Here is a 52816-nt window from a genome sequence, read left to right on the forward strand (position 1 = left end):
CCTAAGCAATAGCAATCACCTATTTAACCACTTGGTCTTACTTCTAGTTAAGATCCAGAAAAGTTCTTTAAAAACAAATGGTGTGGTGTAGGAATAGCTTAATGGAATTAAATGGCAGCATTTATGGGCACAAGGAAGAGAGGAAGGAGCACAGTCATATTTGTATACACAGCATTACTGCAAACATAATTTGACTAGCTCTTAAACAGCAGTGAATAACAAGGGTTGCAAGATATAAAAATGGAGGTAATTAATTCTGTCTTGGACTGAAAAAATGCTTTTCTTGCCAATATTTTGGCACCTCCTACTGACTAATACAGAAAGGGCCTGAGGATGTAAAACAGATATGGTGAAAAGTTTTGCTAGGTATCCTACCTTAGGCTACCACAGAAATAGTGAAGGAAAGTAGAAAAATAATGGATGGATTCCTACTTCACAATATTCAGTTAGGTAAATGATGAGAGAAGGTTTTAGAGAGAGAAGGTTATAATTATATAAAATACCGGATTTTAATAGATTAATAACAGACTACATTGGAAATAGGGCTTTTTGTGTGAAGTGTGTCCATGACAAATCTACAGGATGAGACTTATAGTGTGTCAACATCTAAAAGAAAACATGTCAGAAAGACTGCAACAAGTAAGTTAGAACCACAGAAGGAGACATATCTCCTTTGCATATCTTCCAGTAAAAGGAGAAACTAATTAATTTAACAGACAATGGGTCTGACAACAGTGTATCCACCCCTTTAATTTAAACTGGTATAAATCACATGCATTTCCTTCCAATGTATCAAGACAATAGAACCAGAAGGAAAAAAGACTGCTGTAAGGGGGAACCAGGACTAGACTGCAGCATGACAGCACAAAGGGTAAACTTAAGGAGTCTGGTTTTCTTTTTGCTATGTCCTCCTGCCTTGCACAACTTAGTGGCTAAACTCATTTTCACATGTTTACTCTTAAGTACACCACTATGGTTTTTAGATTAAGCTCTGCTTTCAGGTGCAGCCTGAAAGATGTATATCTATAGTACCTTAAGAAACATCACTGGAGTTGCTTTGCATTTACGAGAGCAAAAATGGGAGAGAAGCAGCAGACTGAGTTCTCTGTTAAACCAGTGCAAAGGTGCAGCACCTCCCTCAAAGGACACTTTTAAAAGCAGTCACAGAACAAAAGCCTCTCTGCTTGCCAGAAGGGCAAGCATTCTAGTAACCACACCCATCTAGGTAAACATGTACATAGAGCAAATCACTTCTTTTGTGAATAGGGCTTACTTTATCATTTTGAAATGTGTATTGCTGTTTCTTGACATATTAGTATGCTTAAGGGAATCATTGAAGAAAATAAATGTATTTGCCTATGTTTATACTTATTTGTCCTCTCCTCTGTTATTAATCAAATTTGTCTAATGTTTTTATCACATCTTATTTTAGCTAAATAAATAAACACCACAATTGCCTTTCAAATAATAGTTGCTAGTAATAAAATAAAGGAAAGAAATCACTTAGTCTCCTGTGTGATGAGAGTAGGTGGACAGGATGTATTGCTCCAGGTATGCTGGTAACATACATCAATACTTCACATATTGCCAATTTTCTATTGCTTTGAATGTCAGTGTCCTGCTACAGGTTAAAAAAAATGAAGCTGCATATGTGATGAACGCTTCTTGTTGTAACTGCTGCATTTTAAAAAGAAATTAGATTGCTTTATGTAATGATGAAGGGTTTTACATGGAAAGAGGCTGGTTTTCACAGGGGGCACTGCACTTGGAACACCACTGAGTGCACCGTGCTGGGGCAGCTGAGTCGATGTGTGGTTCTGCCACTTGCCTAAAGCCTCATTTTGCACCTACTATACCGTGCTGTTTCAGAACAAATGAAATAACAGCTTTTGTACAACATATGTTCAGTTCCTATAGTAAGCTATTTTTGCAGTTGGAAGGCCTCAGGCATTACTCTCCTTCCAAGCCATACACAAACAAAGAGGGCTTACCACAAAAAAGAGCCTCTACTGAAGAGCGTAAGGTTTACCTTTGCTTCCTCACTCAAGATCCTAATTTCATCCAGCTATGTCCCTTCCTTCATTTTATATTAAATAGCTAACCTAAAGTTTTATCCCAGGAGCAGCACAGGCCCTCCTGGTTTTCTGTTGCCTTTTAAACCAACAGGGTCATCCAAGACTTTGTCATCAGTAAAATCTAGATGTTACAACAGAAAGGAAATAAATCTTTTTTTCTGCTAGTAATCCCTTTCCTATAAAATTTCAATTTATTCAGTCTCTTCTGATTATTGAATTCTTACTGCTACCTGACCTGAGCTAGGGTCAACTATAGTTTAAAAATAAATAAAGAAAAAGATATAATGCAATCAACTGCCAAGTCTAAACCATTGCTGTCTTATTTCTGTTCTCTACCAGAACAGAAAGGATTTTCAGTGTAGGTGCTCTGCTATAATCACAGGGTGACAGTGTTCTAGAGGGCTCTAAAACTGCATGTGGTAAAATCAGATGTGCAACTTAAAGATCTAGGCTATACCATCTACATCACTAGAGCAGGAGTCATCAGAGTACCTCCTTCTTTCTGCAAGCCCGTGGATTCATAGCTTAGGAGGGATATTGTCTCCAGCTGCTGAAAGTTTCCGAACATCTCACTGCCCTTTCTCTGGCATTTCAGTCTGGCTGCAAGTAAACATGGGTATGACGGTGTGGAGGTAGCTGCATCTCCCACTGGCCCACAGTTTGCCATCTTTTTTGGCCTTATCCAGGTCCATACAATGTCCATTTTCAGTAGAGTCAGTGGTTGCCACTCACACCCTATGTGTTTGCTATTCTTGGAGTCCTAGCACACATGCAACTCTGGGGAGTGACACATCCTGGTCCCTCTGAGGCAGGTACCCCTCAGGAAGCCTGTGCAGACACCAGGCTGGCCCTCACACACCGAACAGCTTACTGGAACAAAAATGTTAATGCACAATGTTAGACATAATTTGTATCCACAGATAAAGAAATCTGGCTAAATATTTGGCTCTAAGTGACTTGGTATGTGAAACAAGGGACATTAAACCCCAGTCTCCTGCCTCCTTCCCCTGAGTTTTTAATCAATCTTCTTATCTCCTTTTATGAGGAACTTAAGTTAGGAAGTCTACCTTAAAGGAAAACAGACATTTTTATTTTGTTTCAAATGTGTTAACAACATTTATGAAAAACATTTCTGGCCAAAGTATCAAAAAACATCTGATGTTCAATTATAAAAATATCACAACTGCATTTGAAACTTTCCTGTAACTACAGTCTAAAAGTGAAACTAAAAAAGTGAAAGTTGCTTGTTTTATGCTGCATAGACTGAAAGAAATGCAGAAAGTAAACAAAAAAGCACATATTAACATACATTTATAAAAATGTTTCTTGCATTCTAAGATACTTTTGCATCAGAGGGAAAGGTGACAATTTATAATTTTCTTGTGATAAGGAAAAACCTCTATGTGTGTGATCACATAAGTTGTTACACACTGATTTCACAGTATTCCTTGTAGATCCTGTGGCAAACTCAGAAAAAGTAGGAACACATAGAGATAGCTGCTGAGATATTCAAAAGTCTAGAAACAATGTATGCAACTACCTCCTGTCCACTTGGAAAATCCTGGTGTTCAGGCTTATTGTTCTTCTCACAGCTAAATTTCCTTGATGATTTATTTTCTGTTTGGTTATGCCTAGTTAACCAATGTTGGCAATACTTAGCCCAAGTCATGCCAGATAAATAGCAGATGGTAACAGGAAAACATTAAGGATATAGACAACACATTTTGGATTTTATGTTTAACTAGAATTCTTGAAATTTTCTTCACATGCTTTTAAACTCCATTTTGAGGTTTATGTTTGTAGTGGAGGTGCAGGAAATAAAGTAATTCAATGTGTATTTACCATTTATATAATTACTTATATAACCTGTGTAAGTAAAAAAAAAATCACCAGAACCTGCAGTTACGCTCTTTACAATTACTCTATCACTTGCTGCAATTACTGTAAATAGGCTCAGAGACATCACTAATTCATGAAGCTGGAAAGGCAATATAAGAAGAAGTCAGCTACTGCACATCTAGGGCATATGATATCTTTGGATGTAGAAGTGTGACTTCTTTTTCTTTTGGGCTTTGGCAAGGGTATATTATAAAGAACCATTGCACCCCCAATTCCCCTAAGCTACAAGTGCTCAGGAAAGAAAGCAAAGCAATAGAGTTGTGGCTTGCTTTTATCTAAATTTTAAAGTTTAAGAATGAACCAACACGAGTGGAATGTATGCACACACCTGACTGATTTTAGTAGGGTTTATATATGCAGAGTGATTTGAGGAAGACATCGAGCAGAGTGCCATTTCCCTCTCTATTTTGAACACAGTAAGATATGTTTTATTTGCAATTTTATGTGATCTTTGAAATCAAACATAGTGGATTTTTTTCAGTCTGGGATTAAAAAATTTAGTTCTTCAGAGGCACTGGAGAAGAAATGTAGTCTTGCACAAAAACTGTCAGAATAAAATTGTGTGTATTAACAGTTCTCTTGAGAGCAATAATAGACATTCATTGAATTTGTTCAGCACATTTACATCCAAATTGGGAAGATGTTGAATTTGTCTCAGTTAACGCTGAAATATTTGCAAAAATCAATAAGGGAAAGTGTTTCCTGCAGAAGAAGGGATAACCGTGCACAGTTTGGTTTGTAACTTTTAGGGATACTGTAGGCAAAATGATCTCGCAATTTCAGTGAACTGTGCATTTTCAGTCACAGAGAAGTACTATGTGTCCTTAACAGTAGATCTAGTGAATTCTGTCATATGCTTACAGTTGCACTGACTACTGGGCCTCCTGTGTACATAACCAGTACTAGGAGTGAAGCAATATTCAGAAGCATCTCTTAAATAACTTTCTGTAAAGGATTCAGGAACATTTAATACACACACACACACACACACACACGCACACACACACACACACACACATGCACAATTATACTCTTCCTGATTAAGATCCCTTTGATTTTGTAACAGTAACATCCCCAACCTGGCAACAGTGTGGACACCAATATGTCTTTCTGTATTTCCTCTGGCCTCCTGATTTCTTTCATTCCCCAAACACATCTTCGATGGGTGGCATGGAGGGTGGGGAAACACCTCAAAAATCTAATGGATCTGAGTAGCCTTGTTCTCTGCTGATGCCAAAATGCACTTTATACAAAGCTCACCAAGCGTAAAACATTAGTAAAATATTAGTATTCAGTTTTCCAATTCTCCTACTGCCATTGGCATTAAAGCCCCCCTTCCTCTCCTTCCTCGCTGAGAAATGCTTTGCAAAGATGTTACTGTACGAAGTCCCTTCCCCTTGCGCTAGTGCTGGTGTCCCGGTGCATCAGACCCATTTTACAGGTAGGCAAATGAAGGTCGGGAGGGACGGCACCTCCGCAGGAGGCACGGGTAGGGCAAAACAGGAACGACGTGCACCCTCCAGCTAATCCGGGACGTGGTGCGATCCCAAGAGGTGATGCGTCCGCAGAGACAGCCCCGGCTGTGTCCCTCTCCGCGCTGCCCAAGCCATTACGCTGGAGCCTACGGGACCTACATTCCCCCGACGGGGCGGTGGCGGGGACTGCAAGCGCACGGTCCCAGCACCGCAGAACGCTCCTCGTCGGCACCCGGCCCCGGCCGTCCGGGAGCGACGCCCCGGGCTCGGGAGCGGCCGCACGGCCCCGCCCCGCCCCGTCGGCGGCTCATTGATGAGCCGCGGGCCTTTGAGGAAAGGGCGAGTGCGCCGAAACCGCTGCAAAGCCATGATTTTTCAAGCAGCAGCGCAGCCTGGGAACTTTGCATGTTTCGCCATTTTTCACATCCTGACTCATTTCTGTATCAAAAAACGTGTTCTCTGGAGCTCATCGGACACCCGCCGTCTCTCCCGCAGCCGCCGCGGCAGGCAGCATCCACGGCCGGGCAGCAGCAAGGGGAACTATAGCAGAAATCCCCCGCGGCGGGGCGACTGCAGCCGAGCCTCGGGGAGCCCCGGCCCCGGCCCCCTCTGAGTCCACCCCCGGAGTTCCTTTTATATTTCCAGCGAGAGTTGTTCTTCCCGCCGAGGGCCGGTGCGGCTGCAGCCCGCACGCCCCGCAGAGAGCGGAACAGGTGCACCCGCGAACACCCACCCTCCCCTCGTCGGTGGGAGGCACCTGCGAGGGCCTGGGGCGGTGGAGGGGTCGCCCCGGGGGTGCCCGTGCCGCCGCACGTCGGGGGTCCCGCCGCCCACCCACCTCGCAGGGGGCAGAGGGGCAGCGCCATGAGTGACAGCCGCGGGGCGGGGCGGGGCGGGGCGGGGCGGGGCGGCGCGCGGGGGGGTCCCGCCGCTGGCGCGCGGGAGGGGCGGGGCGGGAGGGGCGGGGCGGGAGGGCCCCGTCGGGCGCGCGATCCCGCGCCCCGCCGCCGCGGCACGGGCCCGCCAGGCGCCTGCGCACTGCAGGGGCGCCAGATTTGGCGGGAGGGGGAGTGTCCAAGGGCCCTTTGTTTGATGGCATCTCTGTTTACAGAGTTTACTCTTTAATCTCAACCTGTTTCCTCCTCCTCCTCCCGCGGCTCCTCGGCACTCCCGTGCGCGGCGGCGGAGCGCCCAGGCGCAGCCCGGCAGCAGGGCGCGGCGGTGGGCGCAGGCTGCCCCGTCCTCCTCCCCCAGTGGCCGGTGCGAGGATGTCCCGGAGACCCCGGCACAGGTAACCCGCTGTCTGCGGGCGGGGGACGGCCCGCCCCGCTCCGCTCCGCTCCGCGCCTGTCAGACGGACGGGACGGGAGAGAGGGAAGGCAGCAGGGGAGACGGGCTTGCCCGGCGGACGGACGGGCAGTCCCCCGTCCTCCGTGCACCTGGTCTACTCCGCCCCCGGCCCCGAAGCGCCCCCCTGCTCCGGAGGCGCCGGGGGAGCGGCAACTCGGCGGGACGCGCCGCGGAGCCGCCGCTGACAGGGCGCTGGGGCCCCGCTCCTGCCGAGGGCCGTGGGGTGCCGGGGCTCGCCGCCCGCAGGGGCCAGCGCGGAGCCCGACGGAGCTGAGCACCCCGCAGCTGCCCGACAGGACAATGTCTGGCGGGCTCGGCGGCGGCAGGTAGCGCGTCCCGTCCCATTCATTCATTCATTCATTCATTCATTCCCAGCGGGGTGGGATGGCAGGTGGGCGGGCGGGTGCGGGCACTGGGTTCGCTCCTTCGACTGTTTTTTTTTTCACTTATTCGTGCAGTGGCGGCCCTTTCGCCCTTGGGAGCGCAGCTCTCTCCGGCGGGACGAGTTACACCCTGCGGGGCTTAACTTTTTACCGGCACACGCCGCTCGGCACATGCCGGAGCGCGGCAGCGCGGGCGGGCAGCTGCGAGGGGCTGCGGGACCGATGGAGTGCTTGGCCGGAGCTGTCACCCGTGCCCGCCCTCCCGCCGCGCGCCCGGGCGAGGGCGATCCGTGCCGCGCCAGGGACCGGTGGCAGCGACGCCCCGAGGGCTCGGACTGGACGGGGCGGGCGGCAGTGCCGCGTGGCCGCGTCCGTGTAGCCGCTGCCGGGCGGGCGCACAGAGCGAGGTTGTTGTCTAATTAACCGGGGACGGCGTGTCGGACACGTGGAGGCTTTTTTCTCTTTCTCTTTGCAGCCCGGCATCCTCCCCTCTTCCCCTCCCCTTTGGCTGGCTGTGACAGGGAAAAGATCGCAGCCCTGCCTATCGCTGCCCGGTCACCAGCCCCGTCCGGCAAATCTAGGGGGCTTGGTGGGCTCTTTTTAAGGAAGAGGGGCTGGAGGTGTGGGAGGAGGAGGCGAGCCGCTAGGCGAGCACCGGGCTGTACTTTCAGTGTCAGAGACGGGTTGTCGCTAGGGCTGGCGGTGAATCACCCGGCCCATCTCTCCCGAAAGAAAACGGGACAGCCACCGCTGCCTCGCGGGCGCCTCCCGCAGGGACACGGCGCTCCGCCGCCCCGGACTGGGCAAAGGCGGCACGGTACGGTACGGCACGGCACAGCACGGTGTCCGCCTGATCCGCGGGCGCGGAGCGGCGTCGGCGGGGCCGTACCGGCGGGAGCGGACGCGGGCTCTGTACTGCGGAGTTGTTGCCCGAATTCCCTCAATCGCGGTAGCAGCAGCGAGTCATTTCCTCTACACCGCCTCTTTTTTTTTCTTTTTTTTCTTTTCTTCTCTCCCCATGTTTTTTTTCATTCTCTTCCCCGTGTATCGTTGCATAAGCCGGTTGCCCGGTCGAACGGCGCAGCGCTGCTGAGGCGGGCGGGGCGACTCCAGCCCGCTGTCCCGGCTGGGCAGAGCGCCGTGCCATGCCATGCCATACCTTGCTGCGCCTCGCCGCCCTGGGGGAGGCTACGGGGCTGCGGCCGGAGGTGCAAAATAAAGTTTTAGAGCACCCCTGAGGGCCCGGTTGGCTGAAGCAGCTACCGAGCGTCCCGAAATCCCAGAGCCCTTTTCTCCTGCTGGACAACGCAGGTAGTACAATAGGGTTTGCTCGGTTCTGCTGTGCCAGCGAGGCCCCTGTTATTTAAATAAATTGGTTGCAGTGCTGGCCTCGCACTGAAGTCCTTTAACCTGTTCGCCGCTGATGCTGTGCTGCCGCTGTAGAGCGGCGTTTCCCTGCGCCGCCCGGGCCACGCCGCTGCGCAGGAAGCACCGCCGATGGATGCGTACCTGGTGGTTGCTGTCTACGAAACTCATTTTCAAAATGATACTTGGAAATGGAGCCACAAAACTTCCTTTGGCATATGGGCAGTGGCGCAGCTGTCTCTGTGTGTCACTGAGAAAAGTGAATCTACTTTGAGCGGCGACTGGGGAAGGAGCTGCACTCGTGGCAGCTGGAGCGTGGGAGCTTTGCTGAAGTACGAGAGGCTCCAGCTGCCAACGAGTGGTGCGTGCGGAGGGGGAGCTTCAGTCAGGGTTTACCCCAAGTGGCTACGTGGGCTGGGGATTAGGGAGTGAACCGTGGGTCTGCAGGACTTGCAGCACGGTGAGGGCGAGTTGCGGGTGGCAGCGATGGGCTGGGTGGGTGAGTCAGGGGCCAGCCGGCACAGAATGGGAGAAGGCCACGCGCATTACGGCAGACTGTGGAAAACTTACACGTAGCATAGTTTTCATGGCACATACCACAGGCCAGAAAACAGGGTGGAAGATGGACAGTGTGATTAGTCCGGTACTTTAAAAGAACGTATGTTCCACAGCTTGCATTTTGGGAGTGTTTGCATCTTCACTAACAGGCTCTGTGCTTCATTGCAACTTAATTTAAAGTAATCTCCTGAAAACAGATTAAAAGCATAAACAATGCCAGGTAATTTTATTACAAAATAACTTTACTTTAATGTCTTAGTCATACCTTAACATACCACAGCATGCTATACCATCAGATATATCACAGTTTTTAGTCTCGCAGCATGACTTTGACTCCTTTCTAGCACTCGGGGCTAGCATCTCAGCTGAAGTATCAGAACTGCTGTTTATACCTTAAAAAGTATACTGTCCGTCAGAAAGGCATCTCTTCTTGCAAAACACTTTTAGTTCTAGGTAGGCAGAGCAAGTGCTGTTTGTGAAAAGAGTAATGGAGTCCTTCTTACCTATAGATAGCCTCTGGGGAAATCCCTTAGTCATGAATTAGGTGAGAAGCAGAGTATTTCAAAAACGGTATGAGGGATTTAGAAACAGAATAGAGGTAATAAAGCATTAAGTTAGAGAAATACAGAGTATGAAAGGGTTCAATCATTTGTTTGTAGGCTACAGGATATTAAACATACTTTTGCTCAGTCTTTGTGTGTCCAGACCCATAAATGGGGGGCACATTTTATATGAGAGGTTATTGCATGCTAATGCTGCCACTTACTGTCTTTACTTAATTGTAAAAACTTTTGCCTTAGCATATAGAGTCCATAATGCTTTTCTCAAACAAGGTTGTTATTGTTTAACTTTTTGTATTTATACACAGTCTTTTATCATGGAAAAATAAAAATATCTGCTGTATAATGCATACAAACCCACTAATATTTTTCAGAATGTATGGCATGAGTTAAAGATCTTAAACATGTGCTTGTGTACTGGACACAGCCTCTAGTTCTCTTTATTGTCCCAAACATTGTGTTTTAATTTGAAACCTTCATTGGTTGAAACTTTGCCAAATGTGTAATTCACCACTGATCTAACATTAAGAGCAGGTCTAAACATGCAGAGTAGTATGAAGGTTGCCAGCCCTTTGCTTGTATCTGTGGATACCAAAAACAGCAGAACCAGTTCAGAATACTAGAACAACAGAATGCAGAACAAAATCTTGTTATGCAAGTTTTAAAATTTTATCTGTGTAACCTTTGTAAGGATTGTAGTGGGGTTTTTTTGTGCTTTGTAATTAAGTCACTCAAATCCTCATGTTTCACTCTGTCTCGTTGTGTTTCTTTCTGCAGTATATATAGTAGTGATGATGATGAAGAAGATGTTGAGATGTATGATCATGATTATGATGGTCTGCTCCCTAAGACTGGAAAGCGTCACTTAGGAAAAACCAGATGGACCCGTGAAGAGGTAAATCCGAGTTCATTCATCTGCATGTAAAAAGATAAGAGAGAGCATGGATGGCATTATTCTCCGAGTTGCTTCACGTTGTTTGCTGTGTTGCCTATCTGCGAACTATGTTCAGTGATAGTCCCATGTGTGCCAATGAGGACAGCTTTTTGATCCATTAGCTACCTGCAGTGTTTTATTTAACTTTGAGAATTTTCTTACCTTTTAAATAAAATGTACAAACGCAGTGTTTTTATTTCCGCCAAACTCCATGCTACAGTGTTACAAGCTTGTGATATGTGAGTCTCTGTGTAACCCTCTTGGAAAAGCAGAGTCACTTGTAGCATTGCTTGATTGCTACTACTTGGCTCTTTTTGTTTGAAACAGTTGCTATGCAAGAACTGACATGGGTTCAGTGTCCCACAGCAGCAAACTGTGGCAGAAACTGCTGCAGTCCTGTGACATTTGAAATTGTCACTTTAATTGCCGCCTTTATGATTCCAAGTGGAAAATAATGAAAATCTGGAGGAAAGAAATCCAGAAGTACCAAAACTGAGCAATCAAGATGTATTCTGCTTTTCAAGATCAGAATGTGTTTTGTCGTGATACCCTTGTGCTGACTTTCTGGGAAAATTGTGGTACCAAACTCCTTTGCCAAGCGGATATCCCTTGGCCGTTTAACTGGTTTGAGTTTATTGTGAAATACATTAATACAATTCATGAGTTATGTTTTGACTTCTAACAACGTATCAATGTATATTGATATATAAACAGCAGGGCAAGCCTTTTTTTTTTTTTTTAATCATAACCTGCTCTTCCAAAGGTGGACCTGGTTGTAATGCGGCCTGGGAGAAAGGTGCCATCACATGAACTGGGAGTATACTGGGAGGCACTAACTGGGGAAGGAGAGGGTTGTTTTCCTCTTCTTATCTCTTGGGGCATTTCTCATTTGTTTCACACTATCTCGATATTTCCCTGTATATGAGATAAGTTTCTTTTGCATTATAAGAGATTGTAGTATTAATTATGTCTTGCCTTTTTTTAATGATTCAGGATGAGAAATTGAAGAAGCTTGTGGAGCAGAATGGCACAGAAGACTGGAAAGTCATTGCCAATTTCCTTCCTGTAAGTGGATATTGGTTTCTGTTTCCAGACCTAGTGATAACTCTTTATCAGAGGTTTCCCTCATAAAGGGGAAGGGGAGTGGTTGTTTTGTAGTTACATTTTTGCGGGAGATAGAAAACCTACACAAATGGAGACCTTAGAAATTTAGTTAGACTATTGTAGAAACCTCTACATTTATTTTTCCTTTCCCTTCTCAGAAAGGGTTGGAAAAGCAAAAATGTTAAGTTGGCAAGGCTCATACAGTAGATGGTCAATGTGCCACTGAAGCAAAATATCTCAGCAGAGCAACAAAATAGCTTTGTTGAATTGTAAGTATGGTTTTGAAGATAATTGCTTTGTGAACACTGGCTGTTACTGAAATACTGCACATGAAAACATGCCAGCTATTGTGCAGATGGGGAGGATTAAGTCTGTGTAGTTTTGGTGATACAGTCCTCACTGCAGAAGTGATGGAAAATTATCTATTCAGTGAGCAAACTGATAGTTGAGCACCTTCTTCTCAGACTTACTGTGTCACTCCATGTTGTTTAGCAGTCATAGTTGGCAGTGAAAGACATTGGGGACAAGTGTATCTAAATAACAGTGTTCTTGCTCTACATTCATCTTGTCTAAAGAATGATGTACTTTGGATATTTTACATTTCCCAGAATCGGACAGATGTTCAGTGCCAGCACCGATGGCAGAAGGTATTAAACCCAGAACTTATTAAAGGTCCATGGACTAAAGAGGAGGATCAAAGGGTAACCAGTTTTCCTTTCTGTTTGATTAATGTCTTATTAGCAGATTTCATGTGTTGGGGCAAAACTCCTGGAAGCTTTGGTGATCTCTACATTAATGTGGCCAGAGACAGACTGTGTCTGTGTAGTGCTTTCTAAGTTTGCTGCACAAATAAAATAATGTTGCTTTACAGCACTGTAACATAGAATTGCAGTCTAGAAATACCTTAACTATTACCAGGTTTTTCCTTTTGGGTAGAAGTATGAATGGGAAGTGGGGAACCTTAATTGTCTGTTAGTTTTACTGTGGCAGTTTTGAGAAATAATGTTGGAAATATTGCTCCACCACAAAATAAAAATTCAGTGATTCATTATGCATCATTAAATACAGGCAGTTTTTATGTCCTTCTTTGAAGGTAATAGAGCTCGTGCAGAAGTATGGTCCAAAGCGCTGGTCTGTCATTGCTAAGCATTTGAAGGGAAGGATTGGAAAACAGTGCAGGGAGAGGTGGCACAACCACTTGAATCCAGAAGTGAAGAAAACCTCCTGGACAGAAGAGGAAGATAGAATTATTTACCAGGCACACAAGAGGCTGGGAAACAGATGGGCAGAGATTGCAAAGTTGCTGCCTGGACGGTAATGACATATACCTTTAGCTCTTAAATAGGAAAAGAGGAAAAAGCTGCAGGTCTGAGCAGTCTGTTTTAGTCTCCTCAGGCTGCACTTTATAAATTGAAAAATTTTTGAATCAAAACCTGGGAAGCCAGTGACACTGATGTGCATTTTTGTCAGTGGGTAACTGCACTGTTTGGTCAGTCCAAGGAACAGTACGCTATTTTTACATGCTTTTAATGTTTGCCATAGGTAAAAAAACCCTGTAACTACAGCAAGACCATAACAGCTTCCTAAATGTTCATGCAGCCTTATTTCTGCCTGCGATGACTCAAAATTTAAATTGATTTAACAGGGAAGGATCAGGTTTGGCAAGGGGAACATTATTTATGTTCAGCAAAGGGTATGCCTTCAACATGAAATCCAGTTTGTTTACTCAAAATTAAATTTAAGTGAAGGCTCCTTCAACTTTTCTAATTGCTCCTGAATCATCCAGATAATTTTGAGCTGTTAAAAATCCGTATATAAAACAGGAGAAACTGACTTCCTCAAACTCTGGTCCTGGAAATATTTGTTTCATTGAAAGCTTATGTACAGCTTGCATATAATTTCAGAGATTCAGTGTCTTAGTCACTGTTATTAAAAGTAACTCAAAGCGTAGGCAAGCAAATAATGTAAGCAAGGAAAAGGTTTCCCTTCTTGCTTTAATTCTTGCTATTTGGTAAAACATCTTCAAGATCTAAATATAATTCCTAAGGTCATCAGAGCCTTTCAAGCAGGCATTCCCTAGACTGCTTTCACCTTCTAGAAGAAAACAAGAAAGGAATTAGGCCTTGGAAATATTTTTATAGCTTCCACACATCACAGGTACTGCTTTCAAAGATACTATGCGGTGGTGATGTTTTTCAAATAGAGGAGCTGTTTCTAGGCACACTCTTAAAATCTCACGGAGGAGCTGTTTCTAGGCACACTCTTAAAATCTCACGGGCTTGGTAAGCTTGCTTTTTCTGACTCATGTATGTGGCAGTTTGTATCTCTGTTTTTCTGCATGTAAGAAAAATCCCAACAGCCTTTGTTTACTGAGTTTTTGTGTACAGCATGGTGTTGTCTTTGTCTAGGTGGCCAGCTGGAAAGTTGCTTGCAAGTTAGTCTTTTCACAGCTGTTCTCCTCAGTCTTTCTTTCCAGCAATGAGACTCAATAAGACTCCACTAAAAGATTAAGACCTAGGAAGATGATTTTGGCAGTTCTGTAGGTTAGCCTCAAAGGGGTGTTAGCATTTGCTGTCACCTCATCTCATGGGAATGAGGTGAAGCTCAAGTTAGTAATTTCTTACAGTTTGAGGATCTAAGGCATTGAGATTGCTTTAAAAAGTACATAAACAACCTTAGCCCACATTTCTTTTTGCACAACTTTTATACTGAGCATCTTTCCTGACAACTTGAGAGTAGAATTTGTAATGGTGGGGGCAGAAGGAGGGTCGAAGAAGAGCTCAGGGTTTAAATAGAAATGGCAACAACAGTTCCCTGCCTATTGGCCTGTCTGAATTGGGAATGCTCATTTTTGAAACTCCTCAAATATGTGTATTTTTGTTGCAGAACTGATAATGCTATCAAGAACCACTGGAATTCGACCATGCGCCGAAAGGTCGAGCAGGAGGGCTACCTGCAGGAGTCCTCCAAAGTCTGTCACTCCTCAGCAGCTGCTGGCTTTCAGAAAAGCAATCACTTGATGGCCTTTGCTCACAACCCATCGCCATCTGCCCAGCTTCCAGTAGCTGGCCAGCCCCCGTTGAGCAGTGACTACCCCTACTACCACATCTCTGAGCCACAGAATGTGAGTGCTTGAAGATGTGTTGGGTGGGGGTGGTTGTTTTGCTTTGTTTGAAAGAGTGGATGCAATTTAGCCATACCTGGTTTCTAGGAACATGGGACGTTTTCTCTCAGTCTTGGTGGACTTATATGTGTTTGATGTAAAATGAGGACTTCTCTGATTTTTACTGCATTCAGTGATGAAAGCATGTACATTTCAGATTGAGAGGATTCAGGGCGTGGAATCGGATACAGCAGTTTTAATGCCTTTTAAGCAATTAACTTTTTTCTTAGTGTTGTGAATATTAAATATCTTGAAAATCAGTTGAATTTGGCTGATTCTGTGTTCTGTGTCAAAATCTCCCATGTTCCCTTCAGCAATATTCTGTTTGTGGGTTGCCTGGTGGAACCAAGGAAACAAGTATTGTTTTTAATCAGATTCCTTTTCTATTAATGATTAATAATGAAACGGGCTCCTGCTTCAGACAGTTACATTGTAGTTTTAGTTGGTAATAAATTGCATCTTTTGCTTTTTCACTTCAATTTAGAAAATCCTTACAAATGTGTCTATAAATTATTCATCTTTTCTCATTCAGGAAGGGTAAATACATGATTTTCTTTTCTTGCTATGTAATGCTCACTGTCATATTCCTAAAAACTGTTTACTTTTATTGTAAACATTTTTAGATTTTTTACTATTTCATCTCCATAGATTATAAATATTAAGTACCTAAAACCAAAGTATGTTTAACACAAATTCACAATGCAAGCAGATAATATGATAGCAATAATAACTTTTAGTGTCTTTTGCTTTTTGGCCTAGGTTCCTGGTCAGATCCCGTATCCAGTAGCACTGCATGTAAATATTGTCAATGTTCCTCAGCCAGCTGCTGCAGCTATCCAGGTAGATAACTTGAACCTCATTTCAAGAGTCAATTTCTTAAATATATGTTAAATCTAAATGCAGATGTCCTACATTAAGGAAACTTTTTAATGTATTAAGTGTGGTGATAAGAGAAAATGGGGAAGATGGGGGAGTTCTAAAATGGCTAATAATTGCTCCTTCTGAAGTGGATGTAAAACACAGTAGCTGGCAGCTGGTGTGATAGCTTTGACTTTCACAATTTCAAATGTCTGTACTGAAATTCAACAGGGATTTTGGTAGTGGAAAACACAAATGACATTTGTTTCATTTTTGATTCTAAGTTGGCTGTTATAACCACAGGTCGACAAGCCATAAGCATTTTAGTTGCTACAACCTATCAGACCTTTATCTTTTCTTTTCCCTTAACTCTTAATTTCAGAGACACTATAATGATGAAGACCCTGAGAAAGAAAAACGAATAAAGGAATTAGAGTTGCTACTAATGTCGACTGAGAATGAACTGAAAGGGCAGCAGGCATTACCAGTAAGATTGTCACTGTGTGCTTGGATGGAGGGATAGCAGCCTTACCCCAGTGCTTGTCTTTTTAACTTTTTACTCCCCCTCTGCCTTCAGTACTAATCAAGGCTCTATATTTCTGTTTTAAAAGAATGAATCATAGCACATATATAATCTTTATTTGCTTAATAAATTATTTTATTAAAAAACCCCAACAAACAATTTGAAGGTATTTTACTTTGCAAAGTGGGAGCAGGACTGGGCTCTGTAACGTGCTGTAATATTAGAAACATGATGATTATACAAAAATTAAAAATTGTACAGGTCTTTGATCAATGGGATCTGCATTTCTGAAAGTGTGCAATGGTTCATGTGATGAAAATGTAGTGCCTGTGCATTAGATTTTTCTTCTCTGTTGTATTCTTCAGATGTGTTTCATACACTTTGTTAGCTTCAGACTTGGTGCATGTTTGACAGTTTGTTTTACTTCTCATAATAATGTTAGATTCTTCATAACTGCATGTGTGGAGCAGGTGCTGGCTATTACTGAATTCTCACACTTCATTGTATATGCCATTGGATGTTAATGTGTGAAAACCCTTATGTAATTGCTTAACACCATCACCAAAGCCATGAATCCCAAAAACATTCTGGAAGATAGGTGATAGCCAGCAGATTTTCTTTTTTTTGGGTAATATTTGAAATTAATAGTAGAACAACTGCATGCATGATACGTTAGTTTGGCTACTTTTTAACTTTAGTTAATGTTTTGCAATTTCTTCTGTTGCATGATCACACTGGAAAGAAACTTCTGTTAATTTGTTCTTCTGCTTTCCTAACCATGTTGATTTGACAGCCTCTTCATTGCATTGGTGTAAGCTGTAGCATTAGACAGGGATAGCAGAAGAAAAAGAGATAAGCAGACAAAAGCAACTCTAACTCTTAAAACCTTTAGCCTTTGACAGTGCTCAGTAGGGAAATCCTGCCATTCCTTTCTTCTGACACCAAACAACTTGCAGGCACTTTTTTGACCTCTTGGAGTAATACAGTATGAATTGATTATGTGTTAGTAATGATATATGCCTATAATCCCGGAAATGAATGACAAGGTAACTTTGGGATAACAAATACAAGGCCAATATTACATAAAACAAGATCTTGCACTGTTGAAAGGAAACATCTTGACAAATGTTTCATAGGCATAAACTTTCAGATGATGATGCAACTATTATCTTTTCTCCAGTGGCATCTGACACCTTGTGCAATTTCATTGCTAAGTTCCTTCTGCCTTTCCCCCCCTCCCTTTTCTTTTTTCTTTTCCTTCTTCCTTTAGACACAGAACCACACATCAAACTACACTGGCTGGCATAGCACCACAATTGCTGACAGTACCAGGACCAGTGGTGACAGTGCACCTGTTTCCTGTTTGGGGGAACATCACCACTGTACTCCATCTCCACCAGTGGATCACGGTTGCTTACCTGAGGAAAGTGCATCCCCTGCACGGTGCATGATTGTTCACCAGAGCAACATCCTGGATAATGTTAAGAATCTCTTAGAATTTGCAGAAACACTCCAGTTAATAGACTCCGTAAGTAGACTTGCCACTTTGGGAGGATTTGTGCCTGGTCAAAGAATAAGGGGAGAGGTACTGGGACTGTCCTAAATGTGTTTGTTGGTTTTTTCTGAGTAATTTCTAGTTTCTCCAGGACCTGAAGCTTAGCTCCTGACATGACAAAATTCATCTGCTCGTAAATGAAGCCCTCGAGCGTGGATGCATATGCTTTTTGTGGGTGTCTCCCTTTCCTGCTACATCTTGCTGTGGGAACATGACTTTTGGCAAGCTGCATAGTAGGAGCTTGAAACAATCTCTCAACATCAAGTCTGCTTAAAATAAAATTAGAGACACTGTGAAAGATTTTAAACAAGAAAATGATACTTATTTGTATTTGAAGTGACAAGTGCCATGGGTTTATGTGTGTCTGCTCATGTATTTGCATCATTTTCTAGAAGTTTTTTGTTGTAGCTTTAATAGCTGCTTCTCAAAGTTTAAGAAGCTTGCCCTGGCATATGTGAAGGACTGTAAACACACATTTAAATGCCAGATATCTGACTGACACTGACATGGGCTTTACTCATTGCGTTCTCTGGGATGCTACGTGTACAGAAGTAGCACAATGAAATATGTTTGTTAGTGGCAACCTCCATCAGCAGCAGAAGTGTCTGCTTCATGCGCCATCATGTCCCTTTTGGCATATCCAGAGCAGGCTTGCAGGCTAGGAATCTTGGGTTAGAGCACACATGTTTTGGTAGCAAAAGGCACCAACTTCATTCCAAGCAGAAAACACTGGGCAAGTAGATAGTAAGGACTCATTCTTTTGGGACTCAGTTGCCAGCGACACTACTAGGACATTAGACAGTTTGGTGTGATCGAGGTGTGTATTGAAAACACAAATAGTGTTACTATCCACATGAACAGGGTCAGGCTGAATTGAGCTAGGAACAACTTGTGGATTACAGGCATATCCTAGCACTGTATTTTCATGAGGTGGCACTATACACTGTCTTATACCTCCATGCCTCCCACGTTGTTTCAGAAGCCTTCATCAAGGAGTGATCTCAGCAGTTTTGAATTCTTTTAAGACAGACACTTTGGCTAGCAGAGCTCTCTCAGGCAAAGTTGCACAGCTTCAGCAGAGAGGGGCCAGTGCTTGTAGACCTCAAGAACACCCCATCACAAATTTGAGGAAAGCCATGTCAAGTCAGGGTTCTCTTGGCTCACCAAAGACCTTATCTGCCTCACAGGGCAGTGCTGCTCCGTGGGTCCTTCGCAAAAGGAGAGGGCACTCCAGCCCCTTAGCCAGTGGCCACACTAGCACCTTGGTCCTAGCTGACGTCAGCAGCTCAACTTCTCCTAAGCGCTCCCCTGTCAAAAGCCTGCCCTTCTCTCCCTCGCAGGTAGACCAAGACTTCTGCACAGATGTTACTAATTCTCAAAAGTCACCCCAGTCTTAACAATTCAGAAACTAATCCTTTGGAACAAATGACTAATTACTGTTGTGCTTGTTGATTTTCACTCTATGTTTGAATCTTTCTCACTGCTGTTTGTCTTCACCACTGAGTTTAGTTAATCAGCAAGCTAACTGTTGATTCTCTTCTTTTAAATTCATCCATGGGGCTTGGGTTTTTGTGTTTTGTTTTTTTCCTTTTTGAATAACTTTTGGAGGGGAATGAGGTTCCTTGCTTTGCTCTTGCTGCTAACTCCAACTACTAGAGCTTAACATTTCTGATAACTTGTAATACTTTCCATCTATGTCCACTTACAGTATGATTCACTGACCTAGAAAACCCCAAACTGCATTTAAATAGCATTCAGGTTGTGAGACAAACTGACAACAACCAGAAAATTCAAATTACAGTTGCCATCCTCACCCCAGCCATGTGGGTTGGAGTGGAATAGGAATGAGGAGGAAAATGGCTTGTTAAAATGGCCTGACGTGCACTTCCAAATTCCTGATGATGGTTGCTTTGTTTCACAGCTGCAGCACTATTTAAGTGTTTTGGATTTTTTTTCTGTTTGTGTTGTTTTGCCTTGGTTTTGCTTTTGTCTTTGAAGTCAAAGAAACAGTATTTCCTGAAGGATAGTAAAAGATTTCATGCAATGATCTCCCACTGTCTTTGTCATTACCTGTTAGGTATTTTAATCATACGCCATTTATCCAGCGAAAGCTGGATTTTCTTAGATGCTACATTTTTGTAAGTAGCAAGTTCAGTCTAGAAGGTAATACACTGAATTGTTGTCAAAGTAAAGAATACCACTGTGCTCACAGATTTGTAGAAATAGAAACAGTATTTTAGGTTACTAGGTAGAAACATACAAGAGCAATTTTCCCTAAACAAATATTGCTGCCCCCTTTTTAGCTGTTTCCATTTCAAAACACTCCATGCACCCATCACAGGTGACAGTTCTCATTTTATGCTGTGAAAACAAAGCACTTTGTTTTGAGAGAGATGATGGGAAATTTATTTACACTTTATTTACTGCCTTAAGAGCCCCTAGATGCCCCCTATAAATTTCTGTGGGATTTAACCTCGTTTCCTGTGGGTTTGTTTCTGAATCATTTCTTACTCATTTTCAGCCAGTTCTTCCTTGGGCACACTGCTCTTAATTAAAATTTATTTGGATAAAATCCAAATCACACTTTCAAGTTTTGGCTCTTAGAGTGCTTCCTATTCCAACAGGGTGTCATTTTCTTTAGAACTTCCCTCTCTAGAAATGCTTAGTTTGGCTTTCTAAGTGCTCCAGCCAAACTGTTGAGTGTTGTTTCACAATGTAGTCAGGTACTCTACATACTCCTACTCACATGAAAGGGTCAGGATAGTGACTCATGTCAATCAAAAGAAAATATTTTCTTTTTCTTTTGTTCGACAATGTCAGATTAACAAGTCAACCATGTAATATGGATGTCCCTGTTAATTTTTTCTTTCTCAACCTGCAGTTCTTAAACACCTCATCCAATCACGAAAATTTGAACCTGGACAACCCTACACTTACGTCCACGCCAGTATGTGGCCATAAGATGGCAGGTACCAATCCATTCCACAAGGACCAGACTTTCAAAGCTCAGAAGGAAAACCATGTGTAAGTCTATAGTCTTGTCTGACTTATGAGGGTTCATTTCTTCAGGTTTGCATACAACCAAAGTGGTCGGTCAGTGTATGCTTCAGACTGAAAGAGGGAAGGTTTAGGCTAGGTATGAGGAAAAAATTATTTACTGAGATAGCAGTGAGGCACTGAAACAGGTTGCCCAGAAAAGTTGTGGCTGTCCCATGTGTTCTAGGCCAGGGTGGATGAAGCCCAGGGCAACCTGATCTAGTGGAAGGTGTCCCTGCCTGTGGCAGGGACTTTAAAACCAGATGATATTTAAGGTCCCTTTCAACCTAAACCATTCTATGCTTCCTGCAGAGTTGTTTGCTAACACATTCAGATTTTTCTTAGTTTGGAATAAAACTTTCACTTTTTGACTGAGGAGGTAGGTTATTCATACAGAGCAATCATGCATATAGGCTCACCAGTTTTTCAAATAAAGCCATAACACCTTATCACAGTCAAATAAATATTCTGCCAGAAAAGCAAAATGGATTGGAGGATTTCAGGGAAATATTCTCCCAAGTCTTACAACAGCCACTGCCTGTATGCACATATTTCTGTAAAGATGTGATATTTCCAAGCATCTTTCTTTAAAGTTCCTCTCCCTCCTTTTAAAGTTTCAGAACTCCAGCAATCAAGAGGTCGATATTAGAAAGCTCTCCAAGAACACCCACTCCATTCAAAAACGCACTTGCAGCTCAGGAAATCAAATACGGTCCTTTGAAGATGCTGGTAAGAAGGCAACAATGATAAAAGTTGCTTTGATATTAGTGCAGAGGGATGTTCTGGGACTTGGATATAATGTTTCTTCCTTTCAGCCTCAAACTCCGACTCATCTTGTAGAAGATCTGCAGGATGTTATCAAGCAGGAGTCAGAGGAATCTGCAATAGTGGCTGGGCTACATGAAAGTGGACCCCCTTTGCTAAAGAAAATCAAACAAGAGGTAAATCTCAAACTTCCCTGAGGCAATTTAATTCAGAACTCATTCTGAGAAACTTCTACCAATACCTTTTCTGTTAAATAGCTTGTCTGTTTTTCTTTCATGTGAGCCCCAAGATCTTAGTGTCGGTTCCATATAGTATACTAGGCATGCCTAATTCATCTCCCATTGATTTCCATAGAAGTTTTTCTGCTGTTTTCAGCAGGGGTTTGCTTGGGCCGTTCTAATGCAGTTTTTGTTTGAAACTTAAAAAGAAAAGAAAAATTAGACAGGAATTTGGATTGAATCTTTCAAATATTGGTGAAAAGTATAGAAGAACCCCATGGGGACCAAGCTCCATGGAGTGACTTAGAAACCTGAACATTTGAGGACATTGAATTATATTACTTTGTCACTAAAGTTCTAAAAATACATATATTCTCAATCCTTTCTAGGGGATTAAACTCCTGAATACTGACAGAGCACTGAGTGCAAGTATCCAAAGTTTTATTAGATGGGGATTTTTTTGAAAACCTTGAACTATTTTCTTCTACAAAGGGGAAGGGTGCTGTAAAAGATGATACTGTAAACAGGCATTATGCATGGCTGTGAAGAATATTTGTTCAATTTATTAAGCAACTGAATGAAATCTCCTGGTTGCTTAGGTACTGGTTGTTATCATGCCTTTCCTGCTTTCAGGTGGAGTCTCCAACAGATAAAGCTGGAAATTTTTTTTGCTCAAATCACTGGGAAGGAGAAAACCTGAACACTCAGCTCTTTACACCTGGATCTACTATGGAAGATGTGCCAGTAAGTTTTCACACCATCAAAGGGGTTTTTTTTGTTTTACATCTCTATTCAGTTATTAAATGTAAGAGAAAAAATATTTTGTCTTACCTTCTTCACAAGTAGGCATTATTCATTATTTCTGTGTCATTTTGCTGTACTAAGCATAAAAAGCAAAATCTCGCTCTTAATTAGATCACTGTAATGGCTATAAGAAGGTAGCAGAAGTTGCAGTCATTTTGCAGCCCACAGACTTTGGAACAGCCTGCACTAGGAGGACGCCTGCACCTCTGTATAGAAATTACTAGATCATGGAGTTAAAAACTGGTAAAAGAAAGAGAGAGTCTCTTAGTTTGTGCAAAGCAGAGTTTGCATGTGCATGGTTCCCTTCGCTTTGCCAAGACTCCTGGGACTATTCAATTTTACTGTTCTTGCACTTGGGAGTTTCACTGGATGGAAAACCTTTTGCATATGGTAGTATTGCTTCAAAGCCAAGTCCCAGGGACCCCAGGCTGAGATCTGCTTCCAATCTGTGACTACCCAGTGTGACAACTTCTGCAGTCAGGCTGAGTTTGCTTTTAATGCATTTGAATTCAGGTTGTTACTGTGAGTTGCTGAAAACTGTGGGTTTTTTTCTTTTCCTATTCAGAATCTTCTTACCAGCTCCATTTTAAAGATGCCTGTGTCTGAAGAGGATGGTAGTTTTCACAAAACAGTTGCGGTACCTAGAAACAGGCCACTAGCTAGTCCTTTGCAGGTAACTATTCTTTGATAAAAATATTCTTTGTATATAAAAATACAGATATACACTTATATATATATTGCATTCTCACAGACTGATTTTAAGTTTTGAGTATGGAACGATGAGATGTTCAGATGAATGTGGCTGAGGATCTCACTTTACCTGTGGATCATGTGGACACAATGGCTTCAGCTGTGCTAGAAAGCTGAAGGGGCTTAGCCCTGTATGTGGGGTGTTGTAACTCAGCTGGGTGCAGTTTTAAATTGGTAGAACTGAGAATTAATGTGGGCCAGAGGCTTTTTTTGTGTAGGCTTCTTCTAGGCAGCACTGCTGTTTTGGAGGGCAGGGAAGTTGAGTGGTGTGGTCGTGGCCAGAACTTGCCATTGGGCCTAGGGGGAAGAGGAGAGACTGTAGCACTGTCTGGCACAGGTGTGGCTGATATTGCCCATCCAACCAAGAACCAGAATGGCCTTTCCCCAAGTGCAGGCTGATGCTGGACCAGAAATGCAGTTGTAACTACTGGTCTGAAGGGACCTCTGACTCTTATGGCTAATTGTACATCTTGGGATCTCCGAAATTAATTAAATGTGTGATTATTGTAATGTAAGACAGATGTGAGGCTCAGTTTTATGTATCTGTGCTTTTGCCAAGTGTTAACAAATGTATACATTTGCTATACTTCAAAATATAGCTGTTTACATAAGGCTGATCCAAAGCACACCAAAGTCATTAGCAGCTAGTTTGTCAGCTCTTGTGAACTTTAGATGCAACCTACAGCGAGTCATTCAGAAAATGAGACACAATGTAGATAGTGATTAATTATACTTCCACCATAATTTATATTTTTGAGGTAGAGGAATGTGATTCTTTTGTCCTTCCTCCACGTGGTAGAATTAAAGAGAAGTGTGTCATGCCCCAAGGTGAGTCACTGTCAGAAAGGAAATTGTAACTTCATCTTTCCTGACTTTCAGGCAAATCGTCCACATGGCTAATCCTTTCTTTCCTCCCTCTTTCTAGAATTTACATTAGAGGTTTACTTACAGTAGGAAGGAATGAACAAAGGCTGGTTTTGATTAAGCATTTCTAATCAGGCATTAAAAAGGGAGATAATAAAATTTACACATATCCCTGTGTGGCACAGTTTGCCATGGAGTAGGCTTGTATTTTATGCTGCAGAATCATTTGATGGAAAACAGCTTTGGAGAGCAGAGACTATGTCTTCGCCCAGCATGAGAGTGTCTGTAGGGGCCAAAGACTCACACTTGCTATTGTTTATCTTCTCTTTTCTCATGTACTGTGTTTTTTCAGCTGCACCGTGGTAGATGGCTAAGAGAAGGGTTTGAAGATCTGCTGCTCCTGGTCTAGGGCAGGTATATAGGGGCTGAATTCAGACCTCCTCATGGCAAAGGAGCGTAGGTTTCCTGCTTTGCAGGAGGGTACTGGAGCTCCTGGGACAGCATGTGGGAGGATGTAGCTCAGCCCTACAGCCTTGCCAGCGTGCCAACACCTGTCCATGACCCATGACCGTAGCCAAACTCCAGGCTCCTCCGTAGGTTTAAGGCAACATTTTCAGGTAGCTAAACAAAGTGTGCTGTGTGTTGTCCTTTTAGTGGTAGTTGCCTGCACTCTGACTGTAATAAAAAAGAAGCATCTGAGGTGCCTGTAAAGTAGGATCTTTTGATCTTTGGTTTAACAGTGTTATGTTTCCTGCTATCTAAAAATAATTTCTTTATAAGCTGCTGTAAATGAAAGGGCTTGTTTAACCTTCTGTCCTCACTCATGCTGATTTTGTTCAGGAAGTTTACACGAGTCAATTTGTGGATCATTCTGGATTCAATTCTTCAGTCCTTGCTCAGGAAAAGCATGTTAAAAGTCAGGTATTCTCATTGTTTGGATAAAGAGGACTTTTTCTTAAGTAGGAACTGAGCTAAAAAGGACTTCCCATCTCATCTCAGAGTTTAAAGTGTGTTGCACTGAAAGAACAAGTAGTTGTAAAAAGCCCCAAAATTAAGAGTTAGTATGCAGTTTCTTGGTATGAAGGTAAAATTGTTCTCTCTGCTGGTGAAACATTGAGCTTTTCAGCTGAAATATAATCTCAAATGAAGGCTAGAAGTTTCTGTGACGGTGGCAGAGACAGCTTTCTCAGAATGAAATACAGGCTTTTTATAACCAGTATTGTTTGTCAATGGCTGCACTCTTCGATTTGAATTTGCTGTCATGGTTAAAAGTAGTGGTAAGGCAGCTTGGCTTCATGACAGAGGGAAGGAGTTTGGCCCCATGTAGGTCAGAAAGGGCGTGTAGTCTGGCTCTTTTTCACAGCAGAAACTGCTGCTGCTCTGCCCCTAATGCTTCTCCTCCTCCATGCCAGCATAAATGGACTTGTATGACAAGGGCTTAGCATGTCTAAAGGGTGCAAGGCAGTGGAAAGGTTAGTGGTTTTGCTTGTTGTTGACTGGCTGCATTTTTTACATAACAAGTTTTTAGCATATTTTGTTCTATATTTTCTACACTCCCTAGTTTCTAATATTGCCTTCATACATGAACACATGCATGGGCGCACATATGAACACTGGACTGAATCCATTGATTCCATCCAAGTAGACATGAAACACGAGGGAATTCATCTGGGTGAAATTTAATTGTGTCTGCGTATGTTGACATTGCTGCTGTTAATAATTTGGGCCTGATCCAACTGTTCTTAGGCAAATTCTCATTGACTTCAGTCCAAGTAAGAATTACAGCACTCTCTGCATCTTGTGATCTGTGCATGAAGAGGGAAGACAGAAAGAAAGACAGCACTAAACTTATTTTTTTTTAATATGCTTGGTTCTTAAAACTCCCTTTTTTTTAAATATGAACTTGCATAAGAGGGAGGCAGTATATTTACCAGCCCACAGTATTTTTCATTGCTGTAATAATTTGCATTTCATTTACATAAAGGTACTTGGCTAGCAATAAACTGATCAAAATGCTCGATTACTTACTGTTTTGCTGCTAGATTCCAAAGAAAGCAAGATTAACAGATGTTCAAATAGATCTCTAAGGATATTTTTTACTGCATTTCGGATACACAGTCATAGGCAATTTAGTAAATAATAGCTGATGCCCATATCAGATAGCATGGTATGATTCACCATCACTTAGGAGAAACAGTGTTGCATCATTTGGCATGTGAGGTCAGGTAGTTGCCTATAACAGCACTGGGAATATGGTAGTGTTGATGTTATACTAGAGCAATGGGAGAAGGCCCCTTAGACCGAAGAGGAATTTGGGCTTGATCCCTGTTTGATCCCCAGTTAAGTCTCTCTTAAGGTGTTGGATGTAAAGGTAGTTGTGTGTGAGATCTTTCTGGTAAGGTGTGAAGGGGCAGCTAGTTTTTTTGTCCTACATGACAAATCTCATGGTTTACATTGAGTATTATCTTGCTGGTAGGAACAGGAGGTGTCTCACCAAATGCACAGGTTGCCTTGGGGTGGACTTGATCTTATGCTCCATTGCACAGATCCCAAATACCTCTGGTTTATATTGGTGGAGTTAGTTAAGACTTGTATTTCTGCACCCTATGATTTTGTCACTTACTCAGTTGCATGGCAGGGAGACTTTGGCCTTATGAGCAACTTTTCCAAGGGTTAAGATTTTGGGATAACATACTCCAATACTGAGCATGTCCTTGAATAGGTTACATAAAAAACTCTGTCTCCAGCCCTTCCTATGTAAAAGTTAGATTTTATTTCACATTATGTTCTGTATCAGTAGCAGTACATAATACAAACTATCCTAACATAGACACTGTAACAGACAGAAAAGTAGGCTAAATCACAGACCTTCCACCTAACCCTGCAGGCTATCAAAAGACATCATGAAATGGAACCTTTTAAGAAAATAGCACTGCTTTGATATCTTCTTCCCCCAGTAACAAAGGAAACAACACAAGGTAGCAGCCCTGCAAGCTAAAGAGAATGTTCTTCAACCTTAGCTCCTGTCACTTTCCATTTTTTAACCACAGACTGACACGTTTCAGCTCAAATTTCCTGACTTTCAGCAGTTTATGTAACCATTTTCTTTAAAGAGTAAATTTAAAGGATTTTAAAACAGTGACTTGCTTAACCTTTTTTCAAGAATATAAGCTGTCATGAAGCTTAGTTTTCTCAGTTTAAAAGGTGAAATGTTATTTCATTTGCAGCTGTTTGTAAAGCAAAATGTCCAGGAAGGCAGCATAGTCTCCTGCAGTAGCAAGCTTTCTCTGGTTTTTCTTCACGGATTTTTGGGGCAAGAAGATCCTGAAATCTCATATTCTTCTTTCTTTAATGAAGGGAGAGGGGGAAGCATGCTGTGTTTGAGATTTGCACAGCAAGGAAATGTAGCTCCATGGGTTTCCCTCACTTGTGTCACCCCTTCTCTCACCAGTAACTGATGTGTACAGGAAAGAGCTGTGTTTGGCACAGCTGTGGGAACAAGAGGAGATTTGAAGTTGCAGGTCAGTCATTTCATATTTTCCTGCCAGGGCAGCCAAATTTGGGTTGCAAACAGATTGGAAGGTAGAGTAATACACTTTGTATTAATTGAGGAGTGGGAAGTTATTTCCCTCTCTCCCTCTTCTTTTTCCCTTAGCTGGTTGGGGGTAGGAGGAACCCTTTTCACTCTGTCCTGGACAGTTGGTGTTTTGCCAGCTCAACCCAGGACAGCCGCCCTGAACAGGTGATGGTTTCTCAGAATGAAGAAAAGTAACAGCTTAACTATTATCATTTGCAGCAATGTATTCTGATCTGTGGGAAAAAAAATACTTAAGGACAAAATTGGAAAAAGACTGAATATCCTAGTGTGAGTTGCAGGTGCTTAGCCCACTTGTATATCTTGTCCATTAATCTTACTTGAAAGCTTATACATCTCGAGAAGGACTTTTGTCTGAGCAAGGGCTTGAGTGTTAAGCTCTTAAAGAGCTGTGAAATAGGTCTTTTCTAGCTGTGCTATGATGCTTATAATAAAAGCTGGATGATCTTATTCTCTCACTTTTAGCAAGCTGTATTTCTGAGGAACTGGGAAAGCCCCAGAGTACAGGAGAAGTCTGTCCCATGCCCCAGAGGAGAACTAGCAATATGAGCAGAAATGGTGCTCTGTCTTGGCATATGAAGTATAATTCATTTATGGTCACTTGAGTTTTTCATTAGTGTTTACTGTCTGGTCTTGATAAGTAAAAGGGCTGCTCTCGATTCCACATCCTTACAGAACAGAAAGCCATGTTATTCTACATGATGTCCATTATATTCTCCTAGGAAATTGTTTTGTTTAGGGCATTGTTTTACTGTTTCAGAAGGAAACAGCCCTCTTTTCAGTCAGTGGCACATTCTGCAACCTATCCATACCATGTAATCTAAGGAAAAACTGGCAAGAAATCCAGCTTTTTGGAGCAGAGAAACATGATAAGAGACCACCTAATAATCTAGACCTTCTAAATATTTTAAAAATTTTAGCTTTTTTGTTTGTGTTTTTTGTTTTTTTAATAAATGCCAGCACAGCTTGGCTAAATTAATGGGAATGTCTCTAACACCACTAACTTTGCTGGAGTTGCTGAAGATACCTGCCAGCATAGCGGAGATTTAAAATCTGTCTTCTAAAACAGTTCTTTGCCCAAGAACTACACTTTCATCAGTTTGGGAGCTCGGTAATGGAGGACTGCAGCAGTGTTTGGCTTTGGCATCAGCCCCTAACACACAAGGTGTCGTAACACAGAAGCTTTCTTAAGCTCTAGAGACAATAAATGAAAAGGCAGTCCCAGCTACAAGTGCAGTAGGACTAGTTCTGTTAGAAAAGCACCTTTCCACAGCCTTTTCTTCCCTTACTCTGGTTGTGTTTCCTCTAGATGGTTCAAGTTTTTATTTAAAGTGCTTTAACTCGATATCCCAGTTACAGCTTTGACAGTTTGTTTACAGTTCACATCTGCCTGAGGGCAATTGAAGGCATATTACAGGATAAGTAAGGTAGTTTTACTGCCAGGAGAGGGATGTGCTGGTAGGATTATTAAAATTAAAAAAAAAGAACAGAGAGGAAAAAAAAGGGGGCCAGGGACAATGACATAGCTGGAATTGTACTACAGGTCTGTAATTCTATCCTATGGAAACCTGTAGCAGTACACCTTCTTTTTTCCTCCCCACTCCCTGATTTAACTTAAAGAAAGAAACTGCTGTGTGTGGAAGAGAAAATTACAGCTGGAAGTACTGGCTCTCTTAATTGACAGCAAAACTATAACTAGTCTCCCATTCTTTGAGGCAGTGAAAAAATTATGAATATGGGAAGAATTTACTGTGGAAATCCCTTTCACTCCCCAATGGCTAGAAATTTAGGTGCCAAAACAAACACCTCACTCTTAGAAGACTGAATTTAAGTAGGTTGAATCCACTGAATGAGTGAACACATGTCTATCAGTTCCAATGTGCTTTGGGTCAGGCTTCTGGTTACAAAGCTCTTGTGATTCCATCCATTAATTTGCAGAGTTGGACTTTTAAATGTGATTGGTAGGATGCAATGAGCTTTCTGCAAAAGGGGTGTTCTGATGGGTTTCTGTGCTGTTTTTCTGCATGTCTCTAGATTTCTTTCTGGGTTGCTTTTCTTTTGATACATTTGGTGAGCACTGCTTTCTCTGGGGTGCTGCTACTGTCCTGTATCAGCCCTGTCAGTACTTGCTGCAGTGCTGGCGTGGAAGGAGGCATTGTGGTGTCCCTTTTTATCCTTTTTACTGAGAGATCCCACAGCTGTGTGTGACCAGGCCTGACAAGGTGCTCTGCCTGGCTCATGGTACCCAGCACTCCCTGCCAAGGAGGGAAGGAAATCTGCTTGCATCAGGATGACTTTCACACGTGCTTCTGGCACTGCACTGAAGGTCTGGCAAGGCAAAGGCATTGTGCTTCGTTTTGTGTTGGCTGATGAGAATCAAGGCTTCAGAAACAAAATGTTTATTAAAAATACCCACTGTAAATGTTATCTGGGTTCCCCAGGGTAAAATTGAAAACTTAGTAAATATGCTATATCAGAAAACATACTACTTTGGGTCAAAATCTGCTTTCTTCATAGAGCAAAGCTTTTACCACCATCACTGAGATGCAAAGTTAGTCTCTTTTTACAAGTTTGTCACAAAGAGGAAAAGAAAATAATGTAATATATTTCTGGGAAAATAATATGTGGATCAGGACTTCATGAGGAGGTTCTCCCATGCTGTTCCTGCAGCAAAACTGAAGCTGTTTAAAGCAGGCTCAAGTGAGGGGTCAAGCTGGTCCTTCTGTCGCTTGCTGTGCCTCCTGCCCAGGGCTCCCTGGGGTGGCTGAGCCTGGTGGGAAGGCAGAGGGTTAATGCTTGCCTGAGCAGCTTCTGCCACACTGACATCAGGTTAAATGAAGACCATTCAGTGGAATGAGTGACATGTAGCAGCCTGCTGAGATGTTGGAGATATCAGGATACAGATTTATTATTTTTTTTCTACTAGGCACATGGCTGTTACTACAAAGAGCTCAGTGTAGATACTAATGATTAAGCCTCATTTATAAAAAAGGGACACTCCTTGCCTGAAGTTACTTCTAATTTTTAAAAATTGACATACTATGACAAATGGACTTTTCCTTACAAGCCTTCAGTTATTTAAGGGACTAGTGATCTCCCATTTCTAGACCAGAGCATTGAAGCTTTGGGGGATCATAGGGAAATACTGGTTAGACACATATTTCTGTTGAAATGATGGATATTCTGGAACTACTAACTGCTTTTGACGTGTACAGAACAAATTCAACTTCTAAGTAAAACTGATGACATTGCATCAGGCATTAATTTGGTCCCTGATGCAAATATCTCTGAAAGACCAGGGGAAAACATTCACAGGTGCCTGAGAACTACTGAGGATCAATAGGAGGTTGTAGGTTCCCAGCTTGTGTAGGTGCCTTTGAAAAAGTTACCCTGGAAGCTGTTTAACCAAAACATAAAAGAAGCTGTGGAGTGTCGCATGCATGTCTGTGGCACACAGAAAGTATGTCACACCTGCTTTCTGGCTGTGGCATGTGCCCTAGGCTGAGCTGCTCTAGAAAAGAGGTGTATGGCATGTTTGTTTACTTCTCAGATGCAGGTTTCCCACAAAAAGCTGCAGAAACTTAATGATTTTAGTCCTGACCTTATTCCTCTTCAGACAGGGAACTCCCACTGAAGCTCAGCAGGAGTTTTGCTTGCAAAATAGCATCAGGAGGAGAGACAACATTTAGAACTTCTCTACAGAGAAGAGAAGAGAAAGTCATGTCTAGGGAAGCCTAGCAGAAGTTTACAGAGGACTAACACACTTTGCCTCATCTTGGCCTTGCTGTTTAGTTACTCATTGGTTTGGTTCCATTTTAGATTGTGAGCCCTCCGAGGCAGGGAACCTCAGTCCCTGTGTCTGTACCAGTGCCCTGATTAGGGCATGTTATGTGAAATTATCTATATTTCATAAGTTGCCCATCCTTCTACTAATGCATATGTCTCAGATAATTGTTTGTAGTCAGCAAAGCATTCTCTAAATATTTAGGCCTGAGAATAATGTAAGGATCGTCTTGCCAAGTTAGCAGCTAGCAGCATAAAGAGCCATGGGCACGCCAGGACAGTTCTGCTCTTAACAGATGGTTTGCAGTCCACTAATTATGCTTCACCCAGTGTCCTAGATGTTGGGAAGACATTGGCCATCTCATTGAGCAACATAGGTTTTGAACTGCAAGGATGATCCTTTTCGAAAGCAATAGAAAATGGAGAAGGGTTTCTTCTAACTTGTCTTTATTGGGGAATCTTGAGCATATACCTTCTCAATATTCAGCAGTACTGGGACCCCTCGTGGGCAGGCAGCTTTCCATTAAGCACAATCATGTGCATTTTTGGAATGCAGAGTACTTATACAACAAACTCTATATGATAATAGAGGTTTTCTCCAGGGCTTAGGGGATATCTCAATATGGGAAAGCAAACACACTGGATAAGTGAAAGAATTGAATAGAAAAAAAATAAGTGTGTGTATACTGGTAAATTCCAGGAGCTTTGAAATTTCATTACTGTTTATAGCTCAAGGCAACGAGAAACCTCACATGTGTAAGGAGTAAATAAATGCAGTGCGCACAGCCCTCTGCCGATATGTTTATCTCACTTTAACATTATGCTAAATGGTGTCTGTAACCTCCATAAATACCACAAGAAGTGAAGTGGCTTACTTGATAATTAAAATGCTGTTTCTGCTAGAATCAAGCCCCCCTGCCCTTCTCCTGTGCCAGAAGAATTGAGCTGAGGGGCATGTGCTAATCGCTGCGCACAGGTGAAAGCAGCCTTGAGCGCGGGACTTGTCGTTGGTTGTGGTCAGACTGTCACGGTCGGTGGGTTGGTTTAGGGAACCCAGGGACAGCACAGCTGTACTTCTAGAATAGAGGTTCAACAGGAATTTGTGCATGGTCATAGCACTGAACATTATAACTGTGGGCTTTAGCCTGTCTGTGCTCTGTTAAGTTCACCTGCAAAGTACATTCTCTTTTAGACCTTTCATGTAAAGGAAGGATTAAAAGCAAGGCTATAGATATGGCCTCATAGAAAAGACACTGGCTGAGAGAGGAGCAGTGTGGTTTCAATCCTGGATCTTGTGGTGTGCCCCTCTGCAGGTCATCTGGTCTGCCTGCCCCTATGGTCACTAACTGAGGAGCAGGAGTGATATTTTTTTGCTTGTTGTGTTGAGATTTCAGTTTCTCTGGAGATGTTCATGCAACAGTTAATTACGAGAGGGCCTGGCTTTGGCCGTGGCTATGGATAAATCACATGGCATGCAATTCAAAACTCTCTGTTTTCTAATTTAGCATCTGAACAATGCCTGGGAGTCAGCATCCTGCGGGAAGATCGAGGATCAGATGGCTCTGACAGATCAGGCACACAAGTACATGGCCACCTTCCCCACTCGGACTCTGGTGATGTGAAAGGGTCAACGAATAGAGAAGCATTATGGTTTTGAGAACACTTCACCTCTGCTGGGAAATTCCTGTTCCTCTGCATGAAAACTTTTCATGAATGGGAGAAGAGCCTATCTTTGTTGTGGTACAACAGTTGGGAGCAGCACAAAAGTGCATTTACTCACTCAGCATATATATTCTTGTTGGATTTCACCCAACTTTAAAGTTGTTTGGTTTTTTTAATGATACTTGCCTAAATTATTAGGTATTGAGTTTGAATCAGTAATTAATGATCTTAAGGGCAGACTTGTAATAAAGACAATTTTACTTGTACTTTTTGAGATCAAGCAGACAATACACCAGTATTGTTATTTCAGTGATGTGCTAGCCAGGGGTGGGGTTTTGTTTCTTTTTTATTTTTTTAATAATAAAAGAGCAGGTACTCAAACAGATATATTTTAAATCACTGAACAAAATGCATTGGTGTAAAATACTGAAGAGAAAAGCATTACTACAAACGCTTGTCTGTGCAAAAGGGGAAAACTGATCAAGATTGTGAATGCTCAAACATCCATGCCTCTTGAAATACTCTTTTCTGTTTTGGTTCTAGACCATAATACATTGTGTGTTTCTGTCGGGGGGGGGAGGGTAATTAGCTTGCTTTAAAAAATATTACTGTATGAAACATAGATTTATGAGAAAAAATATATTTTTATTCAGTAATTTAATTTTGTAAATGCCAAATGAATACTGTGTTTTGCTGCTACAGACCTTAGCGTGTAGACATGCTGCTAGTGTAAAAGGAGCAGTAGAGCTTTATATGGAAAGAAAACAAATGTTGATGTTAGCTAATTGACTATGCACTAGTGTTTCAGACTTTTTGTTTTAATTTTTTTTACATCATTTATATTTTCCCCCTTTTTTTATAAACAATATTTTCGAACACTGTTCCTGGGAGATTTTTTTTTTTGTCTGGATGTGTTGTTTTGTTTCTCATTGGTTTGCAACAGCATGCATTGCACCTTCATATGTTTGGGAGAACACTGTCTTGTTCATGTTGTCTCTTTTGTTCCATGTCTAGCTAGTTGTTCCCTAACTTGGGTCTTGTGTACTGAATCAGATTCTTAGAAATACATGGTTCTTTGTACTGCCATATCAAATCTTTATTGATATGGCAAAACACTGATTTTATTTTATTTTTTTATTGTTTCATTTTTTTTATAACAGCCTATGAATTTGCTGCCTTAATAACATTTGGTGCAGCTTCACCTGCACTTAATTTTTTATATGATAATGTACTGCCTTGTAGATAAATAAAGTGTGTTCTTTTTTACTTAAACTGTATGGTCTCCTAATCTTGTTTGTCCTTCGTGTTTTGGCGGTAGTGTTAAAGGCAACAATCAAGCCAAGAAGGTGTTTCCCAGCACACTTAGATAAGTAAGGAATAGAGTTTTGCACACCATAGATAGCCTCAAAATCCTCAGTTCTCATTGATTGCTAAGGAAGTGAAAGGCACACAGCACAAAACAGAAAGTACTGAGCATATTGTGGTCTTAAGGTACATCTCTAGTGACATCAAATTCTGGGTCAGCTTCAGTCAGTGGGAGATTTACTGCATCTTTTGTGTGAAACTCCCTCCTCCCAGAATGCTGGCTAATTTGTTTTGTCATCTAAGATTGTCAGGTCAGGAACCAGTTGAATAAGAGAGAATATTCTGTAGTTCTTATACTGTAGAACAGGGGCTTTTCACACTTGTCTTAAGAAAATGGGTGTGCGAATATACTTTGCCTTATGCTGCACAGCAAATAATCGGGCAGACCTGCAGAGCCCCATGCAGCTGAAGTGCTGAGTGACAGTCCGCTCTAGGAAGGCTAGAGATAAAAGCAATTCCCAACAAAACAAACAAACAAGAAGATGCAGCCTGCCAGGAAAAAAAAAAACATTTTATTTAGTAGCTTAAAAACACATTGCTGAAATGTAAGTTGATGCAAGTACTTGAAAGTCAGACTGTTACTCATGAGAGCAGACTTCAGTTTCATGACTGAAGTGTAGCCACGTATGGGCTGAGCCCCAGAGGTGCCTTCCAGTCCTTTTTGCTCCTTCCCCAGCCTGCCTAGTCCTCCCAGCTGAAGTCACACACTGACCTTCACCCCATGCAGTGCACAGAAAAGGAGGAGCAGAAAGGCCTTTTTCACCCTCTGCATAGGTCCCTTCTCGTGCTTTTAGCTTTCAGTGTGAGAAGAGAGTAGTGCTTGCTGCAGCCCCCTCCAAGTTTTGCCTGTGTTTCACATCTATTCCTCATGTGCAGCTTGGGCTCTCACCCAAATGCTGGGGGGCTGGGGAGAGCAAGCCCCGGGGCAATTTCTCAGTGGTTACCACAGACAGGACTCTGGTGCTGGGCATGGATTACAGAAAGTCTGTGGGAGCACTTGCCTGTGCTGAAGCTGTGGGCTCCTGCCATAAAAACACTTGCGCAAGACGAGAGAGGACCGCGGGACTCGATGGAGTGCAACGTGGGAAGAGGGGAAAGGCCTGCCTTGAGGCATGCCACACAGCTTAAGCAATGTGTTACAGCTTAGGGTGGGGGAAAAGGGGGAAAAAACCCAGAAAAACACCAAGCTTTATAACAAAGTCTTCAAGGCAAAGCTCCTGCCTTGTAGAGATCCCGTGTTAACTGCACCAATCCTGGCTAAGTTTAAACGGATCAGGGAATCATGGAGGCTCAGCCTGCAGGTGCCCAGCATAAGGAGTGGCCTCTTTTCTCCCTAGCCTTCAGTTGCTTTAAAACCCATGTTAAACATGTAAAACTATTACAATAATTGTCTTGTTGATGGGCACACTTAGAGCTAATACAGAGGAAAACGTTTCTTTCCTCCTTTCTCATTTTACTGAAAATGCAAAGCACTTAGTAGATTCAGGCTGATTTGCATATGTTTCTGTATGCCTGTGCTGCTCAGCATGAGTGAAGTAGATGCTGTACCCAGGATCCTGATTATTTTCCCTCCACTAATACTGGCTAAGTTTCCTTCGCAGCAAAGTGCCACCTCCTACATGTCTTTCTCACACAAATATCCCCAGGTGGCTGTGCTCAGCTCACTACCTGAAACACACATCTTTCAGAGGTCCAAGAGAAGTCCTATCTGGTAAATTCCATCTTGAGCATGGTCAGGCAACACCTATCCTGAGACAGGTCCGTTTAAATGCTGTGACAGCTACTCGGCCTTGCAGTGGCCTTTGCACAGGTGTAATAGCCATCCTGGGCCCATGTAAACCTAGAGTAACCTACCAAAATGAAGGGAAAGCAGGTTCAGTCATGTTCTTATTTAATGGAGAGTAGATATTTGGCTCAAATGCCTATTAACCTTTTTCTTCACTGTAATTATAATTTAATAATGTTGTCAGTGGGAATTCTTTTGATTTCTGAAAAGAATTCAAATTATCATTTCAGGATGTGCCACTAATTAATAATGAAGAGGCAAAGGAGCTAGGGCAAAAATAAAGGAAAATATTGGAGTATGAGATGTTCCCCAGCTAATTCCCTGTAATTCTGCAGCTTTCTATGCAGAGAATCCCAGGGGGTCAACTCCCATAGGTCTGATCTATGTGACAGCTGTAAGCCTAAACTGAAACAGAGCCAGAACTTGGATTGGTTTCAGAAAAAAAAAATTGAAGCTTGAATGAAAGAGACAGACATTGTATTTAGGAGCCAAAATAACAAATCTGCTTGGGGTAAAGGAGAGACCAAGCACAGCACTGAATATTCTGTAGCATAGAGTAATCCTTCAGAAAACCAGAAGGCTTTTCCTTAGTATTTGTAATCTTGGTCTTTATCCGTGCCAGCTAAGTCATGGGCAATCAGCCCTCTCTCAAGCCCACACAGTCAGGCACATAAGCAAAGGGTGTTTCTGTAGGGCAGTGATGGGAGCATCATAATCATCACCTCTTACTCCTGCCACATTTAATTGTATTTCTACCTCAGTCCTGATCTGAGACAGCTATGATAGCAAAGCACAGAAAAAAGCCTTGTTCCTAGAAATCTATTTAAAAGGTGTTGGTTTGGGATTTTTTTGTTGGTTGTTTTGTTTTTTAAAGAGCATGTTAAAAGTATTCAGTTTGGAAAAGAATGATTTTCAGGCACTGGTCTGCGTTTTGCCTGTGTCCTTGTTCCCTAGCACAAGCGGAGTCAGGCAGTAGCCCAGATGTTGCTCCAGAGTAATGGTGGCGTTCTGCCTGGGTGGCCAAGGAAAGACATGGGTCACACCTTTCAATCACCAGGCTAATGTCTTAATACAAAAGAAAGTCGTGTTTCCTGACCAAATGTAGTTGTTCCCTTTGTTTGCCTCTTTTCTTTGAACTTGACTTTGATGTCCCTGCAGTTTTCACTTAAGACCCCACTACCAGCATAAACTTGTTTTAGAATTTTTTGCTCTTGGTGACTGATGGAGGTAAGATAATGAAGACAGACCATAGAGGTCCAAATTTTGCCTTTTAGCCATGTTTGCAAGCTGGCAGTGGTTATACAGCTCATTGTTAAAGGTTGCAAAATGTATTCACTCTGCTATTATTTTTTCCATAAATTATTTGTGGTTGTTTTTTGGTTTTGTATTTTTTAAAATCCCTCTTGATACATGACATTTCTGGAAGGCGTTTTTCCAGTCTATTTGAGTATCAGAATAATTGTTGACTTTTTAATTGTTTTGTAAAAAGCCTCCCCTTCTCAGACTGTGCAGATCCTCATTTACAGCCTAGCTCAACTTACACCCAAGGAAATTTCGTTTCACGGGGAAACAACCTTTACTACTTAATTCAGTCACTACTCATCACCACAGCTCCAAGACGTGCTCTGCATACACATCTGTCAGAGAATTGAAGAAGACAAAGAAGAAAGTTTCAGGAAGCTCTCCCCAGACAGGTTTCTACACTAACCATAGAGACTACCTCTGCATCTCCCAGTTCCTGCCTGCCCAGCTGCAAGCCTGCTATGGCCCTCTCGATGCAGGCAGTCCCTAAAGAGCTTTGACAGGGTGTCTGCAGGTGTGCTTTCCTGCCTGCTGCCTCTCTTTCATGTTTCATTAACTCTCTCATCAGCGTAGATCAGTACAGGAGTTATCTGAAGGTGCAGGGAGGCTGTAAGTATTTCAGTGATGGGTTTTTGATATCTATGTTCCTACCAGCTCAAGGTAGAGACCTCTGAGATGCTGGCTCAACCTTCCTGTGCAGATGAAGGTACTGCTAGGCTGTGCTGCCAGTTGGGAAATGGAAATCTGAGAGGGGTTAGAGTTCCTGTGAGCGCAGCCAAGGCTTGCTACACCAAATTAAACTGTGAAACAGCTGTGGCTTGGTACAAAGGCCTAAAATACCCTTCAGCAAAATAATTAAGAAAAGAGTTGATACTCTTCTTTTTTTTCTGCTCTGATAATACTGGCCATCCCCTCTGCTCTCCTACCCTCTTCAGCTCTGTTTCAGCAAGGGACACACCCCTGAAGGGGTCTGGCCCAAACACTGCTGAAAATGGATTAATAAAAGTAACTCATCTCCACAACAGCCATGAGCCCAAGCCCATGCTTGGTCAGGGCTAAGGACATGGATCATTTCCGTGACCATAGCTGATGAGCTCCTGCCATTCCCACTCAAGAGAGGTCCCACACACTCAGGATGGTGTTCCTGTTATCCCCAGGTTCAGGATCACCTTCACTGAAAAGGCAGCTCTGGTTGTATCTCAAGTAACATCCTCCAGTCAAGGAGGTACACAAAACCCTTTCACTGGAGGTGATTTGCCTCTGGCTGGGAGGCCCACCAGGAATTGGCAGGACAGGCCATGTCATTCTCAGCTTTGGCAACCTCTTTGCAGCTGCCTGCCTGTCCAGGATGGGGACGAATTCTTCTGCTGTCCCATAAGGGTCCCACGGTGGCACCCCAGAAGCAGTAACTCACAGACTCGCCTCCTGAGCTAACACTGATGCATGCGCAACCTTAACTTTCTTTAATCAAAGAGGTTAGAGTAATTCTTTCCTTGTCAACCTCTGATTTGTGGCCACATCCTCTAACAGAAAACCCATAACAAATACAAACTCTGTAGGGTGATAAGGTACAGAGCTGATGTGTTAGTCACCCTTCCATCACCGCTCTGAAACACATGGCTTTCTAGTACAAACCTTCATTGCACCCATTTGGCATTGGTGCTCTTTGGATCTGAGCAAGACCTAATATGATGAGAGAGGAGTGAACCTGACACACACCTGCACCACCATTTTGCCATGGGCATCACAAAACAGCAAACATGATGATTAAAATAAGATGCTGAATTATTCCAGTGCTCTCCCTTCCTTTTTAACTTGTCACTTCCAAGTTTTGCTGTGCTGTCTATCTGGCATCCAAAACCTACTTTTTACCATCCTCTCTGGGAATTGATCAATTAAACAACTTGAGAGCTTGAATGGGGTAAATGTGAAAAGTTATTTGATACTCTGGTTTGTCTTCCTGTCAGCAGTACAAACTTCTTATCCTTTCTCTTTAAGACCTATAAATTATTTTTTTCAAAGGATTTCCAGTAACAGGCATCCACTTCTGTCTAGAGCACAGGAAGTTTTCCAGTAGGCTGAATGTCCCAAATGTGCCCTTGTACCCTCCTGAAGCTGATGCTGAGGATGCTACAGCTTCATGTTTGCTATACCCAAGCATGTTTTCACACCCTAATCCAACCTTTCCAGTAGAACCAGGCTCTGTGGAAGAAGGAGAGCCCAGCTGCCATGCATATTAGGTTTGGATTAACTAGATTTCTATTGACTCTGCACACAGGCTGGCCAAGGTCATCCTAGTTCTGGAGCAACATTTGGGTGTTACAGTGCTGAAGATGTTATGAGAAGTTGCACGTAGAATAACAAAATCAAGAAACTGAATGTACTGCCCTTGCAGTTTCCAAGTCCTTGAATCTTCTGAGGAAGTTTGCGTTCATTAGAGAGATGCTGCAAGTCAGCAAAATGAGCAGCATTGACTTCTCTGAGAGGTGATGATTTTCCTTTACATTTACTTAAGCTAACTAAGTGTATGCAAATACATTCATGCCTTTCTCTCTCTTCCTCTCTCTATATATACTTAATTATTCTGTTAGAAATAAAGGAATGCTATTTTACTGAGGAGGTCCAAATCCAACCAGCAGTCTGAATCTATCTTAGGCTATATGTCATGTGCTCGGGTCATGGAGATTTGGACACCAGAACAAAAAATCAGAAAGGACAGAACTCAGACAAACATCCGACTCCACACTCAGAAAAAGAGAAAACCATCCAAACAAGAAATTGCTGTGAGAATATCTTCTGTGATGAGAACTGAAACTGCAAGTCACTGGTTTTCATTGAAAGCAATGCAACCAAGAGTCTGAAATCACTCATGTCGCCCAACTGATGAGTAGTCTGAAAATCTGCCTCCCTCCAGAACACACAGATCCTGAGATTTCTCAGCTTATTTATTTGTGATCACAGATTTCTGTATAAGGGTAGTTCATGATTAAAATCAAATAATAATAATAATAATAATAATAAAGACACCATGGAAACAAACATACTCTGAAGTTGTCTGACATGTTTTCTTTGCCCCAGTGAATAACAGAGTAATTTTTGAATTTATGCTGCAAGGGATTTCACATAAAACCTTTTATCTTAGAATTTAGGTTGCCAGGGGTCTGTCCAGATACATCACAGTTTAGAGTGGACTGGACTTAATTTCATAACTGTATTTTAACCTAATTCTTCCATGCCTGCTGCAGGAGTTTCCAGCCAAGTCAATGGGAGTAATCATGTGAATAACACATGCAGGTTTCGGCCTGAAAATCTCTACCACCCTCATTTGTGGGTCAAGGTTGGTCTGCTTGGGGAACAGCACAATGCAGTGCCAACAGTGAATGGCCTTTACATAGTCCATTTCCAAGAGATACAATGATACAACCAAACCACCAGGACTGTAGGCACATAATGAAAAGTGACAATGCAGTCATTTGTGAAGGATATAAGACAGCCATGGTAGTTAGGGACACATTTACATAATCACATTAACTTTAAGGACCTACTTTAAAATTGACCTAACAATGGCTGCCATTGTTTAAAGCCACAGCTGTCCATGCTGATCGGACAACATGCTTGGTCAACTTGTGTCGCAGCCATCTTCTTCAGGAGGATTTAGAAAGTTTGACTGAAAAAATTGTGGGCTCAGGACATTCTGTGAATCTCTGGCCTCACAGTGTGGCTCAGGTATCTGGGAATCCACAGCTCTCAGGCCTGCACAACTGTTGCATTTTCATTGGGACTGATGTTATTTATGACACAGTTTTATTTTTTAGAATTGTTCATCAAGGTCTTGTGAAAAAGCACACTCAGATTACTTACCGGCTGCTAAGAATATTACAAAACATGATAGTCTGAGCCCTGGTTATCTTAGGCTGGAGCAAGTTTCTACTAATATTTGAAAAAAATCAGAACTTTTACTCCAGACATTTCAGTCACATGTTCCTTCTACACACAGGGAAGAGTGAACCATTTTCATCTTCATATGTGTCTTGCACAATCATTATCAACCCCCAAACTGCTGATATTCAGCCAAAAATGTACTTGATGAATATTCTTCAGTAGAAAAATATCCACATAAATTATCAATGCATATCAGGGTAGTTGTTCATATGCAAGGTTCTGAAGAAGACCTTAACTCTTCTTAGCTAAGATTTCTTTTTCTTGTTCTGATTTTAGAAAGGCAGCATTATCCACCTTGAAAAACATGTTTATTGTAAGTATTTTCAGGATTCTCAGACAATCAAGGTGGTACTGGATTAGCTGCAGGGACGTCAAAGTTTCAGTTACAGTGTGTCTTCTTTGAATAACACTAACCACAGGTAGGAGAATGACTAGAGCACTCACTCTAGAATGGAAAACAAATAAAGAGAAATATCGAAGGAAAAAAAAAAGACTGTAGCAAAAATGTTTCAGCCCTTTCTGAGAATGAGGTTGAGGAAGAACTTGTTTCTTCTTGCACCAGAAGGCCTAGTTAGCATAGCATGAGTCTGTGAACTTTAACTGACTTTTTCGTTTGCATTGCATATACTGTGATTAAAAACCCATTTAGGCTCCTCACTGTCATTTGGTCTTAAACCATAATAGCCAGTTAAAATATTCTTACATTAGTTTCATTTAAGAAACTCTCCTGCCTTTACACTGAGGATCAGAGACTTGAAATTTTAAGCTGGAGTGTCATTTGTGACTTCATTTGCACAGGAGCACCAGGAGCTCACCTCAGTTTGGCAGCTCCCCTTCTTGAGACCTCCTGAGCAGGACATACCACCCATCAGAGGGGAGGAGGCTGCAGATGGTCATCTGTTACCCTGCTCCTTTGCTGTAGGGACCAATGCAATGTCACACAGGGGCTCAGCTGAGCTGCCTTGGTCTCTAAGCAGAGCTCCTGCTGTCCCCTCACTAAGTTTACATGGGAAGGATGAGGTTACCCAACACGAATGTGGAAGGATGCAGATCAAGGTGGGTGTAAAGGCAAGTTGGAAGCAATGGGAATTATTGGCTAGGAGCCAGATGTAAATATGTGTATGAATGTGTGCACACACATAAATGTGACTATATAATTAAGATTAGTATTGTAATGAATATACAGAAAAGTGGGGAATGAGAGGAGGGTGAATTAATTGCATGTCAAACCTCAATTCTGACTCCCCTAACTTTGAAGTACTCCACTCCCAAGCCTTAATAATCTTTTAATTTATACTTTAAATGATAATTTACTTTTGATTATTCAAAAGATGGGCAACATTTGACACCAATATTTTACATTTAAGCAAAGTAATTGAAAAGATGCAAATGCCTTTACTGAACAGATATGCAGAATGCCCTTCTGCATTAAGCCCAGGTAAAGTGAACAAGCATATTAATATAGGCAAAGCTTCATTAACCACACTGTTATTTTTATTTTAGGCACTTAGTTCATTATCAAGATCATAATTTATTCTTCATGTTCATATCTGATCATAATAAGGCTACTGGAATAGCATTACAAGAGAACTGCAGTTAGAGCAAAGATAGGGATGAGATCTGTGAAACTTCTTCAGAAATACCTATGCTGTTTCAGCACTTTGCTGTTTCAGCACTTTATTCTTTCAGTACTTCAGAAACCCCCATACTTTTGTATTAACAGAAAGTAAAGCTTCATATCACTTAGACACATAATTTTCCCACACAAAGGAAAACCTCAGTGGTGAGTACTGTTAAAAGAAAAAAAAAATGCAATAGTTGTGTACTATGGTCTTCCATCTGTCAAAGTAAACCTTTGGCATGGAAAATTATTTGACACCTTCATTTGATCTTATTTTAGGCATCCAAAGAGCTATAGCAGTCCCTTGAAGTTAAGTCAATGTCAGGATTCATTATGTAATTTTTACTTTTGAAAATCAGCATTGTGATACTCATACAATCTCATGGATTTGGTTATTACTGACGAACAGAGTTTTGTTGCAATGAGGTACCTAGGTATTTCATTATACAAAAAGTCTTGTATAGGTTTGTGAGGGGATCCAGGACTGAATGGTCAGTTTTCATTTTTCAATATGGCAAGGATGACATTAGTTGCTCTGGGTTTCTGTCTAGACAAAAAAAATGAATATTTCATAGGAGAGACTAAAATGTGTAAACCACAAAGGGAATCCATTAAACATGCTCAGTAAGAGGAGTATCAAACCCCTCATCATCATCAGACAGGTCCAGTACCACCATGTATCAAGACTATTTCTACATTCATGCTACAAAACACATGCCATTAGGTGCCATTCCCAGTGCAAGCTCACATACAAGCCTATTCAATGAGGGCTAAAAACAAAGCTTTTCCAAGTGAAAGGCTAACAGCAAAACAACACTGCATTCAATTCAGGCCTTCTCCACTAACTTGGCCCATTCAAAGTTTGTATATCTAAAAAGGAAATCACACTTGCCTTTCAGGCTCAGTCCATTTGAGGTAAAACCTTGCTCATTTGTTTAAGCAATCAGCATTCACTTTCCTCAGTTACCACTATTTCTTGATGTATTAGAGTTTTTCTGGTTTCAGCTCCACCATTTTACACAGACTACACCACTTATACTAAACACGTCTACATTAAAGAACAATTTGAAATAACTTGAAAATTATGTCAAGTATGAGCTCACAGTAACAAAAAATTGGCCAGTTACAAATAACACCTATGGTAAAAAATACAGACTGTAAACACAACATTAAATCCATCCTCTGTAAAACAAAATTATTAGTGCATCTGGATTGAAATGAGGCATATGAATAGGATTGCAACTGCATTATATAACTCTCCATACCAAAGAAAACAGTGAGTCATTTATCTTAATGATGCCAATATTCTGCCAAATGTAAGATAAAACTGTGGAGTGTGGATAGAAAGTTCAGAAAACATTCAAGCACCATGCCAGTTCTCATCAGCTATCAGGAAAAGTAACTCATTTACTACAGAGTCAGACAAGGTTTACAGGGAGCGCAATATTTTTATTAGACTACCTGATACAGCTTCTTAGATCAATGGTTGAACTAAGGCAGCAGAGATACTACAGACTTTGATTTTCCCTGCAGCAGAAAGTATAACCTCACTTGCACCCTTAGGCAATCACAGGCACAAGAGCATTCACCAATTACATGACAGACACATGACAAAGTCTTGTCCCATGACTACACATGAAAGCAGTGGTGCAAAATGAGCACCAGCAAAACCTCCTACACAAAGTCAAATGTGGCAATAACACCACACATCAGAAAGTCTAAACAGCACAGACACATAGGAGCACACTGTGTATAAATCGGGTAAGATCCTCAGTACAAGTCTTATCCTATTTTGCCTGACACAGCAGGTGGTGGTACCTGTTGCTGTAGAGACAGGTGAAAACTATCTGCAAACCAGATGAGTATTTTCTGCAGTGATGGAGGAAAGGCAAAGACATTCTTTTTGGGGTGCTGCATGCCTTGACATGTGAGATTTGGTTAATCTTTCTTAACACCAAATGTTATTTTGTAGCCAGCTACCCATGTTATACATATAAAATACATTGTTTAAAGACAGATTAGCATTAGAAGGTCATAGGCAGCTCAAAATAAACTTACGCAAAACCAACGCACCTACCTCCTCCAAAGTCCCCCCATACTTCATTGCAATATGCATGTGGGTTATTTTCAGCTGCTGTAACTCACTGATCTCCATTTAGCAACTTCTGTATTTTTTTCTCTTTTAATGTGGCACTTGGAAGGTGTGGGCTTATAGAGCAGTGATGTAAAACAACAACCCAAGAAAACAACCTAAATTAAGCATCTCTTCATATCACTGAAAAAAGAGGGGAAAAAAGTAATCAGAGGTCATTTGCTTCTGACAGTGTTTTCAAAACCCACACAGAGAGTGCATAACTCTTTAACTTTTCCGATGGATATTTTGAGGTTTTCCCCTGCTAAAAGCCCTTTCCTGGAGGTTGTTATCCTGCAAGTCTTATGTTCCACTCACACTTAAATACCTCAGTTTTTAATACTGCTATTTACTTATTGTTTATTTCTATCAGAGTACCAGTCAAAAATATCTAGGAGAGCCTTGTTGTATGACACAGTGTACCAAACCCCAGAAAGTTTGCATTGGATCAAGAAGAATTTGCTGCTATGAGAATTATTTAATAGTATTATATTGCTGCAAGAATAGATCTTGCACCTTCAAAGAGTCCATGTGTTATCTGCTACTCACAACAGGCAATGAAGGCACCTTCACAAGCAGGTGGGACTACTTACTTTCACCATGCACCACCATGTCATGACATAAATCTATAGGGTGTCTGTGAGAACTTCTTTTATAAACATATATCAAGCTGTACAGGTAGAGGGCCAAGCAATTATTTTCTTTGCTTTGGATTATTAGAGGAGGTACAATAGCTCTTCTGTTGAGGAACTGCAGTAGTGATATGGCATGGTATCTTACACAGGGGTGGTTGGTCCCTTCAGCTGTGGTCAATCAGTTTGGGATTCCTTCTATGCTTCCACTGTGTTTTTCAAAAAAAAAAAAAAAGAGAGAAAAATCTGAACCTATTGCTTTAGAGTGGAGCCCTTCACACAGTGGCTGGGTATGTAGACATGTGCAGCCTGCTTCGTGTTTTGCCACACTCTGGAAATTCAATCACTTTGATCCCTGGGGAGGTGAGACGGAAGTTGGTGTTCACCATTTAATTTTTTTATAGATAGCAAAGTCCATCCTTCCACCTGCATCCAAAGCACTGAGGCAGCTGGAAGAACAAAGCACCAGAGAAAAATAGTTGACCAGAATCTATCTGCAATTGCCAGCATACAGGTGCAGTCTTGTTTTTCATCTCAGTTGCAGCAGTCCCCAGTGACTGTCAATGTTTTACTGAGACTAGTTAACCCTTTCTTTGCCTGGAATGGATCAGAATAAAAAAAACAACCAACCAACCAAAAAAAAAAAAAAGAAACAAACAAAAAAAAACCCAACCCACCAACTGGCCAAAAAAGAATAAAATTACATTAGTAGAGAAATGCAAGAATCATGTCTAGTCCAGAACTGTGCTACAAACAAAAATGTTGCTACAAAAGTAAAAAATGAACAGCAAATCTATGGGGAAAATATGCATCTTGAGATTGCTGCGATAGTTCCAAGGTTAGCATGTTACTTCTAACACCTGAAGGAGGTGGTAAAGATAAGCAGAGAAATCACCCACTGCTGAAGCACTGCCAACTCCTGAGTGTAAAGGAGCAATTGTTAAACAAGGAATAGTAAAACTGAACAATAAACTTGGATAAGCACTGTGGACAGGAAGTCAGCAAATATAAACAACTGAAGCAAAAGATAAGACTTTGAGGATAGATAAGAATTCCCAAAGCTGCAGTTTGGCTGAGCTGTCAACATTAAACATTCTTTCAGATCCTCAAGGAGAAGTGGTGGCAAAGGAGCCTTATGAGGAAATCTAAGTGCAAAAGGCAGGACTGTTCCCTGACATGTGCTCCTTCTCTGTCTGGTTGTTCAAGTCCTGAACTACAGGCTTCCACTACTACCCTGAGGCGATGATCCCATAATCCCAATGTTGGGATTTTTCCATTTACATGTAGCCTAAGTTTTGCTTCTCATTTTCATCTCATTTGTACTATTTATCCCTTCTTCCAATAAAATGTCCATCATTAGCATTTGTGTATTATAAATATTTACCTCATTTTCACAGTCTAATGAAATCACTGTCATTCAAAAAGGTATACCTAGTTCTTTGACAGCCTCCATGGCAGACATCCAGCCCTCCAGCCCTCCAGGGCCAGGCTCACCACAGTGCCTGTGGAGAGGGAAAGGTCCTTGCTTCTTGCTGCCATCACCTAATACCTCAACCTGCCCCTCTTAAAATGCAGTGGTCTTTTTTCCTTCTCCCATGACATGCTGAGCACATGTCTAACTTCACTAGCAGTGAGGTTTCTTTCCTTGCAGAAAGTATAGTCCAGTTTACTTTTCCCCCCAACACCAGTTTTTCCATAGCAACTTGATTTAGACATAACTGCCCCTTTGATTTGTCTCAAACACTGACAGCTTCCTACCCACCACCAAAAGCTGAGCGATGGCAGGACAGAAAGGTCAAACAGACAGGCAACATCTGGGCTTGTTTTCACCTTCATTCTTCTGTGCCTCAGTTTCCAGGGTGGAGAGTTCATAAGGATGCTCTGCAGCTGCTCTCCAGCTGTGACAAAACCTAGACTCTGCTCAGTCAAAGCTTCTGCAGCTGTAAATAACACAGTTTTGGTAAACAGAGAGTAATGCATAAGTATGGGATGGAAAAAGGGGGAAATGGGGGGCAAATTCTCAGTTGTGCTGGTACAGCAGGAGTTCAGCAGTGGTATCGCAGCTGCTGAGCCCTACTTGACTCACTTCAAACAAGCAAGCTCAAAACATCTCATCAACCTGGAGTTGGGGATTCTTTAGTTGTAGTAACATTCCTGGCCCTGAGCGAAACAGCCCACTCTGACCCTCGGGAGCAGTGTCAGGGAAAGCAATGACTCCAAACCCAAGAGGGCTGCCACAGTGCTGGGATCTGCTGGAAAGCCAGGCTGTGATGCAATACTTTGGCAATCATCGGCTGTGCTGCAGTAAAACTTGCACAGGTGTTCCAGTTGTGCCTTCTATATCCCTCACTTTGAAGAATGCCATGTGCAGACTCAGTGAAAGGGAAAACATCTCCATTGCCAGGACACTTCAACAGCAAGTCTCAGACATTCTGTTGGCTATAAAAGTAAAAAATACTGTTGGAAAGTATCTCAAGTGATTATTATGTTCATCCCCAAGGTTTTAGGCATCATCAAGCATTTCTGCAGTGGATGTGTTTAACCTCTTCCTGAATGCCTACAGCGGTGGAGATACCCAGTTCCTTCAGACCTCTCTGTTCTTTGTGCGATGCTTTCTCAAAGACTTACCTGAATCTTTCTTGCTGCAGTTCAAGCCTATTCCTTCTTTTTTTCAATCAGGAAAATCGTGGAGAATAGACTGCTATTTTCCTCTTTGCTGCAATGTTACTAGCACTAACAAATAATCAGTCTCTAATGAAACAGAATGGGATCTAGAAATATCAGCCATTGGGAGCCTTCAGCTGAAAGGCAGCCAAAGTATGACAAAACCTGCTCTCTTAAGTCTAATATTCCAGGATTTAACTGGATTCATACTGGTAAATTGAAATACCACAGCAAATGGAACCCTAGGCTTGCAAAACAACTTCCTCCCATTTATAAATCATATCGCTTTGCATGTATTTGAATGGTCAAACATCTATTTAGTCCCTGGAATTATTTGTTCTTTCATTAATGGAGACTAGATGAAAGTTGCAGATAACAGCTCATAGTGATTGAACATAAAGCAAAACCCCTTTATTGTAAAGGATCTGCAGCCTGAGCACCATGGCAATAATCTAATGATGCCAAAACTTGGATGCCCTTCAAATGCTCCAGAACAATAGGTGCTGCCAGCATGACCTACACGAGGTACCAGCGACTGCAGCCAAACTCTGCAGTTACACTTTGCTGCTGCTGCCGCGGGCAAGGGCAATGCCCCAGGGGCACCCAGGAAAGGCTGTGCATGCAGAGATCTGGGCAGGGGGCCAGCGCTGCTCAGGCCCAGCCTCTCAGGGCTCCTCTTTCTGATTTACACTCTCTGAAGTCCAGCTGGTAAAACTCAGGCAGAGGTGAATCAGAGTCCTTGTTAGGGTATTCCAGAGCAGTGAAGTCCAGCAGCACATACGGACTTCAGTGAGACTGGTCCAGCAATCAAGTCTATAAACATCTACATTTGTAAAACTTCCACATCTTAAATTTGATGGGGGCTCGGCCTGGGTAAGAGGTGTGGGATGGAAGTTATCCCTAAAGCTGCTTGAGCACTTGGCAGCAGACAGTAAAGGAGCCTTCTTGGGGACAAGTGTGCAGCACACTATAGACAATTAAATACATTGATTGTGTGCATTCAGCTGTACATCAGCAGCCTCTTTAGAAGAACTGTCCAGCTTCCGTCATTTGACACCAAAACCCAAATTATATGAATGGGTTGTGTGATTATTCAATGTATGTGCCACAAAATCCACATGTACTCTTTGTAGCATAAAATTAAAACACTGCTGGAGCAAATACATTTTACATGCAAAGCAAAAAGTGGTTTCTCAGATCAATACTTGGAGCAGATTTGGTGTTTCAGAGGGTTTGTGGGAATGGGAAAGGGTAGGGAGAATAACTGAACCTAAACATGGTGTAGTTAATTTCCTGACTATTATTTCCCTTCTTTCTGCCAAATGGTTGCACTCACTGACTACATAATTTCCTGAACAGAAATCTTGTTAATTCTGAGTTGTGGAAAAAGAGTCCCCCATTGAGAAAAAATGTGAGAACATTACAAACTGTTCACTAACTGAGATCACAAAAGAAGGAAAATGTACATGAGAAAGGCCGAGTTCTTCAACAATGAAACATTTCCAACTGGATCGTGGCATTTATTTTAGTTTAAACATATTGCTCAGTGAACTAATGAAATGAAGGTACATAGAACCCCACAAAAATACCCTCTTCTACCTACTATCATCATATCAGGCTGCACATTTTCTAAAAGCCTAAAAGGTCACAGCCTTTATTAGTCCCATTTCAAAGTAAACACACTTCACTCCCTAATGAGAGACTGCTTACAACTCAGATAAATACTGGAATTGCAGCATGACCCACCAATCTATTGATAAGGTGTTATTATCTCATGCACTATAAAATAAGCAGGGTCTCCTGAACTACTTTCTAACACATTTGTGTTTGGTTATCAAATCAGCTCCCCATCTTATATGTTGGGCAGACATTCCTGTTTGTGACGGACAGCAAATTGGATTGCTTGCCAGCTTATCCAACATTTATCTTCTCTATCTGTTTTGATGGTAATTATCACTTTTGAATGTAAGATACCTGAGGGGAAATGTAACCTCTCTTTTCTTGCCATGGAATATACTTCAAGGCTTTCAGTTTTTCTGGCCAGACTCCCATCCCAGATTTTTGGAGCTCCAGCGGGGCTTGCTCTACTATTATAGCTGCCAGCAGAGCATGTATTGTAATAAGGTACAGTGTCCAACTACAGCTGGATAATCCACCTTTACAAACAAAGGCCTTTTCCAGAGCTCTTTCCTCTCATGCCTGATACTGCCTGCCCCAAAAATCAAATAATCAAAATTGCCTTTCCAAGCCATAATACTGAAAAACATGAGTTTACAGAGTACTTTAAAAAAAAACCTCTAAAACCAAACAAACCTCAAAACTTAGTGTCACTAAAAATATGGACTATTTTTCAGCTACTTACTGAGTCATAGGTATGTGACAGCTAAATTTTTAAGATTGTTAGACAAGTGCTTGAGGACTGTACATTGTCAAGAAAGTTGTACACAGATTAACTCTCAGACTTAACTCACAGGAGAAATATTAGTATCTCCAGGTAAAGACAGGGAAATTGAGGTGGAGGTTCAATTTACCCAAGGCCATACCATAAATCATTGGAACAGTACAATCAAAACTGAATAGCCACAGGCTCATCAGTTCTGGAGAAAGATTCAGGGTCAGGATTTTTGCTCCAGATAGAGATTTATGACAGAAGAGATAATGAATAAAACATTTTCATCATAATTTTCTTCTCAAAGAATGGTTTTATGCATCAACGCTGATCTAGTGAGTCTTACAGATGCAGTTTTAGAGGAAGAAAAAGGCAACTAATAATAGTACATGTAATACAGAGAAAGAAAGGAAATATATGATTATCTAATTTAAATGGACCCAGAAATATTTCTTTTTGCTCCATCACACTGCTGTAAGATAAAACTAAGCTTGTCCACGAGAGAGAGAGAGAGAAAATAATAGACCATCTTTCAATGAAATCACACAGACATAGATTGTACCAAGCAGAGCTGCCTTACTTTATGCTTTCTGTAAAAATCTATGCACAGTTAAGCAACCTATTTTGTCTCCAATTCCTTATCTCTTCTACACTAACAAATCCAATCCCTTGCCCCTTCTTCATAGATTTCAAAATCTCGTGTCACCCCCACTGCTGTTCCCAGACCCATCTTCAGTTTGCCTGGAAGCTTCCGTATGAGGTGCCCAAAGCTAAAGCAAAGTATTCCTGCTTAAGCTTCACCAGCATAACTTGGAAAGAAATAATCCTTTTCTGATCTTACACATTTCACCCCTGCTAATGTTAACACTGAGATGACCTTTTTTTTCAAACAGACATAGCCTGCTGTTGGTTCACTTGGTTTTTCACCTTTCACACCTTATTGCAATCAAACTGAAAAGCCATTTTATGTTTTTGCCTTTGGTTGTTCTTCCTCTAGCACAAACCTTACTGGCTGTTATTTTACTGATTTGCAACATTACTGCCATTTTCCAACATAATTTTTAATTCTGATCACGTCCTACAAACAGTCTGCAAACTTCTGGTATCACGCACATATTTTATAAATACTATTACATTGTCCAGCTCATTAATGGAAGTAGTGAATAGAAGTGACAGAGAACTGACCTCAGGGACCCTACTTGCAATATCTCCCTGGTATGATAACTAAATTTGGATAACTGTTTTTTGAATGGAGCTTTTCTTTTTTAATTAGTTATGCATCTACTCCTTGTGATAGTTTCATCTAGACCATATTTCCTCTCATTTGGTTATGAAAAATATCATATATGACAGTATCAAAAATCTTACTGAAATCAAAATTTATCACACTTATTATGTACTCTTCACTTACACCAGTTCTACCACGAAAGAAGCAAATTCATTCAAGTATTCAACATCAGTACTTTTCATACAAATATTTTGCCTAAAAAACAGTCTTTAAATAAGCACAGAAGTTCTTTGTGAAAAGCTGTCAACACTGTCAACATTTCCTATGACAATGTAATTCTACTATTTTCAAAATTATTGTAAAAATCACTGCTAGTATTTTTTTAGTTAATACTGATAAAACCTAGCTCAGGCTAATGAATTAGATCATTGAGTATTTCGACAACAATTTCAGATTAAAGTTAACTAATCTGATTTC

At 41.8% G+C, this 52816-nt stretch overlaps 1 protein-coding gene across 2 annotated transcripts; it reads left to right on the forward strand.

The window, feature by feature from the left end:
- Nucleotides 1-6522: 6522 nt before the first annotated feature.
- MYB (MYB proto-oncogene, transcription factor) lies at nucleotides 6523-34545 on the forward strand. Of its 2 annotated transcripts, XM_071547931.1 has the most exons (16): nucleotides 6523-6740; nucleotides 10443-10560; nucleotides 11593-11664; nucleotides 12312-12404; nucleotides 12797-13017; nucleotides 14590-14827; nucleotides 15626-15706; nucleotides 16107-16211; nucleotides 17518-17775; nucleotides 18990-19142; nucleotides 20684-20826; nucleotides 21453-21567; nucleotides 21654-21779; nucleotides 22455-22565; nucleotides 23191-23298; nucleotides 33123-34545. In XM_071547931.1, the coding sequence occupies exons 1-16, from the start codon at nucleotides 6718-6720 to the stop codon at nucleotides 33237-33239; spliced, it is 2082 nt and encodes a 693-aa protein (XP_071404032.1). In that variant the 5' UTR covers nucleotides 6523-6717; the 3' UTR covers nucleotides 33240-34545. The 2 variants fall into 2 exon arrangements, with proteins under 2 accessions (XP_071404032.1, XP_071404033.1); XM_071547932.1 differs by lacking the exon at nucleotides 18990-19142.
- Nucleotides 34546-52816: the final 18271 nt, after the last annotated feature.

This window comes from Pithys albifrons, chromosome 2, assembly GCF_047495875.1.
Source record: "Pithys albifrons albifrons isolate INPA30051 chromosome 2, PitAlb_v1, whole genome shotgun sequence".
Taxonomy (NCBI): Eukaryota; Metazoa; Chordata; class Aves; order Passeriformes; family Thamnophilidae; genus Pithys; species Pithys albifrons.

What these genes read in the sequence shown, in the direction of transcription:
- MYB (XM_071547931.1), top strand. Translation starts at nt 6,718, where the DNA reads ATGTCCCGGAGACCCCGGCACAG. An exon ending in ACATCTCTGAGCCACAGAAT is followed by an intron (nt 14,828 to 15,625) that starts GTGAGTGCTTGA and finishes TTTTTGGCCTAG; the next exon opens with GTTCCTGGTCAGATCCCGTA. An exon ending in TGCCCTTCTCTCCCTCGCAG is followed by an intron (nt 19,143 to 20,683) that starts GTAGACCAAGAC and finishes CTCAACCTGCAG; the next exon opens with TTCTTAAACACCTCATCCAA.